This window comes from Syngnathus typhle, unplaced genomic scaffold (assembly GCF_033458585.1).
Source record: "Syngnathus typhle isolate RoL2023-S1 ecotype Sweden unplaced genomic scaffold, RoL_Styp_1.0 HiC_scaffold_233, whole genome shotgun sequence".
NCBI classification, from domain to species: domain Eukaryota; kingdom Metazoa; phylum Chordata; class Actinopteri; order Syngnathiformes; family Syngnathidae; genus Syngnathus; species Syngnathus typhle.
Window position 1 is genome coordinate 2475 of NW_026872137.1, and position 72089 is coordinate 74563.

General features: G+C 45.0%; 1 protein-coding gene and 1 long non-coding RNA gene across 9 annotated transcripts; one reads left to right on the forward strand and one right to left on the reverse strand.

Annotated features, from left to right (window-relative positions):
• Window positions 1-31541: 31541 nt before the first annotated feature.
• LOC133149027 (uncharacterized) lies at window positions 31542-33453 on the reverse strand. Of its 2 annotated transcripts, none has more exons than XR_009713025.1 (4): window positions 33280-33453; window positions 32763-32869; window positions 31737-31823; window positions 31542-31593 (listed from the first exon to the last, which is right to left on the reverse strand). It is a non-coding gene; the product is annotated as an uncharacterized LOC133149027 (long non-coding RNA). The 2 variants fall into 2 exon arrangements; XR_009713026.1 differs by having other exon boundaries at window positions 31561-31593; window positions 31725-31823.
• Window positions 33454-33629: 176 nt separating this feature from the next.
• LOC133149025 (H-2 class I histocompatibility antigen, D-D alpha chain-like) lies at window positions 33630-37538 on the forward strand. Of its 7 annotated transcripts, none has more exons than XM_061271782.1 (10): window positions 33634-33791; window positions 33935-34446; window positions 34545-34643; window positions 35111-35374; window positions 35500-35778; window positions 35905-36204; window positions 36328-36438; window positions 36555-36594; window positions 36913-36958; window positions 37052-37538. In XM_061271782.1, exons 4-9 carry the CDS (start codon window positions 35137-35139, stop codon window positions 36929-36931), a joined length of 987 nt encoding a protein of 328 aa, XP_061127766.1. In that variant the 5' UTR covers window positions 33634-33791; window positions 33935-34446; window positions 34545-34643; window positions 35111-35136; the 3' UTR covers window positions 36932-36958; window positions 37052-37538. The 7 variants fall into 7 exon arrangements, with proteins under 7 accessions (XP_061127771.1, XP_061127766.1, XP_061127768.1 ...); XM_061271784.1 differs by having other exon boundaries at window positions 34545-34607; XM_061271785.1 differs by having other exon boundaries at window positions 33935-34081; window positions 34545-34607.
• The last annotated feature ends 34551 nt before the right edge of the window (window positions 37539-72089 follow it).

Here is a 72089-nt window from a genome sequence, read left to right on the forward strand (position 1 = left end):
TCCACTGACCTCATCAACTGTATTGCGGAGTCTGACATATTTGCCGTACGAGTCCACCTCATCCAGAGTGACCTGCTGCTCATCCACAGTGACCTGATGCTCATCCACAGTGACCTGCTGGGCGATTTTAGGACGAGGCACATTGCATCCGCCCGAGCTCAAACCCTCGCTGTCCTTCGGACGTTTCCTCTTTTTGCTGGCCGACATGGTTTGGCGTACCCTGGGGACAAACGTGGAGACATTAATTGCTATGAGAGGAGAGGAAACGTTGTGGTATGTTCTAAAGCTGTAAAAAGACCTCTCCTCCTTGTTCTGGGTCCGCTCCCTCTCTGTAGACAGAGCCTCCTCCAGATCTTTCACTTTTTGGCCGGCTTCCAACTCCACCATGCGAGACTCGTGCTGGCTTTGGACCATGCGCAAGTCCTACGTGAGACGTGAGAATGACTCAGCTTTATTTTCATTAATTAAATAAGCGATAGTGATGGTAATTACCGACCGCGGAATGCAGCTTCTTTTCAAACTCCAGCTCATCTTTAAGGATTTGAATGTGATGCGACTTCCTGAGCAAAAACAGTATTAAACCCTCGACGCAGTCAAATGCGCTATTTATATTGATGTGCGACTATGGGATGGTTAACTGAAAGTCCAATTGAGCTGCAATTAGTCACGAGGAGGATTTTCCTTGGGGTGTGGCCCCAGCAGCAAAGCAATTATGTCAGCACTAATATCCACTATCCATTTTGTTGTTGGCATATTTTTGATAAAATGGCCGGGCGGGCCTCACCTTGCTTCCAGCTCGTCAAAATCAATCTTCAGCTTGGACAACTTCACCTGCAGACGTTCACGCTCTGTGGCCTCTGAGTCCAGAGCCGCACGGGCTTTCGCCAGATTGGATTCTTTCTTCGTGTCCCTGTGATGACAGATATACACATAAACTGAGAATATGGAAAATTTCGGGCAGTCGGAGAAATCAGCGTGAACAAACAAATACATACAGCCGAGTTAAAAAAACACCAGAACAATCAAGTCAAGTCAAGTTTATTTGTATAGCCCTAAATCACAAGCAGTCTCAAAGGGCTTCACATAGACAGAAATTGACAATTATTCTCAAAGCATCCCCTGATCTTAAGCTCCCAAAAGGGCAAGGAAAAACTTAAAAACCCCTACCAGGGGAAAATGAGAAACCTTGAGAAGGGACCACAGATGGAAGGATCCCCCTTTCAGGATCACCAGGTTGAAATGGATGCAGAGAGGGCACAAATGATACAACATGAAAATCAATTAAATAAAAAGTGGATGTCCATGTCATAGCAGAGGGCTGCCGAAGGAGCCCTCAATTGTCCTGGCAGTGTCTTCGAGGAGGTTGAGCTGCAGTTCCCCCATCCTGAATTGGCCCACGAGAATCCAGATAGCCGCTGTCAGCATGGGTGCCACCTAACCACCTCCCCGGCCGGGGAGGGGGGAGGGAGGGGGTGGAGAGGGAGAGAAAACAAACTCCAGCCGAATCGGCCACTACAGGTTAGTTAAAGGCCATGTCATAGAAATGTGTCTTTAAACGTGTCTTAAATGTTTCTACTGAGGTAGCAGTCCTAATATCCATTGGTAGGGCATTCCAAAGCTCTGGAGCCCGAATAGAAAATGCTCTAGAGCCTGCAGACATTTTCTTGGCCCTCGGTGTCGCTAAAAGGGTAGCGTTTTGCGAACGAAGGTTACGAGACGGAACATAAGAAACAACTAGGTCGACGAGATATGAAGGCGCTAAGCCATGCAGCGATTTATAGGTTAGTAGAAGAACCTTGAAGTCACATCTTAAATGGACCGGGAGCCAATGTAAGTTGGCTAGTATTATCACCATGACAATTGCGAACACACAGAAAGAAAATAAATAACTGGAACATCACTCAAACACCGGTGATCCCCTCGTGAGTCCCACATATGGGATGGTTAACTGAAAGTCCAATTGAGCTGCAATTAGTCACGAGGAGGATTTTCCTTGGGGTGTGGCCCCAGCAGCAAAGCAATTATGTCAGCACTAATATCCACTATCCATTTTGTTGTTGGCATATTTTTGATAAAATGGCCGGGCGGGCCTCACCTTGCTTCCAGCTCGTCAAAATCAATCTTCAGCTTGGACAACTTCACCTGCAGACGTTCACGCTCTGTGGCCTCTGAGTCCAGAGCCGCACGGGCTTTCGCCAGATCGGATTCTTTCTTCGTGTCCCTGAGATGACAGATATACACATAAACTGAGAATATGGAAAATTTCGGGCAGTCGGAGAAATCAGCGTGAACAAACAAATACATACAGCCGAGTTAAAAAAACACCAGAACAATCACCATGACAATTGCGAACACACAGAAAGAAAATAAATAACTGGAACATCACTCAAACACCGGTGATCCCAACATCACCACAACAAATTCAATGTCGGTCACACCCTGAACGTATTTCTTTTCGTGGGCCGCGATGTGACTTTTGACACAAATACCTACGCCGCCACCACGTTTTGTAGCCAAGTCAGGACAGTTTGTGTAAGAATCACTTCGGTTCCTGCAAAACATCGTGTAGCCTTCCAAGCAAGCACGTCCATCGGCCACTGATCCTTGGAGGTGTGTCTCTGTGAAGCACAAAACATCAGCGAAAAGCAGTTCGTGATGAGACACGATATCTTGCACGTGACAAGACAGCCCTTCGGTGTTATGATGGACGACAACCAGGTGATTTGCCCGATCTACCGACGGCATCACGTGAAGGAGGGGCATGACGCTCTCCAAAGAATCCTCTGCCATCTCAGCAAGAGCAGCAGTGATTTGTGGATTTGCATGAAGCCTTCTCTCATCCATATGCAGAATATGCAGACCACTGAGCGAAGTCACTCTACTCAGAGCTACGTACCCCATGCCGTGTTCGAAAACACCTTTCAGCGAAACTGCAGCCTGTGACGTTGTCATGCCTTGTACCTTGTGGATCGTGCAGGCAAAAGCAAGCTTGATGGGAAACTGTCGGCGCGTCACTCCAGCCTTGTTCAGCTTCTCCTCCAGTCTGTCAATGTACACGGGGTTAGCAGCACGCGCTGTGTTACTCACATGATCGAGTTCCAACCCAAGTTTCTGGACACGGGCTTCATTTGGATAGTTCACCAATTTGACAACTTTTGCAAACATCCCGTTGCACAGACCTGATTGAACATCAACGTTCCGTGTGATCATAACACGAGCACCCAAGGCAACTTTGATTGAGTCCGGGAGCTCATTCTTAGCGCCTTGCACAGGGGAAGCTTGCCTTGCCATTCTGCCAGTTCCTTTGTCTTTCTTGTAGTCATCCGCGTCAATCTGCACAATGTCCTTATGAAACAGTTCCAGCATCGCAGAGTTATGGCCATCCACCTGTTTATTGGTGGCAAAAACATGCAGAATATGCTTTGGACACATTTCTGGGGAAGTGTACCTCGTGGCAAGGAGAGCTCTGACCATTTCCGACAGTTCATCTGACTTTTCTTTGACGCGGAGTCGGTTCAGCAGTTCGGCAAAGGCGACATCGTCTTTCTGCCTCATGATGGCGGTGAGCGTGATCTTTTTGAAGTCGTCACGCCAGTGGTCCAGCCGCGTAGTATCGTACACGCACAGAGGTTTGGACTGTCTCACGGGAGGGAGCTGAAAGAAATCTCCAACAGCAAGAACAGACATGCCACCGAAAGGTAAATTAATTCCTTTGATTTGTTTCAACCTGGCATTCACGTAGGCAAAGAGGTCTTTCGACACCATGGAAATCTCATCGATGATGAGTATTTCGGCGATGGACAGCTCGGCTCTGACTTCGTCCAGTTTATTGCCCAGCCCGTGGTACGGGGGGTTGAGACTTCTCGGCAGTTTGAGTAGACAATGCAACGTTGCCCCGGAAATGTTGAACGCCGCCGTGCCAGTGAAAGCTGCGAGAACAACCGTTTGCTTGGAAATGTCGGCCTCCTCAGCCAGTCGTGGTAGTCTCTGCAGTATTTTGGTAGCCTCTGCGTGGATACACTTGATCAGATGTGTTTTGCCGGTCCCGGCGCCACCGTTGATGTGGTAGAAGAACTGCTCAATGGGCTTTGAGCTACACACACGTTTTATGCACCAATCTCTGACCTTGTAGAAGACGGACGCTTGCTTTTGGTTCAGGTTACGATACATGTCGCGTAACACTGCGGGATCGATGGCTGCAGCCTCTGTCACGATGGACATTTGCGTTGTTTTGGACCTGACGTTATAGTCCGGGACATTTTCCTCCACGTTGTCGTTCGGTTCATCTCTCGCATTCATTTCCTCAACGCATTTGAGTCTTTGCAACTCACTCTCGGGAGCCAGGTGGCACCATTCGTTTATGACGAGCCCACTCTCCTCCACCTCTTGGATGGCGTTGTCAATGTCTCGACTGTATTTCTCATACCTTTCTCTGTTCCTTCTGACAATTTGGCACACGCGCTCCACAGAGTCGTTATACGGTAACTGTACACAGGCGTTATCATGAAACAACTGATAGGAAGGACAGCGTTCAGATTTTAATTGGCAATCAGCACGATGAGGCAGGTACAGCTTGAGCAAGGAGCAGTAATATTCCTCCGGATTCTTTTGTTCAGAGTATTTGCAGTATTTGATGACCGCATGTTTTTCTGTTCTTTTCTGGACAAAGCCTATGTCGTTCAGCAGAGGCAAAACATTCTTACCTTTGGCTTGTTTGCCATAAACAATTCTGCACATTGATGCAAAATCAGCCAAGCACATGACTTCAAATTCCTCTGTTTGAGGTCTGGATTTGTATTTTTCCGGCAGGCCAGTCATCCACACTTCATGAGATTCCTGCGTTTTGCCCTCAAGGAGCGAGAGAGGATAACTCATTTTCAGCGCATTGTCACTCGTTTGTACAAATACCACCATGCGGGAGGACTGTTTCATATGCAAGCCGCACGCACGTGCGACGCATTCCTGAGCACTCACTTCTCTTTTCTTGGAGTACGCTTGCATAATTTGCTTCATTTCATCGCTCTCGTTGACATTTGCGCAGCGGGAGTTTTCAATGACCGATTTCAGGTATTGGCTCAGACCGTGTTCAGCCTTGCTGATGTAGCTGCAGATGTATGCGATGCAAGAGTAGGCATTCAGGATGTATTGGATGTCCAGGTTTCCATCCCAGGCAAGAAGCAAATGGCGGTTGTAGTTGTTGACCCAGCAGTCTTTCGGTTCTCGCTTAAGCACGACAGAACTCGACGAGGCCGTCATGCGCAAACAGTTCATGTACTCGTCACCGGTGAGCTTACATTTAGCCAGTAGCTGAGGCAAAGTCAGGGATGCCGTTTCAGGCTCATTCAGCAGATTTAGCACGGGATTGGCATTCGACGCCAACCGATCGTCATTGCGTTGATCTCGATTGTCGTCGTCGACGGGCGCAGGTCTGACGATCATTGTTTCATCGCACGGTTGTTTGGGGAATCCAAAGCGGCAATTTGCACCTTGGTGTTTGACGCACGATTTGGAGTGACTTTTGCTGTGCATCTGAACCTCTGTGACCTTTTTGTACAATTCCGGTTCCTTCTGCGGGTCCGGCAGCTCGGCCGAGATGTAGCGAGACACAAAATGACAGATGGCTCCATCCGTGGCTTCCTCAAATACAGGGGCACCTCGAACCCATATGAGGCAATGAATGTGAGGACTTCCTCTGTGTTGAAACTCCAGTCGGTAAAAGTAGTCGACGACCTCACCAATCGGTTGCGCCGGAGAGAGGATCAAATCTCTGAACAGAGCTTCCACACGCTTGTCAAACATGCGCATCGTCGTCACAGGATTGCTGCGTAGGATCTCACACTTGGTAGCCCAGTCAAGTTGGGCGGAATTCACTACTTCACCTTGTTGCGCTTTGATGGCGGTGATGACCTCTTCCCAACGCATTTCGGCAGCAGAAAATGTGCAAAAGAACGTGGGTGTGCCCAGCTGCCGGATCATAGCAAAAAGATCTTTGGTGGTTTTCTCCCAATAGGCCGGCGTACCTCTCAGCGGTGTCATGAATCGGACAGCATCTTTGCTGCGGACCAGTTTCTCAACTTCACGTTTGTCCTGAAGCATGGCATTGTTTATCCTTCGACCATCCCTGGTAAAAGGCTTACCTTTGCGCAGCTGTATTGTCATGCTCGACGTTGCCTGGTAAATTTCAGTCACAAACTGGGCAAAGAACAAGTAGTTGGTATCTCGAGCAAAGCGTTCATCCACGCAACACAGACGGGTTTGGAAATATTTGCTTGGTGTGAGTTTTATTGCTCTCTCTTCATCGAGGGTGTTCTGACCAGTGGGAAACTGCACCGGAAAAGCCATGGCCTCAAGCTTGGGAGTCTTGAAAAAACTTACTGGGTTGTTTCTTTCTGCAGGAGCAACACAATAAATGCCCTCTGTAAAACTCATAATTTCCTCTGCCACATCATTGGGTTGGAGACATGATTCAAGTATCACTCCACCATTTGGTTGATCACCGTCTTCCGAATTTTCTTGTTGCTGTTTGTTACCACTGTTGTCATGTTGAGAGTCACTGTTCATCCCACACAGAGCATCACTTTCAAATCTGTACATCTCCTCCAGAGCTTCCTCATTGTACTCACTGTCGCTCATTTGCGCTTCATCGGAGCTGCTCTCATCGTCAGTGAGGGTTGGGTCGCAAAGGTCCGCATCGTCGCGAATGGTTATGTCTCTGTACTGTGGATGGACTTGTTTCAGTTTCATCAGAGCGCTCATTAGCTTAGACCAAGTGACAGTTTGAAAAAACTGATGGCCTTTGTAGCAAAGCCGTCTCTTCAGTTTCACTCTCAACATCTGTGACTTACTTCTTAGTCTGGGCAAGACATTGACCGTCTCTTGTACTTCCGATGGCACGCACACCACATTTCCACGAATGGCTCGTTGTTGACCTTTGGGAAGAGGTACAATTTTGGCAAATGATTTGGAAATGAGGTGTCTCTCCAGTATGTTCAATCCACACAGTTCCTTTGGAATATCAGAGAGTGTGAGATTGTTCGCAACAGCAAGTGCAGGCATTTTACCATCTTTGAGGTGACTATAGCAAGTGTGACATATCCACTCCAGTTTTCTTTCAGCTGGTACGCTGCACGAGGCCTGACATTCATCATCACAGATATGGACAAATTGTCCGGTGAGACAACTTGCAACAACATGTCTGTTTTTCTTATAAAATCTACGTTGACAAGCGCGTACTTGGTTCGGAAACAATGCTCTGTGGCAAACAGTGCAGACAAATGTGGGGCCATTCTTAATTTGGGCTTTGAATACCTCAACAGCTTTCATGAGCACACAGTCATTTCGCTCCCTACATAGTCGGTTTATGACTTAGTATTTTTTCAAAAGCGTACTTACTCTGCGCATTGTTTTGGTCTTCAGTGAATCAGATTTTTTTGCCATTATGCGCCTCATGATTTCCTGATGTTTTAATCGGAATTCAGGGTTGTTTAAATAACGGCGTGTCATGTAAGAGCGCTGCCTGTTTCGAAACCCAACATCGTCACGGTAACGTTCTGTGATGTAAGCGCGTCGTCTCATCGTAAAACACTCATCTGTCCTATAACGACGTGAGAAACGGGAAAGGTTTTTCTTCTTAAACTCATGATCCGTCTGACAACGTTGTGTAAAATAGGACTTTTGTTTGGCACAAAAACGCTTGTCCTGTTGATAACGGGTTCTAATATAACCCAATTTCCTTTGTCTTACCTCTGCAATTTGACTGTACTGTTCCCTCTCTTTAGAGTTTTTCATCATTCTCTTTAGTTCCTGTTTTTTACGTCTCACTTCCAATTTTTCTTTTAACTTTTCTTGTGCTTTTATTTGTCGTAGGAACTTTTCTCTACGAGATTTTGGAATTTTTGTCACATTTGCCAGCTGTTTACCTGTAGTGAAAACCACTCCACTGTCGTTATCGGTAAATTCTTGGTGGTGACGTTCACCTGAACACCGTCTAGTGTCGCTCGTCTCAACAACATGAGACAATCTCAGCAACAGGTCTGCTTGCGGCAACACTGATTTGCGTCATCCACTGCTTCTGTGTCAGCGTTTTCTCTCGTGTGTCTGTCTGTTTATTAAAACTGAGAGATGAATAGAATTCAAGTCGACGTTGCAATGTGATCAACTGCAATTTTCAAAACCGCAAAGGCTGCAATTTGAAAAAGAAAATGTGCGTATATTTATTTATTGAATGACTACCATTTCAGTCAAACTGTTTTCTAAGTTGTATTTGAGGTAGTGCCCTTTTTTTGTATTGAAGTTAATGTATCGCTTGTGTTTGGTAAATATGTAGAAAGAGAACCTTAAAAAAAATGGCAGATTAAGTCAAAAACAACAATGACATATGTATCGTTGGCTGTTTTTGCTTCGTTTCAGTTTACTTTGGGGTTGAAGAAGGATGACGTGCACCTGCATCAACAACCTCCACCCGAAGACCACGACGAGTTGGCCACCTGAAAGTCAATTTGGTCTGAGATATTTATTTGTTATTGTTACGACATTGTCTTGAAGTCTGTTCCATGTTTTTGTCAATAAATGTCTGACAGTAAAGCCCATAAGTGGCCTTACGATATTTCAGTTTTGCAAATATATATATATATATATATATACGATGTCTTTGAATATCAGAAAAAGAGATTTCTGTAGTTCAATCTAATAAGTGAAATTCTCAAAAGACACCTGCCAAAGTGTTATAAATCAAGCAGTTCAATTCACAAGTAAGCAAATAGTTTTATTCATGTTTTAAAAATACATTCCGTTTAAAAAATAAATATAATTATCATGCCTTCAAGTATAAAAACAATAATATGTAATAAATATCTTCTTTAAATAATTCATACGACTGTTTGCAATAAATAAGGTCTTAGATTCACAATGGCTTTTTTGAATGAGCAATAAATAGGTTATCTACAGAATAAAAAATTTAAAAAACTCAGTGCGTCATGCAAAAACAAATACATCATCAATCCGTCAGTGGGTTACGACACGTCAGTGCAGATCCAACAACTTAATTCACTTCATGTTTTGCCCAACATTTCCGACGGGCTTCAGTGGCGGACGTGACTACCGCAATAAACTAAACATGGCGAAGACCTTGGCATGTTTTCCCCTTCGCCGTTCTTTGCGCCTCAGCGCCCTCTCGCCGTCAACAATGAAGATGTAGAGCTTCCGCAGGATGTTGTGCGCCGTCATCTTTCTGTGGAAAGCATCGGGGTGGTACAGTGACCTCAATAGGCTCTCTTCCTCATTGCTACTCAGGCCTGTGACCTCTTCTGTTTTTTTCATCTGCCGGACAAGAGTAAGCAACACAATGTCAAAATAGGTATTATAGTAACAGCAAAATTCATTTCCTATCCCTAAATTGTCACACTGGCCAACCTTTTGTTTGATATTGTAGAGCAGGAGTTCAGAGTAGTGTTTGGCCTCAGACAGAATTTTACTGCCGGGATATTCCTTCTCCACGTGCTTGAGAAGAATTATGTAAGTGGACAGACCTTGGGCCAGCCTGTGCAGGCAAGCCTCCTGGAAAAAAGAATATTTAGGTCAGTTAAAAAACAAATATCTATTCAACCTACGCATAAAAGTCAAGCCGATGCTAGCAAACAATTATGGAAAGTGTCAGTGTCTGTATTTTCTCCCACCTCTGGTGGTTTTCCATTTCTGGTTCTTACCTTGCTAAAGTTGGAGCTGGGGCAGTTTGCTGGAAACTGAGGTGCTTTGTAGTGCTCCAGTAAATGAAAGTTGACATTGTTTTGGAATTCATCATCAAACTGATATTGAAATTAGTCACAAGTCAGATATGTTTTACAGCCAGGAGAAGACAATGAAGGTGCTTTCTGAATTTCCACTTACAGCTTTCTGGTGTTCTTTAGCGGTACCCAGAACCGAGTCCCAAACATGAGCAGAGGTCAGCAGGTCAGAGGGCGCCATTTCCTCCTCACTTGAGGTGTCGCTTGATGGCAAGACGGTGGTCGCTTCTGTCAACGGAGCGCCATTGGCTCGCAGTACTAGAAAAGCCACCAAGCCCACCGCGAGAATTTGCGTGTCTAATGCGGAAGCAGAAGAAAATCATGAATGAATGGCAAAAGAGGAAGAAAATTCAGGAAACATTCATCACTGACTTACACATGTTGGGCATGTTGCGTCGAGATTACTCTTGCCTTGACCGCCTGCTCTCGTGGAACATGTCTTGACTTCTCATTGCACAGCCGTTATATATTCTACTGACCGCAGGGATTTCCGAATACCTTCCGGTTTCAATTATATACTGATGAAACCGATATTACACTCTTTTCTTTTTTGGTGCATACAGCAGAATGTAATTACACAGAATGAAAAAAGACGAATTCAATCAATTTTGAAGAACAACAATTTTATTTCAATTATTTCAATTAAATTTTACAACAGGTCGGAGCAGATTTTATTAAAAAAAAGCCCATTTAATTGTATTGTTATACAATATTTTTATAATGTGACCATGTCAAAAGTCAAAGTCTGCTTTATTGTCAATCCCTTCATATGTCAAGACACACAAGAAACCGAAATTCCATTTCCTCTATCCCACGGTGGAAGTGGAATTTCCATCATCATCTTCCAAACGTGCGCCAGTGGCTTTGCTCATCCTTATTTCCTGGAAGAAAAACGGACGTCAAAAGAGAAATATTGCTTCTTGTCGCTTGAAAGATGTGTCACCTCTCCGTTGGCGTTGATCAAGGTAAAGTGGACCTGGCCTACGGGTCCCCAGTTGGACTGTGTCTCCCAGACTAGATCAGAGGGAGGATTGTGGTTTCGGCCAGCGTCAGCCGCCCAGATCTGATGCATGTAAAGGTCATTGAAATATTGAGCACCTTGTATCTGAGATCTTCCAGATAAGATTGATTACCGTGACACTCTCGTGGGCCTTCAGGATGAATTCTGCGGCAAACTTGAATACGATGGGAGCAGAAGATCCAATCTGGAGCTTCACCTGCCAGTTCCCCAAATTCTGATCCTAATAGTTGAAATTGATCTCAACAAGTTAGTCGTTACTGGAAAATGTGCAAATTTCGTAAGATGTTCCCCTGTGACACATCCACTGACCTCATCAACTGTATTGCGGAGTCTGACATATTTGCCGTACGAGTCCACCTCATCCAGAGTGACCTGCTGCTCATCCACAGTGACCTGCTGGGCGATTTTAGGACGAGGCACATTGCATCCGCCCGAGCTCAAACCCTCGCTGTCCTTCGGACGTTTCCTCTTTTTGCTGGCCGACATGGTTTGACGTACCCTGGGGACAAACGTGGAGACATTAATTGCTATGAGAGCAAACGTTGTGGTATGTTCTAAAGCTGTAAAAAGACCTCTCCTCCTTGTTCTGGGTCCGCTCCCTCTCTGTAGACAGAGCCTCCTCCAGATCTTTCACTTTTTGGCCGGCTTCCAACTCCACCATGCGAGACTCGTGCTGGCTTTGGACCATGCGCAAGTCCTACGTGAGACGTGAGAATGACTCAGCTTTGTTTTCATTAATTAAATAAGCGATAGTGATGGTAATTACCGACCGCGGAATGCAGCTTCTTTTCAAACTCCAGCTCATCTTTAAGGATTTGAATGTGATGCGACTTCCTGAGCAAAAACAGTATTAAACCCTCGACGCAGTCAAATGCGCTATTTATATTGATGTGCGACTATGGGATGGTTAACTGAAAGTCCAATTGAGCTGCAATTAGTCACGAGGAGGATTTTCCTTGGGGTGTGGCCCCAGCAGCAAAGCAATTATGTCAGCACTAATATCCACTATCCATTTTGTTGTTGGCATATTTTTGATAAAATGGCCGGGCGGGCCTCACCTTGCTTCCAGCTCGTCAAAATCAATCTTCAGCTTGGACAACTTCACCTGCAGACGTTCACGCTCTGTGGCCTCTGAGTCCAGAGCCGCACGGGCTTTCGCCAGATTGGATTCTTTCTTCGTGTCCCTGTGATGACAGATATACACATAAACTGAGAATATGGAAAATTTCGGGCAGTCGGAGAAATCAGCGTGAACAAACAAATACATACAGCCGAGTTAAAAAAACACCAGAACAATCAAGTCAAGTCAAGTTTATTTGTATAGCCCTAAATCACAAGCAGTCTCAAAGGGCTTCACATAGACAGAAATTGACAATTATTCTCAAAGCATCCCCTGATCTTAAGCTCCCAAAAGGGCAAGGAAAAACTTAAAAAACCCTACCAGGGGAAAATGAGAAACCTTGAGAAGGGACCACAGATGGAAGGATCCCCCTTTCAGGATCACCAGGTTGAAATGGATGCAGAGAGGGCACAAATGATACAACATGAAAATCAATTAAATAAAAAGTGGATGTCCATGTCATAGCAGAGGGCTGCCGAAGGAGCCCTCAATTGTCCTGGCAGTGTCTTCGAGGAGGTTGAGCTGCAGTTCCCCCATCCTGAATTGGCCCACGAGAATCCAGATAGCCGCTGTCAGCATGGGTGCCACCTAACCACCTCCCCGGCCGGGGAGGGGGGAGGGAGGGGGTGGAGAGGGAGAGAAAACAAACTCCAGCCGAATCGGCCACTACAGGTTAGTTAAAGGCCATGTCATAGAAATGTGTCTTTAAACGTGTCTTAAATGTTTCTACTGAGGTAGCAGTCCTAATATCCATTGGTAGGGCATTCCAAAGCTCTGGAGCCCGAATAGAAAATGCTCTAGAGCCTGCAGACATTTTCTTGGCCCTCGGTGTCGCTAAAAGGGTAGCGTTTTGCGAACGAAGGTTACGAGACGGAACATAAGAAACAACTAGGTCGACGAGATATGAAGGCGCTAAGCCATGCAGCGATTTATAGGTTAGTAGAAGAACCTTGAAGTCACATCTTAAATGGACCGGGAGCCAATGTAAGTTGGCTAGTATTATCACCATGACAATTGCGAACACACAGAAAGAAAATAAATAACTGGAACATCACTCAAACACCGGTGATCCCCTCGTGAGTCCCACATATGGGATGGTTAACTGAAAGTCCAATTGAGCTGCAATTAGTCACGAGGAGGATTTTCCTTGGGGTGTGGCCCCAGCAGCAAAGCAATTGTGTCAGCACTAATATCCACTATCCATTTTGTTGTTGGCATATTTTTGATAAAATGGCCGGGCGGGCCTCACCTTGCTTCCAGCTCGTCAAAATCAATCTTCAGCTTGGACAACTTCACCTGCAGACGTTCACGCTCTGTGGCCTCTGAGTCCAGAGCCGCACGGGCTTTCGCCAGATCGGATTCTTTCTTCGTGCAGGGCTCGAAACTAACGATTGCCCGATTGCCCGGGGCAAGTAGCGATGGCAGACGGGCAAGTAGAATTTTTTCCTCACTTGCCCGAGCTTGCCCTGCCATAATACCATGTTTTCAAGCTGTAAAAAGACGATTTTGTGCATAATTTCTCGCAACTTCTGCCGCTTCTGGTCCGACATTTTGTTTTCTAGGGAGCGGTTAGTTTCTCGTGTAAGTCTGCAATACATTGATAACGGCAAAGCGCTTCGTAATTAAATGCATGCTCTCTCACCCGTCCCTGGCTCTTCTGCGCCTGCGCACCAGCAGAGCTTGTTTCCGGTTGGCGGATACGAAGGCATATGAAGGCAAAACTTATAGTGTTGTCTTTTTTATTGCAAAAATGTGTCGGGCAAGTAAAAATCCACTCCAAAAAAATTCGGGCAAGTAAAATTTTGTTTCGGGCAAGTAAAATTTTCTCCAACTTGCCCGAGGGCAACTTGGGCAAAAAATAAGCTTCGAGCCCTGTGCTCCCTGCTCCCGGAAAGAGGAAGCAAGCAACAATGAACTGGATTTCAAAATAAAGTCGCGTCTAATGTCCGGGGTCAAACACGGCGATATAAATCGATGTTTACCTTTAGCATCGATGCCAATAAATCGTAGAGCATTATATGGATTAATCGATGTGTATCGATGTATCGTTACACCCCTACTCAACGACCGTCTGCAGCTGGAGGTGAGCAAGCTGAGGGAGGAAACTCCACACAGGTAGGGCCAGAGGTGGAATCGAACCAGCACCCACCTAACTGTGAGGCGGACGTGCTACCCAGTGCCCCACCGAGCCGCCCTTAGGATCCATCCGTTGCATAGTTTCTTTGAACCATTGCAAAGAGTGAGTTGTTTTTTTTCATGTGTATTTACAAAGGAACCTTTGTTTGACTTTGAAGAAACCTCTATGCAGTTTCTTTGATAAGTGCAATCAGGCATTGGTGTAATGCATGACACTGAGTCTTTCCTGGATCAGCAGAAGCAAGCTCGAGATGGCGACCCCAGAAAACATTCCTCAAGGTGCAAACAACGCCCTCTCCCAGGAGGTGGAAGATCTCCGCAAGCTCAACGACCTTCTGGGCATTTACGTCGACAACGCCCGTTCCCGGGAAGTGGGGAACGCCGGCTTGCGTTTGCGCATCACTGAATCCGAAACAGAGGTGTCCCGGCAGCTGACGGGCCTGAAGGCCGTTTTCGAGACGGAGCTGGCGGATGCCCGTGCGACTCTGGACTCTGAGGCCAAAGAGCGTGCACGTCTGGAGCTGGAGGTGAGCAAGCTGAGGGAGGAAATCAAGGAGCTGAAAGCAAGGTGAGGCCCGGCCATTTTATCAAAAATATGCCAACAACAAAATGGATGCTGGATATTAGTGCTGACATAATTGCTTTGCTGCTGGGGCCACATCCCAAGGAAAATCCTCCTCGTGACTAATTGCAGCTCAACATTGGACTTCCAGTTAACCATCCCATAGTCCAGGGGCGGGCAAACTTTTTGACTTGCGGGCCGAATTGGGTTCTAAATTTTGACCGGGGGGCCGAACCAGGAGCAGATGGATGTAGTGTTTGTGTGTAAAGGTCATATAAATGACATGTAAAGGTCATTGCATAAAAGCTTTTTACTTTTAGCATGGATTTTTTGAAAACAAATGCATTTATTAACAGCATTAAAAAAATATTTCACCAAAAAACTACAATCAGTGATTCTTATTAAATACGACATTGTTATGATGTATAACATTTTCCATCACTTCAGCGCCTGCAGGTCAGATTTATGAAATATGTTTATCTAATGAGGCAACATCACATCCAACGGCAAACATTCTGACCAAATACATCATCTTGAAGAATCAGCGAAAGAATACATCTAAATAAAGAAATCAATAGTATTGTTGGTTTCCCTTTTTTGCCAGTGCATCATAGTCTGGGGTAAAATTTGTTGTGGTAATTCTTAGGATAGAGCCGAGGTGTCGGTCCGTTAACCTAGATCTGTGACCGGCTTTGTTGACGTTCATGTGGCTGAACGTCACGTCGCGTACGTCGAGCCAAATTGGCCACTCTCTTTTAAACACTTGGCACTGTGTCCACCTTGCTTTTTCTTGGGCGACTCATTTTAATAGAAGGATTCCAGGGGAAGGTTTGTGGGTGGCTTTAGCGTAAAACTGTATCTGAAAACTCAGCACGCGAATTACGAGAATATTGACGTCACAGCCTACACTCAAAATTCGGCACTGATAGATGAAATGACTACGTACTACTGATTACGCACATGTAGTTGTGAGTGTGCACCGAGCTTTCTGACGGCTCCCGGGAGTAAATGCGCGGGCGGGCGGGCGCTTTCCCATCTACTGGGGAAACATAGTAATTGTAGGGAAAATGACCCCCCCAAACATTTATAATACACTTTATTCAGGTTTGGCGGGCCGGATTAAACGGCCCCGTGGGCCGGATGTGGCCCGCGGGCCGTAGTTTGCCCATGTCTGCCATAGTCGCATATCAACATAAATAGCACATTTGACTGCGTCCATCCATTTTCCATATTCCCAGTTTATTACACGATTATCATCACTATCGCTTATTTTTAATTCATGAGAATAAAGCTGAGTCATTCTCACGTCTCACGTAGGAGTTGCGCAAGGTCAAACGCCGGCACGAGTCTCGCATGGTGGATTTTGAAAACGCCCCCCAGGAAGATTATGAAAGTAAACTGCCCGAAGCCTTGATGAAGATGCGAAGCCAGCATGAACTTCAAATTAAACTCTACCTTCAAAAAGAGGTAACCATTTATCATTTGGACCTTAGAATCTGTCTCAGCTGCAAAAGTTTAAAAAGTCTGTGTTGACACTAGCTTGCAGCCCGTGATGCAAAAGTGAAAGATCTGGAGGAGGCTCTGTCTCCAAAGAGAGACCTCCTCGGGGAGAAAGACCGAGAAATGGTCGACATGAGGGAGCGGTTGGAGCAGAAGCTGGATAAGTATCAGGAGCTAATGGATTTCAAGCTAGCGTTGGATCTGGAGATAAGTGCCTACAGGAGCTGGATGAGTATCAGGAGCTAATGGATGTCAAGCTAGCGCTGGATATGGAGATAATTGCCTACAGGTAGGTGCTTGACAGCGAGGAGGAGAGGTGTGTGTGGCTTACAAACATACCACAACTTTTCCTCTCATAGCAATTAATGTCTCCACGTTTGTCCGCACGGTACGCTCGACCACGTCGGCCAGCGGGAAGAGGAAGCGTCCCAACGACACGGACAGCGAGGCTTCGAGCTTCGCCGGAAGCGCTGTGACTCGTACTCCCATCACCCAGCAGGCCTCTGCTAGCGGGCAGGTCACCGTGGATGAGGTGGAGCAGGACGGCAAATATGTCCGACTCAGCAATAAAGGAGATGAGTCAGTGGATGTGTCACAGTGGAACATCGCACATCTTACAAAATTTACACATTTTCCAGTAACGACTAACCTGTTGAGATCAATTTCAGCTGCACGGCACACGAGGAGCTCCAGCAGACCCGGATCCGACTGGAGTCCCTTTCGCACCCTAACCCTAACTCTAACAGGACGCCACTCAGAAGGGGAAGGAGTTCAGGACCCCAACAGCCTGGAGATCACAAACTCCGCCAGTGGCGAGCAGTGCTTGCATCCCACTACAGAGTCCCGGCACCATTCGTCACGGATGTAGACGCGCATTCCACCTTCTCGCGATGTTCCCCCTCGTACAATGGCCCGGTCCGCCCGCTAGCCGCTCCAGATGTACAGCAGAGTCCGGAATGTTGACGGTCAACCAAGTCCCAGTGAACACGAGCACACAGCAGTTACGCACTGTCCGGTTCGTAGATCTCAGCAGGCGAATGTCAACCATGTTGTTGTCCAGCGATCGAATATTCGCCAGAAGAATGGAAGGCACGGCCGGGCGAGCCGAGTTGGCTTCAGCCTCCTCGCACACCGCTTCCGACGCTCCCCAACCGGGGGAGGAATAGCAGAAGATGCTTAGATTCACATTATGATCATTCTGGAAGGACAGTGTGGTTCACTCTTGTGATGGTGGTACCACAACTGAGCCCTGCGAGCTCCATCAGCTGGTCCACACTGAAGCCGTACTCACTGAAGAGCTCCTCATCAATGCGCTGGGCTTCCTCTTGTCTGCAGAAGAAATACAAGTACCGTTTTTTTTCCATGTATAATGCGCAAAATTTAACTAATTTATTGTCCTAAAATCTGGGGTGCGCATTATACATGGGTACAAATAAATATATATATATTTTTTAATCCGGATATGATCCGGAGGCCGCCATTACAGATACGCTTTCTTCTCTGGTGTTCACTTCAAACACGCTCCATACGAACACAATGCTGTTGTATCAGACACTTGCTCGATCACCTGCTCGTTTGCTGTCACAATGTACCCTACACAAATCCGAAACATTCCTTTGCGATCGAGTTTGCTAGCGCATGTGCAGTGATACTGACCGGCAGAATAACATCCGGTTGTTCCCAAAGATTATCTAGCTGTTGGTGAGTCTGGTGGTGCGGGAGCGCAGGCTCCTGTACCTCTTCCCAGAGGGCAGATGATCAAACAAAGAGTCATATCAATATAATTTCTAGTAGTAGTGTGGTCGATTAATAAGTGGAAAGGGATGTGCAGACTACATGAATTTGTTTTCTTCAAAGTATTGTGGAACAGGATGTCCAGACAGGGAGGACATCTCAAGGCCGACGGGGAACGCGAATAACAACTTGTCGTGGTCCAGACACCTGTGCTGAGCAGGGGAAAACCCAAACGAGGAGGAGCTGGCCATCAACCATCGACCAATCACCACACAATATTTTGCATGCTTGAATATTCATATTATGTTTCTTTAAAACTGGGCAACCCAGAAGAATGTGTTGTCTTTTGATGGTCACAGAAGGCACACAAGTTTTTTGTGTTAAGGACCCGAGACCCAGGCGCCTGTATTAGCTTGCTTTGTCAGGATTACACAATTGGTCAATTCGGCCTAATTGATCTACTGGTCTTCTCTTTGACCGAACGAACTCGCAAAATTGTTAGGTGCGACATTGTGTGGATTTGGACATAACAACTCTTGTGTTAAGTGTTGATCGCAATTTGGAGTCAGATCAATAACTAAAATCCGTAGCCTAACACATTGAAAGGATTCAATGGGGAAAAAAAAGGTTCAAATAGTTGCAAGTTGCATCCTTTTTCTTTGGGAGGCGGTTCCAAGCCTTCCAGTTCAGCCCTTTCGTGATTCCACGCCCCGCGCACCACTAGTACCACGGCCCCACGTCAGATTCGGATCCAAAGTATGCAACTCGCAAAGAAGATTTCAACCTTGCCTCCTGAATTACCGTTTTTTTCCGTGGATAGTGCGCCCCCATGTATAATACGGACCCTAAAAATGGCATGCTGATGCTGAAAAAAAGCCTGTACCCATGTATAATACGCACCCAATTTTTATGAATTTTTTTTTATGATTTTTTTTTTTTTTTTAAGTCCCAATGATCGTCACACACGCAGGGAGGCAATGGGTCCCATTTTTATAGTCTTTGGTATGGTCTTAACTAGGCTGGATGTAATCTTTTTTGTTGGCGTTGATTTCTCCGACTGCCCATAAACGCACCACCGCGCTCCGTGCGCGTACGGGAAAGAGGCGTGCGGACGTGAAAAAGGCGGCTCTGTATGGGAGAGACGTTGAAAAGGAATAAAAACAGCCTTGGAAACCAAAACTTGGTGATTTCAAGTTTCATTTCGAGGGACATTTGTCACGTCTCGTCCCCAGTTTTGCTATGTGTCTAGGTTGCCATAGTTTCTGTTCGCGTCGCCCCTCTCTTCCTGTGTCACCTCAATCGATGTAACGTGTTTTGTATTTAAGTCCTGTCTGCCCCTCGCTCACCGTCGGATCATTGCATGTGTTACTGTCATGATGTCTGTTTGCTTTCTGTTCCTGTCTTTGGTAATGTCACCCCCTGTCTTTTTGTTCCACGACTTTGTCGGTCAGTCCTGTTGTCGGTTTTGTTTTCTAAAAAAAAAAAAAAAAAAAAATCAAAAAAAAAAAATCAAAAATTTTTTGTACCCATGTATAATGCGCACCCCAGATTTTAGGACAATAAATTCGTTAAATTTTGCGCACTATACACGGAAAAAAACGGTAATATTCAGGAGACAAGGTTCAAATCAGGCAATATATGATCAATAACATTTTTGGAATTGTCCTTTTTTTTTTTTTTTTGCAGATTAAAAAGAATGGCAACATTTTTTATTTTTTCACAAGTGGATTTAAATGGCCGATGAGGGGCATTGAACTCCAACATGTCAAGTGCTGCAATGTTCCAACTGCAGACAGAATAATAGAAAATATGAACTGTTTTTGTCTTTCAGACATTAACCCGCTCAATTATTCTCCAAAGAATAACGTAAAGCTCGAAACTAGCATCAAATAAAGTTGATCAGAGCTTGTCGCGGGTGAGAGGCGCCGCCGTGTGGTCACATAAGCAAACTACATGTTAAGATAAAAATAAAGTACAGTGCCGCACTGCACTATAGTGCAATAAAATTAAGTAAAATAAAACAAATGTAACTTAAAATGTAAAACCTGAACACATGATAAAAGCTAACTAAACCCAAACGTTGAGTTTGAGTCTTAAGTTCGAACTGGTACGTCTTCTTGAAATGACCTTAATACCTTCGTTTTGACGTCTTGCAGTAGCCGCAATGTTACACAGTTGCTAAATTCGAAAAATAGGACAAAAATGAATTCAATGATCGCTTGGGTGTAGAAATGAAACATTGCCGAAGCAGGAGTAAAACAACTCTGATAGAAAGCAAGTAAAAGTGTCAAACAGCTTAAAGATATAAAGAAAAGCGTTTGCAAAGAGTCTAAACCATATGTGTGTCAAACTCAAGGCCCGCGAGATCATTTTATATTATTGTTACTAATGGCCCGACGATACGAAGCGATGATAACACAATAAACTACAGATCCCATAATGCAGTGCTTTCGCTGCCTTGCTGAGCGTTTTTCCGCGGCAATCAGGACAAGTGCTTGTTGCTGCAAGTTATTGCGAAGCTAGCCCCTCATGATGCCGAAGAGAAAAGTTGATTCTGAAAACAAAGCCTTTAAAAAGGTTGAGTATATGTTTACTGACATTGCCGGTAAGCCCGTTTGTCTCATGTGTGGCGCTAATGTGGCTGTATTGAAAGATTTTAATCTAAGACGGCACTATGAAACAAAACATCTGGATAACCTGAAAGACCTGAATGCAGAGCAGAATGACAGAAGGTAGAAGAGTTAAAGAAAAGGTAAAGAAGAAGCTGATATTCCAGCAGACGTTTTTCACCCGTTCAAAATCACAAAGTGAAGCTGCTGTGAAAGCGAATTTTATCGTGGCAGAGGAGATCGCCAAAGCAGGTTGTTATTGCTGAAAAGCACAAATTGGTGGAGAAGAAAGATCTCAGCAACCTCGACGATAGGGGTGTAAATCGCGGGTTTTGTCACGATACGATATAATATCGATATAAAGAACTACGATACGATATTTGCCGATATCTTAAAGCCTGCTGCGATTCATTCACGATATATCGCGATTTAGTGCTCTACGATCGATGTATACATTTTTTTTAATAAAAACTATAGAACAATATCCTGATTTATAACAATTCATACGCAAAATCAACAAGGTACTGCAAACTCTTTATTTAGGAAATTACAAGAGTATTGTAGTATACAAATTGCTTACTTTAACACTGAACTTTGATGTCGTGTTTTTTCTTTAAATGTGCGGCGAGATTTGTGCTCCCTGAATATTTGATCACCGCATGGCAGGATTTACAAACTGCACGTGTCTTGTTCGTTGAGCCATCTTTTCTTTGGAATCCAAAGTGCTTCCAAACGAATGACTTGAAGCCTAAAGGGGAGCCAATTTCCTCGTCTTTTTGGACACTAGCCATAGCACCAGCCCAGGAGCCGCGTACTAGTTGTCGACTCCCCTTTCACGTGCAGCAACGCCGCGCACTGCTCAGCCAGGGCTCGAAACTAACGATTGCCCGATTGCCCGGGGCAAGTAGCGATGGCAGACGGGCAAGTAGAATTTTTTCCTCACTTGCCCTGCCATAATACCATGTTTTCAAGCTGTAAAAAGACGATTTTGTGCATAATTTCTCGCAACTTCTGCCGCTTCTGGTCCGACATTTTGTTTTCTAGGGAGCGGTTAGTTTCTCGTGTAAGTCTGCAATACATTGATAACGGCAAAGCGCTTCGTAATTAAATGCATGCTCTCTCACCCGTCCCTGGCTCTTCTGCGCCTGCGCACCAGCAGAGCTTGTTTCCGGTTGGCGGATACGAAGGCATATGAAGGCAAAACTTATAGTGTTGTCTTTTTTATTGCAAAAATGTGTCGGGCAAGTAAAAATCCACTCCAAAAAAATTCGGGCAAGTAAAATTTTGTTTCGGGCAAGTAGAATTTTCTCCAACTTGCCCGAGGGCAACTTGGGCAAAAAATAAGCTTCGAGCCCTGTGCTCCCTGCTCCCGGAAAGAGGAAGCAAGCAACAATGAACTGGATTTCAAAATAAAGTCGCGTCTAATGTCCGAGGTCAAACACGGCGATATAAATCGATGTTTACCTTTAGCATCGATGCCAATAAATCGTAGAGCATTATATGGATTAATCGATGTGTATCGATGTATCGTTACACCCCTACTCAACGACCGTCTGCAGCTGGAGGTGAGCAAGCTGAGGGAGGAAACTCCACACAGGTAGGGCCAGAGGTGGAATCGAACCAGCACCCACCTAACTGTGAGGCGGACGTGCTACCCAGTGCCCCACCGAGCCGCCCTTAGGATCCATCCGTTGCATAGTTTCTTTGAACCATTGCAAAGAGTGAGTTTTTTTTTTTTATGTGTATTTACAAAGGAACCTTTGTTTGACTTTGAAGAAACCTCTATGCAGTTTCTTTGATAAGTGCAATCAGGCATTGGTGTAATGCATGACACTGAGTCTTTCCTGGATCAGCAGAAGCAAGCTCGAGATGGCGACCCCAGAAAACATTCCTCAAGGTGCAAACAACGCCCTCTCCCAGGAGGTGGAAGATCTCCGCAAGCTCAACGACCTTCTGGGCATTTACGTCGACAACGCCCGTTCCCGGGAAGTGGGGAACGCCGGCTTGCTTTTGCGCATCACTGAATCCGAAACAGAGGTGTCCCGGCAGCTGACGGGCCTGAAGGCCGTTTTCGAGACGGAGCTGGCGGATGCCCGTGCGACTCTGGACTCTGAGGCCAAAGAGCGTGCACGTCTGGAGCTGGAGGTGAGCAAGCTGAGGGAGGAAATCAAGGAGCTGAAAGCAAGGTGAGGCCCGGCCATTTTATCAAAAATATGCCAACAACAAAATGGATGCTGGATATTAGTGCTGACATAATTGCTTTGCTGCTGGGGCCACACCCCAAGGAAAATCCTCCTCGTGACTAATTGCAGCTCAACATTGGACTTCCAGTTAACCATCCCATAGTCCAGGGGCGGGCAAACTTTTTGACTTGCGGGCCGAATTGGGTTCTAAATTTTGACCGGGGGGCCGAACCAGGAGCAGATGGATGTAGTGTTTGTGTGTAAAGGTCATATAAATGACATGTAAAGGTCATTGCATAAAAGCTTTTTACTTTTAGCATGGATTTTTTGAAAACAAATGCATTTATTAACAGCATTAAAAAAATATCTCACCAAAAAACTACTATCAGTGATTCTTATTAAATACGACATTGTTATGATGTATAACATTTTCCATCACTTCAGCGCCTGCAGGTCAGATTTATGAAATATGTTTATCTAATGAGGCAACATCACATCCAACGGCAAACATTCTGACCAAATACATCATCTTGAAGAATCAGTGAAAGAATACATCTAAATAAAGAAATCAATAGTATTGTTGGTTTCCCTTTTTTGCCAGTGCATCATAGTCTGGAGTAAAATTTGTTGTGGTAATTCTTAGGATAGAGCCGAGGTGTCGGTCCGTTAACCTAGATCTGTGACCGGCTTTGTTGACGTTCATGTGGCTGAACGTCACGTCGCGTACGTCGAGCCAAATTGGCCACTCTCTTTTAAACACTCGCCACTGTGTCCACCTTGCTTTTTCTTGGGCGACTCATTTTAATAGAAGGATTCCAGGGGAAGGTTTGTGGGTGGCTTTAGCGTAAAACTGTATCTGAAAACTCAGCACGCGAATTACGAGAATATTGACGTCACAGCCTACACTCAAAATTCGGCACTGATAGATGAAATGACTACGTACTACTGAGTACGCACATGTACTTGTGAGTGTGCACCGAGCTTTCTGACGGCTCCCGGGAGTAAATGCGCGGGCGGGCGGGCGCTTTCCCATCTACTGGGGAAACATAGTAATTGTAGGGAAAATGACCCCCCCAAACATTTATAATACACTTTATTCAGGTTTGGCGGGCCGGATTAAACGGCCCCGTGGGCCGGATGTGGCCCGCGGGCCGTAGTTTGCCCATGTCTGCCATAGTCGCATATCAACATAAATAGCACATTTGACTGCGTCCATCCATTTTCCATATTCCCAGTTTATGTGTATATCTGTCATCTCAGGAACACGAAGAAAGAATCCGATCTGGCAGCAGCGCTGCAGAGGCTCAAAGACTTGGAAGCCTTGCTGAACTCCAAGGACGCGTCTTTGACGACAGCGTTAGGAGAAAAGCGTCGCCTTGAGACAAATAACGGAAGCCTTGAAGCCTTGCTGAACTCCAAGGACGCGTCTTTGACGACAGCGTTAGGGGAAAAGCCTCGCCTTGAGACAGAAAACCGAAGCCTTGCTGAACTCCAAGGACGCGTCTTTGACGACAGCGTTAGGGGAAAAGCGTCACCTTGAGACAGAAAACCGAAGCCTTGCTGAACAATAAGGATGCGTCTTTGACGACAGCGTTAGGGGAAAAGCCTCGCCTTGAGACAGAAAACCGAAGCCTTGAAGCCTTGCTGAACTCCAAGGACGCGTCTTTGACGACAGCGTTAGGAGAAAAGTGTAGCCTTGAGACAGAAAACCGAGATCTGAAGACACAGGTTGCCAAGGTGAATCTAATCACGATTAAATTACCGTGATGATTGTGTTAAAGTTGTTGCCACGTTTAGCTCGACACCAGCTTGGAGGATGCCCAAAATCAGCTGCAGGATGAGATGCTCAGGAGCGTGGATGGAGAGAATCGCATTCAAACCCTTAAAAAGGAGCTGGAGTTTCAAAAGAACCTGCATTCCGAGGTCGGACACGATTATCATCACGATCGCTTATTTAATTCATGAGAATAGAGCTGAGTCATTCTCACGTCTCACATAGGAGTTGCGCAAGGTCAAACGCCGGCACGAGTCTCACATGGTGGAGTTTGAAAACGCCCCCCAGGAAGATTATGAAAGCAAACTGCCCGACGCCTTGATGAAGATGGGAAGCCGGCATGAACTTCAAATTAAACTCTACATTCAAAAAGAGGTAACCATTTATCATTTGGACCTTAGAATCTGTCTCATCTGCAAAAGTCTAAAAAGTCTGTGTTGACACTAGCTTGCAGCCCGTGATGCAAAAGTGAAAGATCTGGAGGAGGCTCTGTCTCCAAAGAGGGGACACCATGCGTAGCCTCCTCGGGGAGAAAGACCGAGAAATGGCCTACATGCAGGAGCGGATGAACCAGCAGCTGGATGAGTATCAGGAGCTAATGGAGTTGGAAAACGCCCTCCAGGGAGATTATGAAAGCAAACTGCCCGACGCCTTGATGACGATGCGAAGCCAGCATGAACTTCAAATTAAACTCTACCTTCAAAAAGAGATAACCATTTATCATTTGGACCTTAGAATCTGTCTCAGCTGCAAAAGTTTAAAAAGTCTGTTGACACTAGCTTGCAGCCCGTGATGCAAAAGTGAAAGATCTGGAGGAGGCTCTGTCCCCAAAGAGGGGACACCATGCGTAGCCTCCTCGGGGAGAAAGACCGAGAAATGGCCGACATGCGGGAGCGGATGCACCAGCAGCTGGATGAGTATCAGGACCTAATGGAGTTGGAAAACGCCCCCCCAGGAAGATTATGAAAGCAAACTGCCCGACGCCTTGATGAAGATGCGAAGCCAGCATGAACTTCAAATTAAACTCTACCTTCAAAAAGAGATAACCATTTATCATTTGGACCATAGAATCTGTCTCAGCTGCAAAAGTCTAAAAAGTCTGTGTTGACACTAGCTTGCAGCCCGTGATGCAAAAGTGAAAGATCTGGAGGAGGCTCTGTCTCCAAAGAGGGGACACCATGTGTAGCCTCCTCGGGGAGAAAGACCGAGAAATGGCCGACATGCGGGAGCGGATGCACCAGCAGCTGGATGAGTATCAGGAGCTCATGGAGTTAGAAAACGCCCCCCCAGGACGATTATGAAAGCAAACTGCCCGGCGCCTTGATGAAGATGCAAAGCCAGCATGAACTTCAAATTAAACTCTACATTCAAAAAGAGGTAACCATTTATCATTTGGACCTTAGAATCTGTCTCATCTGCAAAAGTCTAAAAAGTCTGTGTTGACACTAGCTTGCAGCCCGTGATGCAAAAGTGAAAGATCTGGAGGAGGCTCTGTCTCCAAAGAGGGGACACCATGTGTAGCCTCCTCGGGGAGAAAGACCGAGAAATGGCCGACATGCGGGAGCGGATGCACCAGCAGCTAGATGAGTATCAGGAGCTCATGGAGTTGGAAAACGCCCTCTAGTACAATTATGAAAGCAAACTGCCCGACGCCTTGACGAAGATGCGAAGCCAGCATGAACTTCAAATTAAACTCTACATTCAAAAAGAGGTAACCATTTATCATTTGGACCTTAGAATCTGTCTCAGCTGCAAAAGTCTAAAAATCTGTGTTGACACTAGCTTGCAGCCCGTGATGCAAAAGTGAAAGATCCGGAGGAGGCTCTGTCTCCAAAGAGGGTACACCATGCGTAGCCTCCTCGGGGAGAAAGACCGAGAAATGGCCGACATGCGGGAGCGGATGAACCAGCAGCTGGATGAGTATCAGGAGCTAATGGAGTTGGAAAACGCCCTCCAGGCAGATTATGTAAGCAAACTGCCCGACGCCTTGATGAAGATGCGAAGCCAGCATGAACTTCAAATTAAACTCTACCTTCAAAAAGAGGTAACCATTTATCATTTGGACCTTAGAATCGGTCTCAGCCGCAAAAGTTTAAAAAGTCTGTGTTGACACTAGCTTGCAGCCCGTGATGCAAAAGTGAAAGATCTGGAGGAGGCTCTGTCTCCAAAGAGGGGACACCATGTGTAGCATCCTCGGGGAGAAAGACGGAGAAATGGCCGACATGCGGGAGCGGATGCACCAGCAGCTGGAGGAGTATCAGGAGCTAATGGAGTTGGAAAACGCCCCCCAGGAAGATTATGAACGCAAACTGCCCGACGCCTTGATGAAGATGCGAAGCCAGCATGAACTTCAAATTAAACTCTACATTCAAAAAGAGATAACCATTTATCATTTGGACCTTAGAATCTGTCTCAGCTGCAAAAGTCTAAAAAGTCTGTGTTGACACTAGCTTGCAGCCCGTGATGCAAAAGTGAAAGATCTGGAGGAGGCTCTGTCTCCAAAGAGGGGACACCATGTGTAGCCTCCTCGGGGAGAAAGACCGAGAAATGGCCGACATGCGGGAGCGGATGCACCAGCAGCTGGAGGAGTATCAGGAGCTAATGGAGTTGGAAAACGCCCCCCAGGAAGATTATGAACGCAAACTGCCCGACGCCTTGATGAAGTTGCGAAGCCAGCATGAACTTCAAATTAAACTCTACATTCAAAAAGAGATAACCATTTATCATTTGGACCTTAGGATCTGTCTCAGCTGCAAAAGTCTAAAAAGTCTGTGTTGACACTAGCTTGCAGCCCGTGATGCAAAAGTGAAAGATCTGGAGGAGGCTCTGTCTCCAAAGAGGGAACACCATGCGTAGCCTCCTCGGGGAGAAAGACCGAGAAATGGCCGACATGCGGGAGCGGATGCACCAGCAGCTGGATGAGTATCAGGAGCTAATTGAGTTGGAAAACGCCCCCCAGGAAGATTATGAAAGCAAACTGCCCGACGCCTTGATGAAGATGCGAAGCCAGCATGAACTTCAAATTAAACTCTATATTCAAAAAGAGGTAACCATTTATCATTTGGACCTCAGAATCTGTCTCAGCTGCAAAAGCTTAAAAAGTCTGTGTTGACACTAGCTTGCAGCCCGTGATGCAAAATTGAAGGATCTGGAGGAGGCTCTGTCTCCAAAGAGGGGACACCATGTGTAGCCCCCTCGGGGAGAAAGACCGAGAAATGGCCGACATGCGGGAGCGGATGCACCAGCAGCTGGATGAGTATCAGGAGCTAATGGAGTTGGAAAACGCCCCCCAGGAAGATTATGAAAGCAAACTGCCCGACGCCTTGATGAAGATGGGAAGCCGGCATGAACTTCAAATTAAACTCTACATTCAAAAAGAGGTAACCATTTTTCATTTTGACCTTAGAATCTGTCTCAGCTGCAAAAGTTTAAAAAGTCTGTGTTGACACCAGCTTGCAGCCCGTGATGCAAAAGTGAAAGATCTGGAGGAGGCTCTGTCTCCAAAGAGAGACCTCTTCGGGGAGAAAGACCGAGAAATGGTCGACATGAGGGAGCGGTTAGAGCAGAAGCTGGATAAGTATCAGGCGCTAATGGATTTCAAGCTAGCGTTGGATCTGGAGATAAGTGCCTACAGGAGCTGGATGAGTATCAGGAGCTAATGGATGTCAAGCTAGCGCTGGATATGGAGATAATTGCCTACAGGTAGGTGCTTGACAGCGAGGAGGAGAGGTGTGTGTGGCTTACAAACATACCACAACTTTTCCTCTCATAGCAATTAATGTCTCCACGTTTGTCCGCACGGTACGCTCGACCACGTCGGCCAGCGGGAAGAGGAAGCGTCCCAACGACACGGACAGCGAGGCTTCGAGCTTCGCCGGAAGCGCTGTGACTCGTACTCCCATCACCCAGCAGGCCTCTGCTAGCGGGCAGGTCACCGTGGATGAGGCGGAGCAGGACGGCAAATATGTCCGACTCAGCAATAAAGGAGATGAGGTCAGTGGATGTGTCACAGTGGAACATCGCACATCTTACAAGTTTTACACATTTTCCAGTAAAGACTAACCTGTTGAGATCAATTTCAGCTGCACGGCACACGAGGAGCTCCAGCAGACCCGGATCCGACTGGAGTCCCTTTCACACCCTAACCCTAACTCTAACAGGACGCCACTCAGAAGGGGAAGGAGTTCAGGACCCCAACAGCCTGGAGATCACAAACTCCGCCAGTGGCGAGCAGTGCTTGCATCCCACTACAGAGTCCCGGCACCATTCGTCACGGATGTAGACGCGCATTCCACCTTCTCGCGATGTTCCCCCTCGTACAATGGCCCGGTCCGCCCGCTAGCCGCTCCAGATGTACAGCAGAGTCCGGAATGTCGACGGTCAACCAAGTCCCAGTGAACACGAGCACACAGCAGTTACGCACTGTCCGGTTCGTAGATCTCAGCAGGCGAATGTCAACCATGTTGTTGTCCAGCGATCGAATATTCGCCAGAAGAATGGAAGGCACGGCCGGGCGAGCTGAGTTGGGTTCAGCCTCCTCGCACACCGCTTCCGACGCTCCCCAACCGGGGGAGGAATAGCAGAAGATGCTTAGATTCACATTATGATCATTCTGGAAGGACAGTGTGGTTCACTCTTGTGATGGTGGTACCACAACTGAGCCCTGCGAGCTCCATCAGCTGGTCCACACTGAAGCCGTACTCACTGAAGAGCTCCTCATCAATGCGCTGGGCTTCCTCTTGTCTGCAGAAGAAATACAAGTACCGTTTTTTTCCATGTATAATGCGCAAAATTTAACTAATGTATTGTCCTAAAATCTGGGGTGCGCATTATACATGGGTACAAATAAATATATATTTTCTAATCCGGATATGATCCGGAGGCCGCCATTACAGATACGCTTTCTTCTCTGGTGTTCACTTCAAACACGCTCCATACGAACACAATGCTGTTGTATCAGACACTTGCTCGATCACCTGCTCGTTTGCTGTCACAATGTACCCTACACAAATCCGAAACATTTCTTTGCGATCGAGTTTGCTAGCGCATGCGCAGTGATACTGACCGGCAGAATAACATCCGGTTGTTCCCAAAGATTATCTTTTTTCTGAAATAATTTTACATTTACGGACTTAAGTAGGAGTCAAAATTTGGGTGCGTATTATACATGGGTACGGGCTTTTTTCCAGCATCAACATGCCATTTTTAGGGTGCGTATTATACATGGGGGCGCACTATACACGGAAAAAAACGGTATGACGAAAACTAGACGTCACTTTAAATTGTATTTATAAAACATACCCAAGGTAGTTGATGCTCTGGGCCATGATGGAAGATTGTCTGCTACTGTGACAGTTCTTCTGGTGGTTGTTAGCTGAAGGTGAAAGTGGGCATTTCCCTGTTTGAGCAAAAACTGCTGCGGCCCGTGAGGTCACCAGAAAGCCGATGCCAAAAAGAGTCCGCACACTCAGCATTCAGATGGTCCTGCAATGGTAAACAGCAAATCTTCTTCATGCAATTTGTAGTGATGGCTGATTGTTAGCATGTCTTGAATTCTTGCCGACTGTTAGGGTTTGCAGGATATGTTAGGGTTTGCAGAATATCTTCATCGTATGATTATTTTGGAATGTAACCTGTAATAATTTACCTAGCTTGTCCTGTCTGAACAAAAGTAGTAGAACAAAGTGCTAAGATCTTTTCAACCGATTGACTAGCTGCAGAGGAAGCAATCAAAGTTGCTTTGTTTACAAAAAGTCGTAAAAGGCCCCCTGCTATGCTTTGATCAGCAGGGAAGGGGCTTCACCCCATCCTGTCTTCCCACACCCCCACTTTCAACCCCACTCTTGTTTCTCTCAATAAATATGCACCTGATGAGGCCAGAGTCAGACTTCCATTCGACCATCGCTGTAAGCACAGCTATGAATGGACTCTCCACTTGCAGGTGTCTAAAAGGACTTGCTTGTCTCCTGTGTGGTTCTTGCAAAATAAGTTAGAGTGAGCACCACCCTAACAACGACAACCAGAGATTACTAAAGATTAGTGACACTCACCAAATGCACGCCAATATCCCGTTAAGAATGCAACATTTTGGTTAAATGCCATGCAATAACACAACTGTATACACCTCAGGGACAAACACATCACACCTCAGTACGATTACAGTATTGTGTTGTTTTGTAAACAACGGGGCTGACACTGAGGGGAGGGAATCGCAGCAGCATTGGTTCGAATGTGAAAGTTCTCCTCGCCAGTTTGTGCTGCCATGCTGCAACATCTCGCTTCCACCAACGTCTCTGGGGATGGCCGGTAAGTAGGACACAGTGTGGTTTTCAGATTTTTGATCATTTAATAAGGAACGCTATTGTTCCGCTCTTGCACTTTTTTTCTTTTTGTTTGGAACAAAATAAAACTTCATGGGGAGTTTGATTGAAATCCTTTTAAAATGTAGGATTCAGAACGGCTTTGTGTAGAAGAGGGAGGTTTTTTTTTTTTCTGACATCGTGTACTCACCCTGGGTAAGTGTGTGTGCGCGGTGCGATGCTCCGTTGAGTTGCGGACCGCAGCACATCAAGAGGGGTCATCATTACGTAGAACTGACCTGGACACAAGCAATAAAAGCTTAATTATTATTATTATTACTCGACATTTTTTATTCGGTTCGAAGACCATATAAAGCAGTGCTTCTCAATTATTTTCTGTTACGCCCCCCCCTTAGCAAGAAGAAAACTATTCGCGCCCCCCCCCCCCCCTCCCCACCGTGACTATCCTAACTTGTCTTGTAAGTCGTAAAATGTTGCACTGTCGCAAACGTCACAGAAGTAAAAATGAGAGCGTCACTGCCCCCTGCTGGGAAGATGCGCAATTACACTTTATTCTAGTACTGCAAAAAAAAAAAGCCTGTTCCCCAGGGTCACACGCGCCCCCCCCAGGTATAGCACGGCGCCCCCCAAGGGGGGCGCGCCCCACTATTTGAGAAGCACTGATATAAAGTGAAAGTATGTAAACAAACCTGCCCCCTGTGTGATTGTGGGTTCAGAGGTCGTTTGCACCGACACTGCTGTGGCTCTCCCGTCGGTGACAGCGGCGGCGGGAAAGTAGGCAAAACGTGTCTCTCCTGCTACCGTCTCCCCGACAGGACTGCCCACGTTACTGAAAGGGTTCTGGATCACAGCCTGGATGGTAAAGAATGAATCCATCAAAAAAAAAAAAAAAAAAAATCAATCACTGTTGAAACCACCATCATCGTATGTTTTGCTTTGTTCTTAAAATCAAATTAAAATGTCGCCGATTCAGTAATATTTACATGTTCACGCACCTGAGGTGCTCCTGCAAATGCTGCGGCGGAGACGACGCTAACAGCAGCAGTGGCGTCGGAGGATGGATCAATGTTGTCGTCTGTCACCTGGACGACACGATAGGTTACCTTGAGAGAGAGCAGGAACAGTGTTGGAATCATACTAGAACGGAAACAACACCTACCGTATTTTCCGCACTATCAGGCGCACTTAAGAACTTACATTTTACTCAAAAAAACACAGTGCGCCTTATAATGCAGAGCGCCTTATATATGGATCAATTGATGAATTTGTTGATCCATACTGGTTGTACACAGTACTCTGCCAAAATGTTTCAGTACGTTTTAGTACGATTAGTAGATTACAAGGTCGCATTGCTTCCCACCATTACGGCAACCGTGGTCAGGGGGCGTCACTAAATAGCTGTTATACCCGTGAGGCTGTTTCATTTCAAAATAGTATGCTCCGTTAATGTTTCCAGTAAATACACGGATTGATATGGAAGGGAAACAGAGGTAAGCAGTACCAATGTGTTAGATCGAACTTTAGTCAGTTCCGATCGTTTTATAGGAGATCGTTTAAGAAACGCGATTGTTTACACTTTGCTGAGGCTCATGGGAGATTGCGAGCTGAGGCTCATGGGAGTTTGCGGGTGGCTAATGCTATCATGATAGTTGCTATACACACCAGACTATTTCATGTCAAAATAGGCTGCTCTGTTAATATTTCGAGTAAATCTACGGATCGATATGGAGGGGAAACATAGGTAAGCAGTACCGACGTTAGCTCAAACTTTAGTCAGTTCTGATCATTTTATAGGAGATTGTTTGAGAAACGTGATTATTCACAGAGGGCTCATTGGTTATTGGCTAGTGGATGCATACGGCAACCCTAGTCAACCTCAGTTTGTTGCAGTATAGCTTCTATTTTATGCGCCTTTTAATCCGGTGCGCCCTATATATGAAATAATTTCCAAAATAAAAAATTCAATGCCTTATAATCCAGTGCGCCTTTTGGTGCGAAAAATAGGGTAATTAAGTCTTTACCTGACCGCCATTATTGTCTGTGCAAAACTGGTACTGGACATTGTGGTCAGAGAACGCAGCCTGTTGGACAGCAGAAATGGTCCCAGCTGACTGATCCTCTACTTCCCCTGTAAATAAAGCAAACCAAAATTGGGCACATATGAGCCAGTTAAGTATTGCACAAGTATGTCACATAATGTTAAATATTAGAACATAACAAATATCCTAGAATATTCTAGAAGCAGCTCCGTTTTGCTCCTCTTATTTATTGTGTTATTTGTTTATTTATTATTTATTTATTTATATATTTATTTATATATTTATTTATTTATTTATTTATTTATTCATCACTCTTATTATTTATTGTTTGTGCCTTCTTGTTTTATTTTGTGTCGTTTACTTGTATGTCTATCGCGTACTATGTCTCGTCACCGTGGGATAGAGGAAACGTAATTTCGATTTCTTTGTGTGTCTTGATATGTGAAGAGATTGACAATAAAGCAGACTTTGACTTTAGACTATGAAATAAATATCATACCTTCTTCCTGTAACTGCTCAATGTCGTCGGGTTCCTGTTTGTCGTGACTGCAAAAAAGTGAAGACGTTATTTTGTCCAAAGAATAACCAAATAAAGTTGATCAGCGCTTGTCGCGGGTGAGCGGCGCCGCCGTGTGGTCACATGAGCAAACTACATGTTAAGACAAAAAATAATAAAGTACAGTGCCGCACTGCACTAGAGTGCAATAAAATTAAGTAAAATAAAACAAACGTAACTTAAAATGTAAAACCTGAATACATGCTAAAGGCTAAGTAGACCTGTAGTATCGCTGATGTTATTTTATCGCGAGAACAGAAAATGACTAGAGAGAGAGCAAGGAACTAGCAGCTAACAAGAAACGGACATGTGGAAATAAAAGAGTTGAAGTTAAACAAAGACTGTTTTATTGAGGAACACAACATTTTGGCGACGAGGAAACGGTTTACCACGAACCCAGAAGCAAGAAAGGACGACTAGGATTCTACGTCCATACTGGAAGAAAAAAAAAAAAGGTGAGACGACAACTGTATCGTGTTGACCATGTCGAACGGCGATGGTGCCGGAGCCGTGCTGGGACACGCTGCACCTGAACCCAGGTACGCCCAACTGAACGCGCCTGCTGCGTTGAACCTTGGGGCATCTGATTTATTCACAGAATATAGCCTGTGGAAGGACTCCTACGGTTTTTTCGAAGTTGCCAGTGGAACTATTAATGCACCAGACTTAGTGAGGAGGGCCACATTACTGCATTGCATTGGAGCACCTACGCAAAGAATTTTTGCCAATCTACCTGGAAGCAAAAGTACGTATGCACAGACTGTTGCTGCTCTAGACTCGTATTTCACACCACGAAGAAATGTAGTCCTGGAGAGACACAAGTTTAGACAGAGAGCTCAGTGTACTGATGAGTCAGTAGATGCTTTTGTGAATGCGTTAAGAGAATTGGCGAAATCATGTGACTTTGGTGCACTGGAGGACGATATGACAGATAAGAGATCAAATAGTGGAAAATGTGCAATGAGAAAGCTGCGTGACAAACTGCTTCAGGAAGATGGACTGAGTTTAGATAGAGCATTGTCAACTGCAAGAGCTTTTGAAGCAGCACAGGCAGAATCTAAACTTTTCAGACACATTTGAGGAACGGGAGGGACTTCCTGACGAGAACCGGTACATTGTCCTTTCTCTCTCCCTCCACACATGCTCTTTCTTACACACTCTCTCCATTTTCCTGCCCTCCTCACGGGTTTTCCTCCATCTGCGTGCAGAACTTCCCAAGGTGTTTCTCCTGCAGAAGACGCCTTCCTCACCGGTCACCTGCCACGCCACAGGTTTCTACCCCAAGACATCGTCCCTCTTTTGGCGATGTAAACCTGCATGAATATGCATTTGATTAATTATGGAAAAGCTAATGTACAGTAATGAAATGTTCGACAGTCGAGTCTTTGCAATTACTGATGAACATTTCACGGTAACGGCAATCAAGTTGTATCTTTCAGAAAAAAAACATTGTATAGCCTCCTGAATAGACAATATATGATCAATTACGCTATTGGAATTGTTTTTGGCAAATTGAAGATGGCAAAAGTTATGCAATTATATTTCTTTCATAAGTGGATTTAAATCGCTGATGAGGGACATCCCGCTGGAACAATTGTCAATTCACTGACAGGTTTGAGCGAAAGAATGCGCTTGGATAAACATCAACTCCGACATGTCAAGTGCTGCAATGTCCCAGCTGCAGACAAAGTCATTGAAAATATGAATTGCACAAGATTGCCCAATGTAAAAGCAGAGCAAGATCATGTGTGTCATTTTTGTTTTTGTCTTTCAGTCATTCACACGTTCAATTATTTTAAGATGGGCTCTCAAGTTGCAACGCTACCAGAGTACTTGGTGATGGCCTATGTTGATGGCGTTCAGATTCTGCAGTTTGACAGCTACCACAGGGAAACGAAAGCAATACATGACTGGGTGAACAAAATCACAGAAGATGATCCGCACTTCTGGAAGAGAGAGACGGAGTTCAATATTGGGAATGAGCAGGTCATGAAAGTCAACATTGAAACCGCTAAAAAGCGCTTCAACCAAACTGGAGGTTTGTTTACGCCAGCTCGTAAAATTCATTTCATGTGCTGGTACGCTTCATGACTAATAAACAGACGTGTCACTGGTGGCTCCTCTCCGATTACCGTCACTGAATCTTGTGTGCGATCCTTTCAGGTGTTCACATGATTCAGGTGATGAGAGGCTGTGAATGGGATGATGAGACGGGTGAGGTTGATGGTTGGCAGCACATCCGTTACAACGGAGAAGACTTCCTATCATTTGAGGCGAAGACGATGACATGGATTGCAGCAAATCCACAAGCTTTCATCACCAAATTGAAATTGGACCAAATAGACGTGTTGAATGAAGCCAGGAAGAATATACTCATTGAGGAGTGTCCTTTTGAGTTGAAGAAACATGTGAGCAACGGGAGGGACTACCTGACGAGAACCGGTACGTTGCCTTCTTACGTCTTCTCTCAACCTCACACACACACTTTCTGTTTTTCCTTTCTTCCCGAGCTCTTCATCTGTCGTGCTCTTCTTACGTGTTTCCGTCCATCTATGAACCTGCGTGCAGAGCTTCCCAAGGTGTTTCTCCTGCAGAAGACGCCTTCCTCTCCGGTCACCTGCCACGCCACGGGTTTCTACCCCAAAACATCATTCCTCTTTTGGAGGAAGAACAGCGAGGAGATCCACAAGGACGTTGAGATGGGGGAGACCCTCCCCAATCACGATGGAACCTTCCAGACCTCGGTCCACCTGAAAGTGGAGGTGACGCCCGCCGCGGAGCAGGAGTACGAATGCGTGTTCCGGCTAGCCGGCGTCTCAGATGACATCGTCATCAAGCTGGACGCCGGAAGCATTCTGAGCAACCAGGGTGAGCGTTTGTCACGGCTCAGACACGTCCCATTGGCTGTCGGGCTCCCGTGACGGCTCGGTGTCACGACAACAGTCGTTCACGTGTCTCTCTTCATTGCACACGCTTTGCCTTGTGCAAAAGAGCAAGACTGGAAGAATGCGGTGGCCATCGCCATCCCGTTGGTGGTCCTCGCTCTGGTGGCGGTGGTGGCGGCGGCGATGGTCCTTGCCAAGCGTCTCAAATCCAAACAAGGTGAGCGACAAATGTTTTCTCCGTCAGGAACATCCAAAGAGAACATTGTTTGCTTCGCGTCGTTTGTGACCATTCCTAATCGCTTCTTGCTTCTCTTTTATTCATATACTCTCAAGCCGAAAAGAAAAGAAGAAGAAGAAGAAGAAGGACAATTAAGTAAGTCAAATGTTTTCTGCTTCCTTTGAGCCACAATAACAAGGCAGCCATGTCAAGGTTTGATTCAAAGCTTAAGAGTCAATGAGGAGTCGCGTCGAAAAATGTCAGCTGGGTTCTGTGACAATGTTCACACGTTTGTTGATGTCAAGGCCATTGTTGTGCAAAAAAAGTACACTATTGCCCTGAGATACGAGCCAAATATGTTCAGCAACCACACTTGCAAATGCTTTTTTTTTCCGTTGAAAGGAATGGACATGACATTCTTCATCAAAATTGTTGTGTGTAATTTAACGTTCCGTCATGTTTGCGCTCTTTTAGCTGTTTCCACCTACTGTGAGTCATGAGAGGCAGTTGCTGTCACCTGGTGAGTTAGCTCATGCTTATTACACGTGGTCTTTGGCTTCTGGAGGTGGGTTAGGAAACATTTGGAAACACTATTTTGCTCCTCTTTCTTCAGGTGTTGGAATTCTTTCAGAGGACTTTCTCATCGCGCCGCACTGCATCGATAGACATTCTCATGAAGGTTCGTGAGTAGGTCCTGCAGGATCTGGTGAGGCGTTTTGACCGAACCGTGCTGCTGATCACCAACAACCTGAAGACTATCGAGGCCGATCAGATTGCGGTGATAGGCGCGGGCGGCGTTCGGGAGCGAGGAACCCACCGCTAGCTGATGGAAAAGAATGGCATGTAGTCTCAACTGAAAGAGAAGTTCGCCATCGCTGGAAGCTAACGCCTTCAGAAGCACTGACATGCATTTACAACCTGGATTTATCCATGAAGTTTTTTTCTTAAAAAAATGAATTCACGTGTACTCAATGTATCACAGACTCAAAAGAAAATGTCATTAATTTCCAGTTTGTAGTAAAGGGAAATGTACTTTCGGCAGTTTGCAAACACATTTGATTAAGGCTGCGTTAGACACATATAAAGTCAAAGTCAAAGTCTGCTTTATTGTCAATCCCTTCATATGTCAAGACACACAAAGAAACCGAGATTCCGTTTCCTCGATCCCACGGTGATGAGACATAGTACACGATAGACATACAAGTAGACGACACAAAATAAAAACAAGAAGGCACAAATAATAAATAATATGAGTGATGAATAAATAATAAACAAATAACCCAATAAATAAGAGGAGCAAAACTGAGCCAGTGTGCATACAGCAGACAGTAAGCATAGCGCCAAGTACAGGACGCTACGCAGAAAGGGGGAGCGAGTTCAGGATCCTAACAGCCTGGAGTATGAAGCTGTTGGTGAGTCTGGTGGTGCGGGAGCGCAGGCTCCTGTACCTCTTCCCAGAGGGCAGATGATCAAACAAAGAGTCATATCAATATAATTTCTAGTAGTAGTGTGGTCGATTAATAAGTGGAAAGGGATGTGCAGACTACATGAATTTGTTTTCTTCAAAGTATTGTGGAACAGGATGTCCAGACAGGGAGGACATCTCAAGGCCGATGGGGAACGCGAATAACTCGTCGTGGTCCAGACACCTGTGCTGAGCAGGGGAAAACCCAAACGAGGAGGAGCTGGCCATCAACCATCGACCAATCACCACACAATATTTTGCATGCTTGAATATTCATATTATGTTTCTTTAAAACTGGGCAACCCAGAAGAATGTGTTGTCTTTTGATGGTCACAGAAGGCACACAAGTTTTTTGTGTTAAGGACCCGAGACCCAGGCGCCTGTATTAGCTTGCTTTGTCAGGATTACACAATTGGTCAATTCGGCCTAATTGATCTACTGGTCTTCTCTTTGACCGAACGAACTCGCAAAATTGTTAGGTGCGACATTGTGTGGATTTGGACATAACAACTCTTGTGTTAAGTGTTGATCGCAATTTGGAGTCAGATCAATAACTAAAATCCGTAGCCTAACGCATTGAAAGGATTCAATGGGGGAAAAAAAAGGTTCAAATAGTTGCAAGTTGCATCCTTTTTCTTTGGGAGGCGGTTCCAAGCCTTCCAGTTCAGCCCTTTCGTGATTCCACGCCCCGCGCACCACTAGTACCACGGCCCCACGTCAGATTCGGATCCAAAGTATGCAACTCGCAAAGAAGATTTCAACCTTGCCTCCTGAATTAATATTCAGGAGACAAGGTTCAAATCAGGCAATATATGATCAATAACATTATTGGAATTGTTCTTTTTTTTTTTTTTTTTTTTGCAGATTAAAAAGAATGGCAACATTCTTTCTTTTTTCATAAGTGGATTTAAATGGCCGATGAGGGGCATTGAACTCCAACATGTCAAGTGCTGCAATGTTCCAACTGCAGACAGAATAATAGAAAATATGAACTGTTTTTGTCTTTCAGACATTAACCCGCTCAATTATTCTCCAAAGAATAACGTAAAGCTCGAAACTAGCATCAAATAAAGTTGATCAGAGCTTGTCGCGGGTGAGAGGCGCCGCCGTGTGGTCACATAAGCAAACTACATGTTAAGATAAAAATAAAGTACAGTGCCGCACTGCACTATAGTGCAATAAAATTAAGTAAAATAAAACAAATGTAACTTAAAATGTAAAACCTGAACACATGATAAAAGCTAACTAAACCCAAACGTTGAGTTTGAGTCTTAAGTTCGAACTGGTACGTCTTCTTGAAATGACCTTAATACCTTCGTTTTGACGTCTTGCAGTAGCCGCAATGTTACACAGTTGCTAAATTCGAAAAATAGGACAAAAATGAATTCAATGATCGCTTGGGTGTAGAAATGAAACATTGCCGAAGCAGGAGTAAAACAACTCTGATAGAAAGCAAGTAAAAGTGTCAAACAGCTTAAAGATATAAAGAAAAGCGTTTGCAAAGAGTCTAAACCATATGTGTGTCAAACTCAAGGCCCGCGAGATCATTTTATATTATTGTTACTGTTGTATCGTGGCCGTAATGACGCGCACACTCTCCAAGTTTAAAGGACGTTTAATAAGAACGGCACACACAGTACAAGCACATGTTTCTCTCTTGTACAACTTCTTCGGTCTAACATCAATCCTCAGTCGTCAACTCTAAGGCGAGTGCGCCCTCTACTGGGTAAAAGTAGAAGTATCCCATTGGCAGCAAATAAGCACTGAAATAATACTTATACCAAACAACATTACCAAATCAATACACCACATCTCCCCCACATTTAAGCAAAAACAACATGTGTTATACACTCAATAAACATAAACAGAACAATTACTTAATGTAACCCAGTATGACTTCTTTTTTTTTTTCAATAACATTCTACTTTAAGGAACAAAGTCTTTGAGGTGAACAGGGGTATGTCTCTCTCTACTAGAACGTCTCAACTCTGTCTGGGGTGGTACAACCTTTTCATCCTGGGTATTGGTAGCAGGTGGTAACTCGGACACCTTCTCTGAATTAGAACTCAGTTCTAACATCTGTGGTTTATTTATTTCCGGTAGTGGAATCTTTGCAACAGTCTCTGGAAAAAATACTAAGTTTTTCTCCTTCTCCACCGTTGTCTCGAGATTGGAAAATCTTGCTCTTACTTGATCTACATGCCTTTTCACCACTTGACCAGTACCAACACTAACGGTATAGGAAAGGGGTCCTGAAGTGTTTTGGATAACACCAGGAATCCATTTCGGTCCATAGGAATAGTTCCTGATGAGTACGTCCTCTCCTGACGTAAACCCTCTCTGCTTACTCCGTGTGTCATGATTTTCTTTCTGTTTAAGTTGCTTTTGTTGCACTTTGGTTTTCAAATCCGGAACAACCAAATCCAGGGCGGACCTTAGTCTGCGTGACATCATGAGTTCGGCAGGTGATAAGCCTGTTGTTGCGTGAGGTGTGATCCGGTAGCTAAACAAGAATCTTGATAACCTTGTTTGTATTGTCCCTTCTTTCATCTTCTTCATCCCCTCCTTAAAAGTTTGAACTGCTCTCTCTGCGAGTCCATTTGAGGATGGGTGAAAAGGAGCGGATCTCACATGACTGATACCATTTTGCTTCATGAACGCTTCAAACTCAGCACTTGTGAAGCAAGTTCCATTGTCGGACACCAGCATTTTTGGTATTCCAAAATTACTAAAGCTCTGTCTGAGTTTCTCGATGGTGACTAAGGATGTGCATGTTTTTGTAGGGTAAACATCCAACCACTTTGAATGTGCATCCACAATTACGAGAAACATTTCTCCTAGAAAAGGTCCTGCATAGTCCACATGAATCCTTGACCATGGTGATTCAGGCCATTCCCACGGGTGTAGAGGAGCAGAAGCAGGTGCTTTTTGATGTGCCTGACATTCGTGACATGCTTGAACCGTTCTCTCGACATCCTGATCCATTCCAGGCCACCACATGTATGATCTTGCCAAACCTTTCATTTTAGTCATTCCTGTGTGAGTTTGATGTAACATTTTTAACATCCTACCTCTTCCTTTGGCAGGGATGACCACTCGAGCTCCCCAGAGAACGCAGCCATCTCTAACACCGAGCTCCAATTTTCTCTGGTGGAAAGCTTTCAGATTTGGATCGGTTTCTGTGGGCCACCCTCTCAGGATGTATTCATGAACTTGTGATAAAACAGTGTCTTTTGCCGTCCAGCTCTTTATCTGCTTTGCATCTATCAAGGTCTCATCCAACATGTCCATCATAAGTACTTGCTCAGTACTCTCCTCTTTCCTTAACTTGACAGGAACGGGCATCCTGCTCACGGCATCTGCATTTGCATGATGTTTGCCTGGTTTGTAGACAATGTTGTATTGGTATGCACTCAACTTCACAGCCCACCGCTGCACTCTAGGTGATCCCATTTGAGGAATTGGCTTCTTCTCATTGAACAGATAAATCAATGGCTTGTGATCCGTGTAAATGGTAAAGTTTCGACCATATATATATTTATGAAACTTTTCAATCCCAAACATGACCGCAAGTCCTTCTTTATCCAACTGTGAGTATCTTGTCTCAGCAGGTTGTAAGGTACGGGACACAAATCCAATTGGTCTCTCACTTCCATTTTCCATGATATGTGATAATACTGCCCCCACTCCGTAAGGGGAAGCATCACACGCCAAAACCAACTCACGGTCAGCTGAGTAGTGTACAAGAACATCTGAGTGTTAAGCAAGTCCTTGGCCTTTTGGAATGCCTCTTCTTGTTCTTTGTCCCATTTCCAACGAACATCATGTCTCAACAACTCATGTAAAGGTGCCAACAGGGTTGCCAGGTTTGGAAGAAACTTGTTGTAGTAGTTTAACAATCCCAAGAATGATTTCAGCTCTGAAACATTTGCTGGGGCAGGAGCATCTTTGATTGCTTTGACCTTTTGGGCAATGGGGTGTAATCCTTGTGCATCGACTTTGTAGCCCAAGTACTCCACTTCATCTTGAAGGAACGTACACTTGTTTCTCCTAAGGCGTAGTCCCGCTTCTTTCAATCTGTTTAGCACAGAGTCTAGGGTTTTTAGGTGATCAGATTGGTCCATGCCACTTACCAATATATCATCTAGATACACAGCTACTAGAGGAATCCCACATAAAAGACTCTCCATCGTTCTCTGAAATATGGCCGGGGCAGAGGCCACACCGAATGGAAGCCTGTTGTAGGTGAACAATCCCCTGTGCGTGTTCACGGTGAGGTATTTCTTGGAGTCCTCATCCATAAGTATCTGTTGATAAGCATGACTCATGTCTAACTTAGAGAACTGCTTACCCTTTGCAAGTGCATTGAACAAATCCTCCACTCTGGGTATCGGATACTGCTCAAGGGATGACACGGTGTTTACAGTTAGTTTATAATCTCCACATAATCTGACTGTGCCCACTGGTTTCAGGATAGGTACCACTGGTGCTGCCCATTCTGAGTACTTAACTGGTGTGATAATGTCTTCTTTTAACAGTCTGTCAATTTCCTCATCCACTTTTGCTCTCATGGCATAAGGAATAGACCTTGGACGGAAGAAGCGCGGAACAGCATTTCCCTTCACATGAATAGTGGCTTTGGTGCCCTTTAAAGTGCCCAGCTCCTCCTTGAAAACTTCATCATGTTTGCACAGTACTTCTTGTAAGGTCACTTTTGTTTCCACTGTTCTCTGGTCTGTGTGTATCTGATGTACTTGTCTTTCTTTGTGTCTGGCTTTTATTTCTTTCCAATTCAGCTGAATGTCCTCTAGCCAGCATCTGCCTAGTAATGAGGGACCATCTCCTTTCACAACCACTAGGGGCAGTTTAGCTCTTTGCTTTTTGTACTTGACTTGGACTTGAGCTGCTCCCACAACTTCAACTCGATCCCCAGTGTATGTCTCCAACTTGAGTCGTACTGGTTTAATACAAGGAGTCTTGTTGGTTCTCCATGTTGTCAGGAATGTCTTCTCACTCACTACTGTGAGACTGCAACCTGTGTCAATTTCAAACTGAACTCTCTTCCCATTTAGTTTCATGCTCTCTGTATACGGATCAACTTTTCTCAGGTATATGTCACTCATGCGTCCCAGCTTAAACTTTATATTTTGTAAAGGAAAGGAATCTTCTTCTGAACCATCTGTATCACTGTCCTCTGGTCGCTCTTGAACGTTATGTGATCGATAGCTTGAACGAGACTGCTCCTTTTTAGCTGTAGGATTTACTACATATCTCTTTTGTTTGCTTTTATTTCTGCAGGCTCTGGCAATATGACCCACTTTTCCACATGCATGACATTTTTCTTGTTTAAACTTACATTCTGCAGCGTTGTGTTGTCCTTTGCAACGATAGCACTCTTGAACATTTCCGCACTTGAACGCACCTCGCTGCTGCGGGCCTTTGTTTACTTTGAAGCACTTCGCAGTGGCGCACGGATTCTGCAGGTCTTGCGCATTTTTAGTTGCTGTTTCTGCCGCAACGGCAATGGACAAAGCCTTCTCACACGTTAGATCTGCTTCTGCCAGGAGTCTTCTTTGAATCCGATCATCATTTATTCCACAAACGATCCTGTCTCTCAACTTTTGCTCCAAGGTGTTGCCATAATTACAGTCCTGGGCCAGCCTCCGCAGCTCCGCTACGTACTCCATCACCGACTCATTTGGTTTACGACTGCAAGAATCAAACTTGTACCTCTGGACGATTTCACTTGGCTTTGGGTCGAAGTGGTTTTTTAGTAGTGCCACCAGCTCGCCGTAAGTCTTCTCTTTTGGTTTAGTTGGACTAAGGAGATTCCGCATTAAACTGTAGGTAGATGCGCCGACAACGCTGAGGAGAATAGCTCTCTGCTTATCCCCATCATCAATCTCATTGGCCTCAAAAAACTGATCCATTATTTCACAGTATTCTTCCCAGCTTTGATTTTTCGCATCAAACGCCGCCAGAGTGCCAATGGTCGCCATCCTTTACAAACTTTCACGGTACTCGGTACTCCTCCCTTTTTAAGTCCTTGTCGTCCGAACAACTCGTCCTTTCTTCAAAACTTTGTTTATCCTCGTCGCCAAAAATATGTTGTATCGTGGCCGTAATGACGCGCACACTCTCCAAGTTTAAAGGACGTTTAATAAGAACGGCACACACAGTACAAGCACATGTTTCTCTCTTGTACAACTTCTTCGGTCTAACATCAATCCTCAGTCGTCAACTCTAAGGCGAGTGCGCCCTCTACTGGGTAAAAGTAGAAGTATCCCATTGGCAGCAAATAAGCACTGAAATAATACTTATACCAAACAACATTACCAAATCAATACACCACAGTTACTAATGGCCCGACGATATGAAGCGATGATAACACAATAAACTACAGATCCCATAATGCAGTGCTTTCGCTGCCTTGCTGAGCGTTTTTCCGCGGCAACCAGGACAAGTGCTTGTTGCTGCAAGTTATTGCGAAGCTAGCCCCTCATGATGCCGAAGAGAAAAGTTGATTCTGAAAACAAAGCCTTTAAAAAGGTTGAGTATATGTTTACTGACATTGCCGGTAAGCCCGTTTGTCTCATGTGTGGCGCTAATGTGGCTGTATTGAAAGATTTTAATCTAAGACGGCACTATGAAACAAAACATCTGGATAACCTGAAAGACCTGAATGCAGAGCAGAATGACAGAAGGTAGAAGAGTTAAAGAAAAGGTAAAGAAGAAGCTGATATTCCAGCAGACGTTTTTCACCCGTTCAAAATCACAAAGTGAAGCTGCTGTGAAAGCGAATTTTATCGTGGCAGAGGAGATCGCCAAAGCAGGTTGTTATTGCTGAAAAGCACAAATTGGTGGAGAAGAAAGATCTCAGCAACCTCAACGATAGGGGTGTAAATCGCGGGTTTTGTCACGATACGATATAATATCGATATAAAGAACTACGATACGATATTTGCCGATATCTTAAAGCCTGCTGCGATTCATTCACGATATATCGCGATCATAGTGCTCTACGATCGATGTATACATTTTTTTTTAATAAAAACTATAGAACAATATCCTGATTTAGAACAATTCATACGCAAAATCAACAAGGTACTGCAAACTCTTTATTTAGGAAATTACAAGAGTATTGTAGTATACAAATTGCTTACTTTAACACTGAACTTTGATGTCGTGTTTAAATGTGCGGCGAGATTTGTGCTCCCTGAATATTTGATCACCGCATGGCAGGATTTACAAACTGCACTTGTCTTGTTCGTTGAGCCATCTTTTCTTTGGAATCCAAAGTGCTTCCAAACGAATGACTTGAAGCCTAAAGGGGAGCCAATTTCCTCGTCTTTTTGGACACTAGCCATAGCACCAGCCCAGGAGCCGCGTACTAGTTGTCGACTCCCCTTTCACGTGCAGCAACGCCACGCACTGCTCCCTGCTCCCGGAAAGAGGAAGCAAGCAACAATGAACTGGATTTCAAAATAAAGTCGCGTCTAATGTCCGAGGTCAAACACGGCGATATAAATCGATGTTTACCTTTAGCATCGATGCTAATAAATCGTAGAGCATTATATGGATTAATCGATGTGTATCGATGTATCGTTACACCCCTACTCAACGACCGTCTGCAGCTGGAGGTGAGCAAGCTGAGGGAGGAAACTCCACACAGGTAGGGCCAGAGGTGGAATCGAACCAGCACCCACCTAACTGTGAGGCGGACGTGCTACCCAGCGCCCCACCGAGCCGCCCTTAGGATCCATCCGTTGCATAGTTTCTTTGAACCATTGCAAAGAGTGAGTTTTTTTTTTTTTTTTTTTTTATGTGTATTTACAAAGGAACCTTTGTTTGACTTTGAAGAAACCTCTATGCAGTTTCTTTGATAAGTGCAATCAGGCATTGGTGTAATGCATGACACTGAGTCTTTCCTGGATCAGCAGAAGCAAGCTCGAGATGGCGACCCCAGAAAACATTCCTCAAGGTGCAAACAACGCCCTCTCCCAGGAGGTGGGGAACGCCGGCTTGCGTTTGCGCATCACTGAATCCGAAACAGAGGTGTCCCGGCAGCTGACGGGCCTGAAGGCCGTTTTCGAGACGGAGCTGGCGGATGCCCGTGCGACTCTGGACTCTGAGGCCAAAGAGCGTGCACATCTGGAGCTGGAGGTGAGCAAGCTGAGGGAGGAAATCAAGGAGCTGAAAGCAAGGTGAGGCCCGGCCATTTTATCAAAAATATGCCAACAACAAAATGGATGCTGGATATTAGTGCTGACATAATTGCTTTGCTGCTGGGGCCACACCCCAAGGAAAATCCTCCTCGTGACTAATTGCAGCTCAACATTGGACTTCCAGTTAACCATCCCATAGTCCAGGGGCGGGCAAACTTTTTGACTTGCGGGCCGAATTGGGTTCTAAACTTTGACCGGGGGGCCGAACCAGGAGCAGATGGATGTAGTGTTTGTGTGTAAAGGTCATATAAATGACATGTAAAGGTCATTGCATAAAAGCTTTTTACTTTTAGCATGGATTTTTTGAAAACAAATGCATTTATTAACAGCATTAAAAAAATATCTCACCAAAAAACTACTATCAGTGATTCTTATTAAATACGACATTGTTATGATGTATAACATTTTCCATCACTTCAGCGCCTGCAGGTCAGATTTATGAAATATGTTTATCTAATGAGGCAACATCACATCCAACGGCAAACATTCTGACCAAATACATCATCTTGAAGAATCAGTGAAAGAATACATCTAAATAAAGAAATCAATAGTATTGTTGGTTTCCCTTTTTTGCCAGTGCATCATAGTCTGGAGTAAAATTGGTTGTGGCAATTCTTCGGATAGAGCCGAGGTGTCGGTCCGTTAACCTAGATCTGTGACTGGCTTTGTTGACGTTCATGTGGCTGAACGTCACGTCGCGTACGTCGAGCCAAATTGGCCACTCTCTTTTAAACACTCGGCACTGTGTCCACCTTGCTTTTTCTTGGGCGACTCATTTTAATAGAAGGATTCCAGGGGAAGGTTTGTGGGTGGCTTTAGCGTAAAACTGTATCTGAAAACTCAGCACGCGAATTACGAGAATATTGACGTCACAGCCTACACTCAAAATTCGGCACTGATAGATGAAATGACTACGTACTACTGAGTACGCACATGTACTTGTGAGTGTGCACCGAGCTTTCTGACGGCTCCCGGGAGTAAATGCGCGGGCGGGCGGGCGCTTCCCCATCTACTGGGGAAACATAGTGATTGTAGGGAAAATGACCCCCCCAAACATTTATAATACAATTTATTCAGGTTTGGCGGGCCGGATTAAACGGCCCCGTGGGCCGGATGTGGCCCGCGGGCCGTAGTTTGCCCATGTCTGCCATAGTCGCATATCAACATAAATAGCACATTTGACTGCGTCCATCCATTTTCCATATTCCCAGTTTATTACACGATTATCATCACTATCGCTTATTTTTAATTCATGAGAATAAAGCTGAGTCATTCTCACGTCTCACGTAGGAGTTGCGCAAGGTCAAACGCCGGCACGAGTCTCGCATGGTGGAGTTTGAAAACGCCCCCCAGGAAGATTATGAAAGTAAACTGCCCGACGCCTTGATGAAGATGCGAAGCCAGCATGAACTTCAAATTAAACTCTACATTCAAAAAGAGGTAACCATTTATCATTTGGACCTTAGAATCTGTCTCATCTGCAAAAGTCTAAAAAGTCTGTGTTGACACTAGCTTGCAGCCCGTGATGCAAAAGTGAAAGATCTGGAGGAGGCTCTGTCTCCAAAGAGGGGACACCATGTGTAGCCTCCTCGGGGAGAAAGACCGAGAAATGGCCGACATGCGGGAGCGGATGCACCAGCAGCTAGATGACTATCAGGAGCTAATGGAGTTGGAAAACGCCCTCTAGTACAATTATGAAAGCAAACTGCCCGACGCCTTGACGAAGATGCGAAGCCAGCATGAACTTCAAATTAAACTCTACATTCAAAAAGAGGTAACCATTTATCATTTGGACCTTAGAATCTGTCTCAGCTGCAAAAGTCTAAAAATCTGTGTTGACACTAGCTTGCAGCCCGTGATGCAAAAGTGAAAGATCCGGAGGAGGCTCTGTCTCCAAAGAGGGTACACCATGCGTAGCCTCCTCGGGGAGAAAGACCGAGAAATGGCCGACATGCGGGAGCGGATGAACCAGCAGCTGGACAAGTATCAGGAGCTAATGGAGTTGGAAAACGCCCTCCAGGCAGATTATGTAAGCAAACTGCCCGACGCCTTGATGAAGATGCGAAGCCAGCATGAACTTCAAATTAAACTCTACCTTCAAAAAGAGGTAACCATTTATCATTTGGACCTTAGAATCTGTCTCAGCCGCAAAAGTTTAAAAAGTCTGTGTTGACACTAGCTTGCAGCCCGTGATGCAAAAGTGAAAGATCTGGAGGAGGCTCTGTCTCCAAAGAGGGGACACCATGTGTAGCATCCTCGGGGAGAAAGACCGAGAAATGGCCGACATGCGGGAGCGGATGCACCAGCAGCTGGAGGAGTATCAGGAGCTAATGGAGTTGGAAAACGCCCCCCAGGAAGATTATGAACGCAAACTGCCCGACGCCTTGATGAAGATGCGAAGCCAGCATGAACTTCAAATTAAACTCTACATTCAAAAAGAGATAACCATTTATCATTTGGACCTTAGAATCTGTCTCAGCTGCAAAAGTCTAAAAAGTCTGTGTTGACACTAGCTTGCAGCCCGTGATGCAAAAGTGAAAGATCTGGAGGAGGCTCTGTCTCCAAAGAGGGGACACCATGTGTAGCATCCTCGGGGAGAAAGACCGAGAAATGGCCGACATGCGGGAGCGGATGCACCAGCAGCTGGAGGAGTATCAGGAGCTAATGGAGTTGGAAAACGCCCCCCAGGAAGATTATGAACGCAAACTGCCCGACGCCTTGATGAAGTTGCGAAGCCAGCATGAACTTCAAATTAAACTCTACATTCAAAAAGAGGTAACCATTTATCATTTTGACCTTAGAATCTGTCTCAGCTGCAAAAGTTTAAAAAGTCTGTGTTGACACCAGCTTGCAGCCCGTGATGCAAAAGTGAAAGATCTGGAGGAGGCTCTGTCTCCAAAGAGAGACCTCTTCGGGGAGAAAGACCGAGAAATGGTCGACATGAGGGAGCGGTTAGAGCAGAAGCTGGATAAGTATCAGGAGCTAATGGATTTCAAGCTAGCGTTGGATCTGGAGATAAGTGCCTACAGGAGCTGGATGAGTATCAGGAGCTAATGGATGTCAAGCTAGCGCTGGATATGGAGATAATTGCCTACAGGTAGGTGCTTGACAGCGAGGAGGAGAGGTGTGTGTGGCTTACAAACATACCACAAATTTTCCTCTCATAGCAATTAATGTCTCCACGTTTGTCCGCACGGTACGCTCGACCACGTCGGCCAGCGGGAAGAGGAAGCGTCCCAACGACACGGACAGCGAGGCTTCGAGCTTCGCCGGAAGCGCTGTGACTCGTACTCCCATCACCCAGCAGGCCTCTGCTAGCGGGCAGGTCACCGTGGATGAGGTGGAGCAGGACGGCAAATATGTCCGACTCAGCAATAAAGGAGATGAGGTCAGTGGATGTGTCACAGTGGAACATCGCACATCTTACAAAATTTACACATTTTCCAGTAACGACTAACCTGTTGAGAACAATTTCAGCTGCACGGCACACGAGGAGCTCCAGCAGACCCGGATCCGACTGGAGTCCCTTTCGCACCCTAACCCTAACTCTAACAGGACGCCACTCAGAAGGGGAAGGAGTTCAGGACCCCAACAGCCTGGAGATCACAAACTCCGCCAGTGGCGAGCAGTGCTTGCATCCCACTACAGAGTCCCGGCACCATTCATCACGGATGTAGGCGCGCATTCCACCTTCTCGCGATGTTCCCCCTCGTACAATGGCCCGGTCCGCCCGCTAGCCGCTCCAGATGTACAGCAGAGTCCGGAATGTTGACGGTCAACCAAGTCCCAGTGAACACGAGCACACAGCAGTTACGCACTGTCCGGTTCGTAGATCTCAGCAGGCGAATGTCAACCATGTTGTTGTCCAGCGATCGACTATTCGCCAGAAGAATGGAAGGCACGGCCGGGCGAGCTGAGTTGGCTTCAGCCTCCTCGCACACCGCTTCCGACGCACCCCAACCGGGGGAGGAATAGCAGAAGATGCTTAGATTCACATTATGATCATTCTGGAAGGACAGTGTGGTTCACTCTTGTGATGGTGGTACCACAACTGAGCCCTGCGAGCTCCATCAGCTGGTCCACACTGAAGCCGTACTCACTGAAGAGCTCCTCATCAATGCGCTGGGCTTCCTCTTGTCTGCAGAAGAAATACAAGTACCGTTTTTTTTCCATGTATAATGCGCAAAATGTAACTAATTTATTGTCCTAAAATCTGGGGTGCGCATTATACATGGGTACAAATTAAAGGGAAATGTACTTTTGGCAGTTTGCAAACACATTTGATTAACGCTCCGTTAGACACATATAACCATATCAATATAATTTCTAGTAGTAGTGTGGTCGCTTAATAAGTGGAAAGGAATGTGCAGGCTACATGAATTTGTTTTCTTCAAAGTATTGTGGAACAGGAGGTCCAGAAAGGGAGCATATCTCAAGGCCGATGGGAACGCGAAAAACAACTCGTCTTTGTGGTCCAGACACCTGTGCTGAGCAGGGGAAAACCCAAACGAGGAGGAGATGACCACAGACCATCGACCAATCACCACACAATCTTTTGCATGTTTGAATATTCATATTGTGTTTCTTTAAAACTGGGCAACCCGGAAGAATGTGTCGTCTTTCTGGTCACGAAGGCACACGAGATTTTGTGTTAAGGACCCAAGGCCCAGGCGCCTGTATTAGCTTGCTTTCTCAAGATTAAACAATTGGTAAATTCGGTCTGATTGATCTACTGGTCTTCTCTTTGACAGAACGAACTCGCAAAATTGTTAGGTGCGCCAGTGTGTGGATTAGAACATGGCAATTTTTGTGTTAAGTGTTGATCACAATTTGGAGTCAGATCAATAGCTAAAATCCGTATCCTAACAGTTTCTTGGTGACCCCGTACGTGATGTCAAGAGAAGGGTAATTGACAAACTCGTGGTCTGTGTCCAAGTCATCGGACAGTTAGTCTGGGACAGCTGTCTCCCGGTCGGCGTACCGTTTGGGAATAAGGAATAAGCGCACAACGTTGAGCTGGTACGACGTCTCCTAAACCCTGAGCTCATCAATGATAAGGTAAGCAGGATACCTGTTACTATATGTCGAAATTCTGCAAATTGAAAGAGGAAATTTAAGAGGAGACTGTCGTTCAGATCAAATAAGGTGTGCAAGAAGTTAAGTTACACATACGGTAAATAAGTTTGGAACTTACGTGTGTATTAAGTTACATATACGGTGAATAAGTTTAGAACTTACGTGTGTAACGTGTACGGTAAAGTCAGGGACTTGCGCGTACTAAGGATAGGTCAGGGACCTAGTGCTTCGTCGTGGCGGACAAGGGTGCGGTGACGATCGCATTCAAATAGCTGGGGTGCTTGTGAGATCCCCGAGGAGAAGTGAGGCCTCCTCAAAAAGTATCCGGTGGTAACAGTTCCTCCTGTGAGAGACCAGACCGCTAAAATATCCAAAATGTGCAACCAAATTGGGGGGAGTGTGTGTGTGATGAGAAGAATGAATGGAGTGAGATTGAGAGGAATGTATGCTGATGTGGAAGCGCAAATCGTGAGCTACATGAGAGATGGATTCGAATCCCTTTGTCTGTGTGTTCTGTGTATGTGCGTAATCTCTGTAAAAGTTTGTGTCAGTCTATCGTCGTTCGTCTGAGCTCTGCGCGAGCACTTTGTGTATTGGCGTGCGTGCCGTGCGGATGCGTGTGTGTATGTACGGTTGTGTGCGCGCTCGCTGTGTGTGCGTTTATGTGCACATGTGTGGTTGCGGGCGTGTGAGGAGGAAGATGGGATGGATCAGAGAATGTTCAAGAAAGGAGGGGGCCCGTTCGGCTCATACCGGCAAGGGTGGGGGCCAGCAGGACGTGCGGGCCTGGCCAGATTGTGACGTCAACATTGATACAATGTTGAGGAGAAGTGAGAGAAGAGAGGGGGGCTAACTTGTAAATAGTGATGAGATAATTGTTCAATTGATGGGGGTTAATAATTATCCAAATTTTAGTCACATGTTTTGAGGGACCACCGCAACAACATTGTACTTGCAGGCCATTAATTTAGTAGGTGATGACAGTGTTTAGCTAAGTAGACTGTTTTATCAAAAATGTGAGAGTGAAGGAGTATTTGTAGTCTGGCATTTGGGTGCCACTTTTAAGAGTCTGTGCAGGAACATAGATTGTTTTTAGTCGTCTTAAAGATATATTTAACAGTTTATTTCGGTGCAGTAAGGCAAAATTAAAAGCAAAATTACATTTTAATTCTGACATATGCCAGCTAGTATGAGGATGGCAAATAAATAAATGAATAAATACTAGCTCAAATGTGGCATGTGTTTTAAATTGGGCGATAAGACATTCACTTTCGAGCACTATCATTTAGCGCTGCTGACAACAATAACTTATGAGATGGTAAATCAAGGAGGAGTGTCACAGGCGCTGTATGACCTATAGATTGAACAATAACATTCATCGCATATGTTGGTAGATTGTTAAATTATATTACAGTTTATTACAAAAGATTTCAGAACTTTATTTGATGATAGACACTGGAACGAGGATTTTAGCCGTGTTAATGGGTAGGGTGGATGGATTGCTCAGAAGAAAAAAGCATTTGATAAGGGCAGCTTGATAGTAAGATGATGAGTGTAGATAATTGCATGATTGTGTATTGTGCTAAAAGAATGTCCCGCACGGCTACCGTAGCTGAGACGAAGAAGCTGCTCTCGCTCCCCGGATGTAACGCAACCAAGTGATATATTTTGTCCTCTGAATCCTCGTGTGAGTTTATTAAACTGCTGTCCTCTAAACGTATGGTGCTTGCTTCGACGCACATAACGACATGGTGTCAGAAGACGTCTCGGACCTGCCCTCTGTGTATTGAGTGGTGTTTTTTTTTCTTCGCCGTGCTCCGAAGTGCGAAAGGAATTAAGTGAAGGCTGACTATGGCGGAAGGATTTCGCAGGCCTGACCCTCTTGTTTTTGAAGGAGACGTTGCCGAGAATTGGCGTATTTTTGAAAGTGAATATGACATTTTTATCGAGGCTGCACACGCGGATAAGCCTGCCAAGACAAAAGCGTACATCCTCCTCAACCTTGCAGGAGCAGAAGCCATTGAACGGGAGCGTTCATTTGTATACGCTGCGGAAGTTAGAGCGCCAGGAGAAAATGGAGCCGTTATGGTCCCGGCCGAGTCTCGGGAAGACCCCACATGTCTCAAGCGAAAATTTCGAGAAATGTGCAATCCACAACACAACAAGACGATGGAAAGGCACAAGTTTCACACTCGAAATCAGAAGCAAGGTGAGACTATTGAATCTTTCATCAGTGATTTGAAGATAAAAGCAAAGAGTTGCCACTTTGCAGAGCTCACAGACGAATTGATTTGTGATAGAATCGTGTGTGGCATCAACAACGACAGTATAAGAAAGGCTCTGCTACGCGATAGTGACTTGACCCTCGCTAAGGCAATTTCTATCTGCCGTATTTATGAAATGACCGAGGAAAACACAAGAGCATTAGCTCTGCAAGTAAACCCTGTGGATGCGCTACAACAAAGCTCCAATAGAGGACTGTACAGGTCAAGAAATAAGAAAGCAAATCAATATGATTCAAAGAACATCACTACTTGCAATCATTGTGGAGGCAGCCACCCAGCGCAAAGGGATAGATGTCCAGCGTTTGGCTTGAAATGTCACAAATGTGGAAAGATGAATCATTTCAAGGATTGCTGCAAGTCAAAGCCAGCGTATCACAACACAGAAAGAAAGAGTTTCACAAAGAAAAGCTCCACTAGAAGACCAGTGTATCACGTGAAGGTCGAGCAAGAGAAAGAATACACCGCTGATGATGATACATACTATGTAGATGGAATTTCTGTGGACACTATCAATGCACATATGAAAAATAGAGATGAAGGCTTTGTCACTCTGCATGTGCACGGGAAACCCATCGAAATGAAGATCGACACCGGAGCGAAATGTAATGTAATGGCTAAGGACATGTTTGTACAACTCTCTGAGGGGAACATTATTCCCTGTGGCAAGTCTACAAATCTAGTGGCTTATGGCGGCAGCAAGATCGAAACTGCAGGTCTTGTTTCACTGTCATGCTACTTGGATGAACAGCAACACACGCTACCCTTCTTCCTCGTGGAGCGTGATGTTATTCCACTTTTGGGATTTCGTGCATGTATGCGTCTCGGACTTGTCACATTCAGCCCTCACGTCCACCAGGTCGGTACGGAGACTATTACAGACTTTGTCAAGAATATCAAAGAGAAATACAAAGATGTGTTCAGCGATGAATTAGGAGAACTGCCAATCACCTACTCCATGGTAGTAGATCCAGCTGTACGGCCAGTCGTGCGTCCAGCGCACCGTGTCCCCTTGGCGATGCAGGCCCGCGTTAAAGCTGAACTTGATAACATGACAAGCAAAGGAGTCATCTGCCCCGTCTCTGAGCCCACGGACTGGGTTTCATCGATGGTAGCAGCACACAAGAAAGACAAAGAAGAGATACGACTGTGCATCAACCCAAAAGACTTGAACAATGCTTTAAAGAGACCCCACTATCCGATGCGTAGTGTGGAAGACGTAGCCAGCAAAATGTCAGGTGCCACCCTGTTTTCGGTGCTTGATGCCAAGAACTCCTTTTGGCAAATAAAGCTAGATCAAAAGTCATCCATGTTGACAACATTCAGCACACCTTTTGGGCGCTACCGATTTCTCCGCATGCCATTTGGCATCAACTCAGCAAGTGAAGTTTTCCAAAGCTCAATGGAACAACTGTTTGCCGGTTACCCATGTGCTGTCATAGTCGATGACATCATTGTGGGAGGTCGCGATGCTGCAGAACATGATGCTAATCTGAAGAAAATATTGGATCGTGCACAAGAGATCAAACTTAGACTCAACTCTCAAAAGTGCAAGTTTCGGCTCGACCAAGTCTGCTATGTTGGTCACATATTCACAAAAGAAGGTCTGAAAGCCGATCCAACGAAGACAGAAGCCATCACGGAGATGCCGGTCCCGCAAGATGCCCTAGCTGTGCAACGATTCCTGGGCATGGTGAACTACTTGGGGAAGTTTATCCCAAATCTCAGCGACATTGCAGCACCACTCAGGCAGCTCACTCACAAAGACGCTGCATGGTGCTGGCTCCCCCAACACCAACAGGCATTTGAGAAATTGAAGTCATGTCTATCCAGCTCACCTGTCCTTTCTTATTTTGATGTAGGGAAACCTGTGATGCTAACATGTGATGCATCCCGTTATGGGTTGGGTGCAGCATGTTTACAAGATGGAAAGCCAATTGCGTATGCATCTCGCACATTGTCAGATACAGAAACCCGTTATGCGCAAATTGAAAAAGAACTCCTTGCTGTTGTTTTTGCATGCACTAAGTTTAAGGACTACATCTATGGCAAGCACACCGTCATTGAAACAGACCACCAACCTCTGGTCACTATACTGAAGAAGCCGATCCTCACAGCTCCAGCTCGTCTGCAGAGGATGCTACTTCGTCTACAAGCTTTTGACATCACCTTGGTTTATAAAAAGGGCAAGCAAATGTACCTTTCCGACACCCTGTCAAGAGCCCCAAACGGTAAAGTTTCTGAATTATCTAGTGCTCACAGCTCGTTTGAAGTCATGTCAGTCAGTTTTATCTCGACAGCCAGGCTTGAAGAGCTGAGAACACACACTGCCAGTGACCAAGTGCTTCAGACTCTTAGCAATGTGATCCAGAATGGATGGCCTAACAAAGAACGTCAGGCACCGCTCTCTGTCCGCCCATACTTTCCATACAGAGACGAGTTGGTAGTGGAAGAAGGTATTGTTGTTAAAGGACACAGACCTGTCATACCAATCTCACTGCAACAAGAGTACATCCAAATTATGCATAGAGGTCACCCAGGCCTTGAATCAACTAAATGTAGAGCCAGAAGTACAGTGTTTTGGCCCAACATGAACACGGACATCACAAAAGTACTACTGTCTTGTGCTGTATGCAATAGCACACGACCACACCAGCAAAAGGAACCGCTGAAAGCTCATCCTGTCCCTACCCTGCCATGGTCTACGGTCGCAACGGACATTTTTGAATGGCATGGTCAACAGTATTCAGTCCTTGTAGACTCTTACTCGGGATGGTTCGAAATTGATCTGCTTCGTGATTTGTCTTCAGCTACAGTGATAAAAAAGCTTAAGAGACATTTTTCTGTTCATGGAGCACCCCATACACTGATTTCTGATAATGGCAGACAATACACTAGCCAACGATTCCGCGACTTTTCCAAACAGTGGGACATTACGCACGTTACCAGCAGTCCCGGATACCCGCAGTCGAATGGATTAGCCGAGCGTGCCGTCCGCAGTGCCAAACAGCTCATGGAAAAGTCACACCGAGATGGAACGGATGTTTTTCTCAACCTGCTCAACCTCAGGAACATTCCTCGAGACAACACGCTTGGATCACCTGCACAGCGTCTCATGTCTCGCCAGACACGTTCTACCTTTCCTGTCAACAACACTCTGCTTGTGCCTACAATGAAGGATGCAGGACAAGTTTCTACTCAGCTTCAAAGGAAAAGACTTGTTCAAAAGCAGTACTATGATGCAACAAGTTGCCCTCTGGTGCCACTTGTGAGGGGACAAATTGTCCGGTTACAGACTGCAGAGGGATATGACCGCCTCGGGAAAGTGGTTCAGGCTTGCAAAGAGCCGCGCTCCTACATCGTTGAATCCAACGGAGGCATCTACAGGAGGAATCGCCGTCACATCCTTCCTGTTGCTGAACCAACCCCACCTTTGCACGCCGACTCTGACCATCACTCTCAACCACCGGTTCCGAGTCCGCCGGACCCTCTTCTATCCAGTCCACATGCCCGACCGTCTCACTTCTCTCAACCATCTGCTCACTACTCCACCAATGAGCAATCGACAACATCTCCAGCTGACGTGCCCACCCGAGTGTCACGCGATTGTTCTGCTTATGTGACTCGCTCAGGTCGGATTTCTAAGCCGAATCCGAAGTACAAGGATTGAACTGCATGTTTGTTAGTTGCGTTTTGAAAGAAAAAAGTTAAGCTCTAAGGTTGTTTACATACTTGTTATTATTACCAAGTGTACCTTCGTGCATTTCCAAGAAGAACAATTTGTTAATTCAGTAAGTTTTATGCTGCCAGTTTTACGCAGACTTGTTTATTTGTAGACTGTCACGTCACGTTTGGATATTACAGTTTTTTAGTTGATAATATTTTTTATATAGGCAATGTTCTAAAAGGAGAGGATGTAGATAATTGCATGATTGTGTATTGTGCTAAAAGAATGTCCCGCACGGCTACCGTAGCTGAGACGAAGAAGCTGCTCTCGCTCCCCGGATGTAACGCAACCAAGTGATATATTTTGTCCTCTGAATCCTCGTGTGAGTTTATTAAACTGCTGTCCTCTAAACGTATGGTGCTTGCTTCGACGCGCATAACGACAATGAGTGTGCGCAACTGATAGGATACAAAATGTTAATAGGAAGATTTGGGGTGTAAGAAACAAATAATACACAGGAAGACTGATAACACAAAGATAGTTTTGTTAAATTTGTGTCCCAGTGTGTTCTTCCCTAGCGCGTGGCACGATTCCTGAACTGAGTCCTCTTACTCCACTGGCTGTCTCAAAATCAACAGAGGACTGTCCCTGGTCATGAGACACCTTTGACCTTTGGGAGAACAACAGAAACTGCTATCATGCTTGAAGGGGGCAAGCACAGCTTTTCACAGGACAAGAACCATACAGTTGGTGGAATACACACAGTTGCAGATCAAAAAGAAAATGGACTGAAAGAACAAAGACAAAATGGACGCATTTGAGAGTGGCGGATGATCCAGCTCTGAATCATCATCATGAGAATCTAAGAGGAGAGGCTGCTAAAGACTTGCATGAGTCACATGAAGTCAAACTGGACACATTGCTAAAGACTGCTGAAGCATTACAAAGTTGGTGGAGTGTGGGACAAAAGGAAGGGAAGTGTGTTTGGGTGCTGGGGCAGACATATCTGAGGAGTTTTGATAAAAGAGGGAATAATAAGGCTGCTTATTGACACTGAAACGGGGGATAACAACAAAATACATAGATATGGACAGCGAAGATGCACTAATAATAACAATTCATACGACAGCGTGATCAGAAACTTTGCAAAGTGGATATTGATCGATAGAAATTAAATTTATCAAAACGACAGAATTTAATTATACATCAATTGCGACTGATTTATAGGATGCATATTTTTGCTTGAAGGGGTGAGGGGCCATAAGAAAGTTGGAATTTTGGATAGTCAGCAAAATAGTAATACAGGGCACTGCTTAACTAAAAAGGATACAGTTGGGTTTTAAATAGATACAGTAACATGACCCTTGCGACAATTGATTTAAATGACACTTTATGATAGGCATTTATGGTTAGGGTTAACAATCCATCCATCCATCCATCCATCCATCCATTACTGGTGCGGCTTGTCCTTACGAGGGTCACGGAGGATTCACAATAATAATTAGAATTTGTAATTTCTCGAGAAATTGTGTGTGAAGGCGAAGAGGCTGAATACAAATTCGGGGAATGCTACAAGATTATGTTTAAAATTAGAATGTGTTGAATTGGTCAGAAAATCGATGAAAATACCGAAAGAATTTTGTAAAATTGGGCGTGAATTTTAAAGTTGAAAATTTGAAATTTTTCACAAGTGGGAAGTTTTGGAATAGGTAGGCATAAGATGAATAGTTAAAAAAAATTGAAAAGGGTTGAGTCAGTGAACAAATAATTAGAAATTAGAAGGGAAAAAGGAAATGTTGCAAAATGTTACCGCAATGTTGAAAGTGAAAATGTGAAATTTTAAGCTAGAAAGTGAGAGAAGGTGAATTGGAAAGTGAAAGAAGGTTAATTGGAGGAATTATGTGGAAGAAAATGAGAAATATTGAATGTGCCATGAAGAATGAATGGTGAAATATTGGGTTAAAATTTGTACATTTCTCAAAAATCGTAAATATTTAGAATATTTGGTATGAATATTTGGAATGTGTTAAAAGTGGAATGAGGTGAATCAGATGAATTCGTAGAAGTAGTTAAGTTAAAAAATGAATAAATGAAAAAGAGGCAGAAGAAGGCAGAAGAAGTTGAATAATGATAAAGTCAAGGCAAGGCAAGTTTATTTATATAGCCCACAAGCAAGTCTCAAAGGGCTTCAAATGTACAAAAATTGTCAATTTAAAGTACAGGAACAATAAGTGTGAGGGCCACAATGATGATCATGACAGCAAAAATATTCCTAGTTGGTTTTGATAGGTAGAAAGGGGGAGCGTGGAAGGTTTTCAAACTTTGTGATATAGCGTGACTCCATTATCAAAAGTAAGCATTTAATTTTAAGAATTGGCATCAACAAAAATGAGAACAATAATCTTCAAGGTGATAGCGTAAGTGGCAGGAGGAAGCTGTGTATATTGTTTTTAAACATTATTTTTGGTATCATTATTTTTTAGGAGGGTCAGTTATGCTTGTGAGAAGATGACTGAGGGAACAAGGTAACAGTAAAAGGGAGTGCTCTATAAATTGTTGGTTCTTTGCCAGAGGGAGTTATTTGGAGGGATGAATTTAAACTGAAAGCCAAATGGAACTGTTTAGTGGAAGAAATATGGGAATGTGGAAATATTGAAGTTACAGCTCAACACAAAGTGTCAAATAGTCTAAGTGAGAGATGTGAGCAAACTAAATGGGGAGTTAAATCATGTTCCGGCATTATGCATATTGGCAAACGAGGAGAGGACAGGAAACCAGACAATTAGATATTAACTTTGGATTTAAAATAAAAAAGGGAAATTTTAATTGAGGAGAAAATTTTGCGTAGGGAGGATTCCTTTTACAATTTAATATTGTATGGGGTTTTATGTGTGTTGTGGAATGACAGTTTGTTTGTAATGGTGTATGAATGTCAAGTCTGTGCTTGTGGTGTGGTGTTTGTGTATTGTGAATGGTTGACATGATTCAAAGTTGGGGTGATGTGATCACAGCAGAGGATAACATTCCTCTCACCTGAAAAATATAAAGATACTACAGATTTGAAAAAGCACGATTGATCAGGACTAATTTTGGACTAAATATGGGTTTAGGATTACTCAGGGGCACCATCGACAACAAAACAGTGCAATGGAGAAGGCCCATTTCAGTAATAGACAAGACAGAACTGGTATCGAACATTAAGACTTTGGACGATTTGACGTGTGACGACTTTGAGCTCACCCGACGGGGTGACGGACTAGGTGGACAGTGACCAAATGTTTGACGCTTGAGCTTGCTTGCGACAAGTGCACGCTCTGCTTTGTTTTTCTGTGTGACTTAATTTTTTTGCAGCAGCAGCAACAGCCACCAGCCAAGGAGCGGATTGCGCGCTGCTTGCGTAACTTGTTTTCGTTCTTGCAGGTTGTCAATTGCGTTCGTGGAAAATTTGTATTGAATTTACAAGAATATGTTAACCTTTGCCCTTTTGGTTTTTATGATGAACTTGTTGATGACATGGTTTTCAGGACATGATCCGCGGGCGCCAGGATTCATTTTATGACTGTTTTTATTTTGATAATTGATGTCTGTTTTTGTGTGTACAAATGTCCGCTATCAGCAGGGCTATAAGCTCACTGACAGGAGTGCGATGATTTTTGTTTGTGTTGCCGAGCGTGTGGTGGACGAGCTAGAGGTTCCGCAGGCCTGGCTACAATGAGTGTGGTGATGAGAGGGGATGCTTAGCAGGTTCCTTTTGATACATAATGACACATTGGGTGAATGTGTCAAAAGGGGGAGTGGTAAAATAGAAATGGGTGAGTATGTGGTAAAATAGAAATGGGTGAGTAGGTTGTAAAATAGAAATGGGTGAGTAGGTTTCAATTTGCAATTTTGATATCCAAAGTTTTTTTTTTCCAAATCCACTTGTTTTTAAGCTTTAACAGGACATGCCAGAATTCAACTAGCAGTGATGGAAGGAGCAGAGGAAGACCAGTGACATCTGGTTGTGGTGTGGTGACAACAAATTATAGCATCGCATGCCAAAGAATGCATAGGGTATCTGTGCCCTCGTGTCTTTGATAATGCCTGTAGTGGTTGTCCCCATTGAAACACAGAATCTCAATTGGAACATGGAGTCCCCACTGGCGGGGCTCCTGAAGCGAGCCAAAAGAGACGTTTTTCCCCCATGGTTGAGCGACTCGTTAATCAAGTGTCCTCGGGATTCAAAAGCATTTTCCTATGGATCACCCCCAATAAAAATGTATCATTTGCAGCGGTCCATGAACAATTGGCATTGATGTCGTTCCAAAATAGAATTGCGTTGGACATGCTATTGGCTAAGGAACATGGTGTGTGCGGAATGTTTGGTGATGCATGTTGTACTTTCATCCCCAACAACACAGCGCCAGGGGGCCGACTGACCCAGGCGTTGGAAGGACTAAGGACACTGAATAAAAAGATGAAAGATCATTCAGGTGTACGCACCGATATTTGGTCTGATTGGATGAAAATGTTCGGAAGCTGGAAAGGCCTCATCATGTCTGTGCTCGTTGCTGTGGCTTTACTGCAGTGATGATTTTGTTGTTGTATTCCATGTATTAGGTCACTCACTGTCCGGTTGATCGAGAAAATATACCCTGGTGACTCAACATGAGCCACGGGGGGAAGAAAGGACCGACAGCATGCTGGTCGCTGCTTGCTAGAGTAACGGGTGATGACCTCATAAATGAGGTCATGAGAGGGAATAAAGGGAAATGTACTTTTGGCAGTTTGCAAACACATTTGATTAACGCTCCGTTAGACACATATAACCATATCAATATAATTTCTAGTAGTAGTGTGGTCGCTTAATAAGTGGAAAGGAATGTGCAGGCTACATGAATTTGTTTTCTTCAAAGTATTGTGGAACAGGAGGTCCAGAAAGGGAGCATATCTCAAGGCCGATGGGAACGCGAAAAACAACTCGTCTTTGTGGTCCAGACACCTGTGCTGAGCAGGGGAAAACCCAAACGAGGAGGAGATGACCACAGACCATCGACCAATCACCACACAATCTTTTGCATGTTTGAATATTCATATTGTGTTTCTTTAAAACTGGGCAACCCGGAAGAATGTGTCGTCTTTCTGGTCACGAAGGCACACGAGATTTTGTGTTAAGGACCCAAGGCCCAGGCGCCTGTATTAGCTTGCTTTGTCAAGATTAAACAATTGGTAAATTCGGTCTGATTGATCTACTGGTCTTCTCTTTGACAGAACGAACTCGCAAAATTGTTAGGTGCGCCAGTGTGTGGATTAGAACATGGCAATTTTTGTGTTAAGTGTTGATCACAATTTGGAGTCAGATCAATAGCTAAAATCCGTATCCTAACAAAATAAATATATATATATTTTTTAATCCGGATATGATCCGGAGGCCGCCATTACAGATACGCTTTCTTCTCTGGTGTTCACTTCAAACACGCTCCATACGAACACAATGCTGTTGTATCAGACACTTGCTCGATCACCTGCTCGTTTGCTGTCACAATGTACCCTACACAAATCCGAAACATTTCTTTGCGATCGAGTTTGCTAGCGCATGCGCAGTGATACTGACCGGCAGAATAACATCCGGTTGTTCCCAAAGATTATCTAGCTGTTGGTGAGTCTGGTGGTGCGGGAGCGCAGGCTCCTGTACCTCTTCCCAGAGGGCAGATGATCAAACAAAGAGTCATGTCAATATAATTTCTAGTAGTAGTGTGGTCGATTAATAAGTGGAAAGGGATGTGCAGACTACATGAATTTGTTTTCTTCAAAGTATTGTGGAACAGGATGTCCAGACAGGGAGGACATCTCAAGGCCGACGGGGAACGCGAATAACAACTCGTCGTGGTCCAGACACCTGTGCTGAGCAGGGGAAAACCCAAACGAGGAGGAGCTGGCCATCAACCATCGACCAATCACCACACAATATTTTGCATGCTTGAATATTCATATTATGTTTCTTTAAAACTGGGCAACCCAGAAGAATGTGTTGTCTTTTGATGGTCACAGAAGGCACACAAGTTTTTTGTGTTAAGGACCCGAGACCCAGGCGCCTGTATTAGCTTGCTTTGTCAGGATTACACAATTGGTCAATTCGGCCTAATTGATCTACTGGTCTTCTCTTTGACCGAACGAACTCGCAAAATTGTTAGGTGCGACATTGTGTGGATTTGGACATAACAACTCTTGTGTTAAGTGTTGATCGCAATTTGGAGTCAGATCAATAACTAAAATCCGTAGCCTAACACATTGAAAGGATTCAATGGGGAAAAAAAAGGTTCAAATAGTTGCAAGTTGCATCCTTTTTCTTTGGGAGGCGGTTCCAAGCCTTCCAGTTCAGCCCTTTCGTGATTCCACGCCCCGCGCACCACTAGTACCACGGCCCCACGTCAGATTCGGATCCAAAGTATGCAACTCGCAAAGAAGATTTCAACCTTGCCTCCTGAACTACCGTTTTTTTCCGTGTATAGTGCGCCCCCATGTATAATACGCACCCTAAAAATGGCATGCTGATGCTGAAAAAAAGCCTGTACCCATGTATAATACGCACCCAATTTTTATGAATTTTTTTTTATGATTTTTTTTTTTTTTAAAGTCCCAATGATCGTCACACACGCAGGGAGGCAATGGGTCCCATTTTTATAGTCTTTGGTATGGTCTTAACTAGGCTGGATGTAATCTTTTTTGTTGGCGTTGATTTCTCCAACTGCCCATAAACGCACCACCGCGCTCCGTGCGCGCACCGGAAAGAGGCGTGCGGACGTGAAAAAGGCGGCTCTGTATGGGAGAGACGTTGAAGAGGAATAAAAACACCCTTGGAAACCAAAACTTGGTGATTTCAAGTTTCATTTCGAGGGACATTTGTCACGTCTCGTCCCCAGTTTTGCTATGTGTCTAGGTTGCCATAGTTTCTGTTCGCGTCGCCCCTCTCTTCCTGTGTCACCTCAATCGATGTAACGTGTTTTGTATTTAAGTCCTGTCTGCCCCTCGCTCACCGTCGGATCATTGCATGTGTTACTGTCATGATGTCTGTTTGCTTTCTGTTCCTGTCTTTGGTAATGTCACCCTGTCTTTTTGTTCCACGACTTTGTCGGTCAGTCCTGTTGTTGGTTTTGTTTTCTAAAAAAAAAAAAAAAAAAAAAAAAAAATAAAAATAAAAAAATCAAACATTTTTTGTACCCATGTATAATGCGCACCCCAGATTTTAGGACAATAAATTCGTTAAATTTTGCGCACTATACACGGAAAGAAACAGTAATATTCAGGAGACAAGGTTCAAATCAGGCAATATATGTTCAATAACTTTATTGGAATTGTTCTTTTTCTTTTTTTTTTTGCAGATTAAAAAGAATGGCAACATTTTTTAGTTTTTCACAAGTGGATTTAAATGGCCGATGAGGGGCATTGAACTCCAACATGTCAAGTGCTGCAATGTTCCAACTGCAGACAGAATAATAGAAAATATGAACTGTTTTTGTCTTTCAGACATTAACCCGCTCAATTATTCTCCAAAGAATAACGTAAAGCTCGAAACTAGCATCAAATAAAGTTGATCAGAGCTTGTCGCGGGTGAGAGGCGCCGCCGTGTGGTCACATAAGCAAACTACATGTTAAGATAAAAATAAAGTACAGTGCCGCACTGCACTATAGTGCAATAAAATTAAGTAAAATAAAACAAATGTAACTTAAAATGTAAAACCTGAACACATGATAAAAGCTAACTAAACCCAAACGTTGAGTTTGAGTCTTAAGTTCGAACTGGTACGTCTTCTTGAAATGACCTTAATACCTTCGTTTTGACATCTTGCAGTAGCCGCAATGTTACACAGTTGCTAAATTCGAAAAATAGGACAAAAATGAATTCAATGATCGCTTGGGTGTAGAAATGAAACATTGCCGAAGCAGGAGTAAAACAACTCTGATAGAAAGCAAGTAAAAGTGTCAAACAGCTTAAAGATATAAAGAAAAGCGTTTGCAAAGAGTCTAAACCATATGTGTGTCAAACTCAAGGCCCGCGAGATCATTTTATATTATTGTTACTAATGGCCCGACGATATGAAGCGATGATAACACAATAAACTACAGATCCCATAATGCAGTGCTTTCGCTGCCTTGCTGAGCGTTTTTCCGCGGCAATCAGGACAAGTGCTTGTTGCTGCAAGTTATTGCGAAGCTAGCCCCTCATGATGCCGAAGAGAAAAGTTGATTCTGAAAACAAAGCCTTTAAAAAGGTTGAGTATATGTTTACTGACATTGCCGGTAAGCCCGTTTGTCTCATGTGTGGCGCTAATGTGGCTGTATTGAAAGATTTTAATCTAAGACGGCACTATGAAACAAAACATCTGGATAACCTGAAAGACCTGAATGCAGAGCAGAATGACAGAAGGTAGAAGAGTTAAAGAAAAGGTAAAGAAGAAGCTGATATTCCAGCAGACGTTTTTCACCCGTTCAAAATCACAAAGTGAAGCTGGTGTGAAAGCGAATTTTATCGTGGCAGAGGAGATCGCCAAAGCAGGTTGTTATTGCTGAAAAGCACAAATTGGTGGAGAAGAAAGATCTCAGCAACCTCGACGATAGGGGTGTAAATCGCGGGGTTTGTCACGATACGATATAATATCGATATAAAGAACTACGATACGATATTTGCCGATATCTTAAAGCCTGCTGCGATTCATTCACGATATATCGCGATATAGTCCTCTACGATCGATGTATACATTTTTTTTAATAAAAACTATAGAACAATATCCTGATTTATAACAATTCATACGCAAAATCAACAAGGTACTGCAAACTCTTTATTTAGGAAATTACAAGAGTATTGTAGTATACAAATTGCTTACTTTAACACTGAACTTTGATGTCGTGTTTTTTCTTTAAATGTGCGGCGAGATTTGTGCTCCCTGAATATTTGATCACCGCATGGCAGGATTTACAAACTGCACGTGTCTTGTTCGTTGAGCCATCTTTTCTTTGGAATCCAAAGTGCTTCCAAACGAATGACTTGAAGCCTAAAGGGGAGCCAATTCCCTCGTCTTTTTGGACACTAGCCATAGCACCAGCCCAGGAGCCGCGTACTAGTTGTCGACTCCCCTTTCACGTGCAGCAACGCCGCGCACTGCTCCAGGGCTCGAAACTAACGATTGCCCGATTGCCCGGGGCAAGTAGCGATGGCAGACGGGCAAGTAGAATTTTTTCCTCACTTGCCCGAACTTGCCCTGCCATAATACCATGTTTTCAAGCTGTAAAAAGACGATTTTGTGCATAATTTCTCGCAACTTCTGCCGCTTCTGGTCCGACATTTTGTTTTCTAGGGAGCGGTTAGTTTCTCGTGTCAGTCTGCAATACATTGATAACGGCAAAGCGCTTCGTAATTAAATGCATGCTCTCTCACCCGTCCCTGGCTCTTCTGCGCCTGCGCACCAGCAGAGCTTGTTTCCGGGTGGCGGATACGAAGGCATATGAAGGCAAAACTTATAGTGTTGTCTTTTTTATTGCAAAAATGTGTCGGGCAAGTAAAAATCCACTCCAAAAAAATTCGGGCAAGTAAAATTTTGTTTCGGGCAAGTAAAATTTTCTCCAACTTGCCCGAGGGCAACTTGGGCAAAAAATAAGCTTCGAGTCCTGTGCTCCCTGCTCCCGGAAAGAGGAAGCAAGCAACAATGAACTGGATTTCAAAATAAAGTCGCGTCTAATGTCCGAGGTCAAACACGGCGATATAAATCGATGTTTACCTTTAGCATCGATGCCAATAAATCGTAGAGCATTATATGGATTAATCGATGTGTATCGATGTATCGTTACACCCCTACTCAACGACCGTCTGCAGCTGGAGGTGAGCAAGCTGAGGGAGGAAACTCCACACAGGTAGGGCCAGAGGTGGAATCGAACCAGCACCCACCTAACTGTGAGGCGGACGTGCTACCCAGTGCCCCACCGAGCCGCCCTTAGGATCCATCCGTTGCATAGTTTCTTTGAACCATTGCAAAGAGTGAGTTGGTTTTTTTATGTGTATTTACAAAGGAACCTTTGTTTGACTTTGAAGAAACCTCTATGCAGTTTCTTTGATAAGTGCAATCAGGCATTGGTGTAATGCATGACACTGAGTCTTTCCTGGATCAGCAGAAGCAAGCTCGAGATGGCGACCCCAGAAAACATTCCTCAAGGTGCAAACAACGCCCTCTCCCAGGAGGTGGAAGATCTCCGCAAGCTCAACGACCTTCTGGGCATTTACGTCGACAACGCCCGTTCCCGGGAAGTGGGGAACGCCGGCTTGCTTTTGCGCATCACTGAATCCGAAACAGAGGTGTCCCGGCAGCTGACGGGCCTGAAGGCCGTTTTCGAGACGGAGCTGGCGGATGCCCGTGCGACTCTGGACTCTGAGGCCAAAGAGCGTGCACGTCTGGAGCTGGAGGTGAGCAAGCTGAGGGAGGAAATCAAGGAGCTGAAAGCAAGGTGAGGCCCGGCCATTTTATCAAAAATATGCCAACAACAAAATGGATGCTGGATATTAGTGCTGACATAATTGCTTTGCTGCTGGGGCCACACCCCAAGGAAAATCCTCCTCGTGACTAATTGCAGCTCAACATTGGACTCCCAGTTAACCATCCCATAGTCCAGGGGCGGGCAAACTTTTTGACTTGCGGGCCGAATTGGGTTCTAAATTTTGACCGGGGGGCCGAACCAGGAGCAGATGGATGTAGTGTTTGTGTGTAAAGGTCATATAAATGACATGTAAAGGTCATTGCATAAAAGCTTTTTACTTTTAGCATGGATTTTTTGAAAACAAATGCATTTATTAACAGCATTAAAAAAATATTTCACCAAAAAACTACTATCAGTGATTCTTATTAAATACGACATTGTTATGATGTATAACATTTTCCATCACTTCAGCGCCTGCAGGTCAGATTTATGAAATATGTTTATCTAATGAGGCAACATCACATCCAACGGCAAACATTCTGACCAAATACATCATCTTGAAGAATCAGTGAAAGAATACATCTAAATAAAGAAATCAATAGTATTGTTGGTTTCCCTTTTTTGCCAGTGCATCATAGTCTGGGGTAAAATTTGTTGATTGATTGATTGATTGATTGAATATTTATTGATCCCCAGGGGTGGGGAAATTCAGGCCCCAGCAGTATTCATACCACAGAGTGGGTATACAAAAGACGCACAAATGGCATGAGCGCAACTCAACAGGCTCTCATAAGGCTGCCACACAACGGCGCCACAAAGAAAGCCAGAAAGTGCTCAAGATAAAAGCCATCAAAGCAAAACAAAGATAAAAGACAAAGGAAAAAAAGTAACTGTGGCCAACCAGCACCCCTCAATACAAGAGAACACCCCAAAACACACTAAATAGCCTCCACGGGGTCCATAGACAGGTGTAGGGGCAGTCCAGTTCAACGGCGCCCAATGGACCGTGGTCGTGAATCGGTGAAAAACATCACAAAGCAGGCAAACGTGTGAGCAGCGTCCTGGGCACCCAGTCGGGTGCACGTGCAGATGGTCACCACGGGGCTAGCATGGCGAAAGTCGTTGGTTCCGACGAGCACGAGGGAGCGGACTCCCCACAGGGGTTGCGGCTGCAAGGCCAAGGCGAGGGACCCGGTCATCACTGCCCGGATAAGCAGGAAGCCGCCGTAGAGTTACGCCGGTCTCGACCGATGATCCCGGTCCCAGGAAGAAAAAAAAATAATACAAAATATCCGATCCGAAGAGATACCGAGGTGCGGTAGAAGGCACCAGCATCGCCGAATGGACAAAAAGACAGAAAGAAAAAGGAGAAAAGAAAGAAATAAAGAGGAAAAGAGAGAACACTGCTGGGAGGCAGCCACTTACGGCGCCATACCGAAAGAAAATTCTTAGGATAGAGCCGAGGTGTCGGTCCGTTAACCTAGATCTGTGACTGGCTTTGTTGACGTTCATGTGGCTGAACGTCACGTCGCGTACGTCGAGCCAAATTGCCCACTCTCTTTTAAACACTCGGCACTGTGTCCACCTTGCTTTTTCTTGGGCGACTCATTTTAATAGAAGGATTCCAGGGTAAGGTTTGTGGGTGGCTTTAGCGTAAAACTGTATCTGAAAACTCAGCACGCGAATTACGAGAATATTGACGTCACAGCCTACACTCAAAATTCGGCACTGATAGATGAAATGACTACGTACTACTGAGTACGCACATGTACTTGTGAGTGTGCACCGAGCTTTCTGACGGCTCCCGGGAGTAAATGCGCGGGCGGGCGGGCGCTTTCCCATCTACTGGGGAAACATAGTAATTGTAGGGAAAATGACCCCCCCAAACATTTATAATACACTTTATTCAGGTTTGGCGGGCCGGATTAAACGGCCCCGTGGGCCGGATGTGGCCCGCGGGCCGTAGTTTGCCCATGTCTGCCATAGTCGCATATCAACATAAATAGCACATTTGACTGCGTCCATCCATTTTCCATATTCCCAGTTTATTACACGATTATCATCACTATCGCTTATTTTTAATTCATGAGAATAAAGCTGAGTCATTCTCACGTCTCACGTAGGAGTTGCGCAAGGTCAAACGCCGGCACGAGTCTCGCATGGTGGATTTTGAAAACGCCCCCCAGGAAGATTATGAAAGTAAACTGCCCGAAGCCTTGATGAAGATGCAAAGCCAGCATGAACTTCAAATTAAACTCTACCTTCAAAAAGAGGTAACCATTTATCATTTGGACCTTAGAATCTGTCTCAGCTGCAAAAGTTTAAAAAGTCTGTGTTGACACTAGCTTGCAGCCCGTGATGCAAAAGTGAAAGATCTGGAGGAGGCTCTGTCTCCAAAGAGAGACCTCCTCGGGGAGAAAGACCGAGAAATGGTCGACATGAGGGAGCGGTTGGAGCAGAAGCTGGATAAGTATCAGGAGCTAATGGATTTCAAGCTAGCGTTGGATCTGGAGATAAGTGCCTACAGGAGCTGGATGAGTATCAGGAGCTAATGGATGTCAAGCTAGTGCTGGATATGGAGATAATTGCCTACAGGTAGGTGCTTGACAGCGAGGAGGAGAGGTGTGTGTGGCTTACAAACATACCACAACTTTTCCTCTCATAGCAATTAATGTCTCCACGTTTGTCCGCACGGTACGCTCGACCACGTCGGCCAGCGGGAAGAGGAAGCGTCCCAACGACACGGACAGCGAGGCTTCGAGCTTCGCCGGAAGCACTGTGACTCGTACTCCCATCACCCAGCAGGCCTCTGCTAGCGGGCAGGTCACCGTGGATGAGGTGGAGCAGGACGGCAAATATGTCCGACTCAGCAATAAAGGAGATGAGGTCAGTGGATGTGTCACAGTGGAACATCGCACATCTTACAAAATTTACACATTTTCCAGTAACGACTAACCTGTTGAGATCAATTTCAGCTGCACGGCACACGAGGAGCTCCAGCAGACCCGGATCCGACTGGAGTCCCTTTCGCACCCTAACCCTAACTCTAACAGGACGCCACTCAGAAGGGGAAGGAGTTCAGGACCCCAACAGCCTGGAGATCACAAACTCCGCCAGTGGCGAGCAGTGCTTGCATCCCACTACAGAGTCCCGGCACCATTCGTCACGGATGTAGACGCGCATTCCACCTTCTCGCGATGTTCCCCCTCGTACAATGGCCCGGTCCGCCCGCTAGCCGCTCCAGATGTACAGCAGAGTCCGGAATGTTGACGGTCAACCAAGTCCCAGTGAACACGAGCACACAGCAGTTACGCACTGTCCGGTTCGTAGATCTCAGCAGGCGAATGTCAACCATGTTGTTGTCCAGCGATCGAATATTCGCCAGAAGAATGGAAGGCACGGCCGGGCGAGCCGAGTTGGCTTCAGCCTCCTCGCACACCGCTTCCGACGCTCCCCAACCGGGGGAGGAATAGCAGAAGATGCTTAGATTCACATTATGATCATTCTGGAAGGACAGTGTGGTTCACTCTTGTGATGGTGGTACCACAACTGAGCCCTGCGAGCTCCATCAGATGGTCCACACTGAAGCCGTACTCACTGAAGAGCTCCTCATCAATGCGCTGGGCTTCCTCTTGTCTGCAGAAGAAATACAAGTACCGTTTTTTTTCCATGTATAATGCGCAAAATTTAACTAATTTATTGTCCTAAAATCTGGGGTGCGCATTATACATGGGTACAAATAAATATATATATATTTTTTAATCCGGATATGATCCGGAGGCCGCCATTACAGATACGCTTTCTTCTCTGGTGTTCACTTCAAACACGCTCCATACGAACACAATGCTGTTGTATCAGACACTTGCTCGATCACCTGCTCGTTTGCTGTCACAATGTACCCTACACAAATCCGAAACATTTCTTTGCGATCGAGTTTGCTAGCGCATGCGCAGTGATACTGACCGGCAGAATAACATCCGGTTGTTCCCAAAGATTATCTAGCTGTTGGTGAGTCTGGTGGTGCGGGAGCGCAGGCTCCTGTACCTCTTCCCAGAGGGCAGATGATCAAACAAAGAGTCATATCAATATAATTTCTAGTAGTAGTGTGGTCGATTAATAAGTGGAAAGGGATGTGCAGACTACATGAATTTGTTTTCTTCAAAGTATTGTGGAACAGGATGTCCAGACAGGGAGGACATCTCAAGGCCGACGGGGAACGCGAATAACAACTCGTCGTGGTCCAGACACCTGTGCTGAGCAGGGGAAAACCCAAACGGGGAGGAGCTGGCCATCAACCATCGACCAATCACCACACAATATTTTGCATGCTTGAATATTCATATTATGTTTCTTTAAAACTGGGCAACCCAGAAGAATGTGTTGTCTTTTGATGGTCACAGAAGGCACACAAGTTTTTTGTGTTAAGGACCCGAGACCCAGGCGCCTGTATTAGCTTGCTTTGTCAGGATTACACAATTGGTCAATTCGGC

Excerpts from the sequence above, each read along its gene's own strand:
- LOC133149025 (XM_061271780.1), top strand. The coding sequence starts at position 34,963 with ATGCGCTTGGATAAACATCAACTCCGACATGTCAAGTGCTGCAATGTC. Across the intron at positions 35,779-35,904 it reads GGACTACCTGACGAGAACCG|AGCTTCCCAAGGTGTTTCTC; the intron begins GTACGTTGCCTT and ends ACCTGCGTGCAG. Across the intron at positions 36,439-36,554 it reads GCGTCTCAAATCCAAACAAG|CCGAAAAGAAAAGAAGAAGA; the intron begins GTGAGCGACAAA and ends TATACTCTCAAG.